We start from the raw sequence: 72,089 nt of genomic DNA, 5'->3' as shown, positions 1-72,089 counted from the left end.
GAGTAGAGGAGCTTTCTTGGCTAGGGTTCCTGAAGTGATGTTATCTAAAGGACAGTGAGAAATCTACACTAATAAAAGAGAAACATGCAATTTGACCTTACATCTGTGATGCCCACCAGCCAATCAGGAATGAGTATGCAAATTAACCTAACAAAGATGGCAGGTTAATTTGCATATGCAGGCATGGAGCAAAGACTGAAGGCTCTGGCCTGAGAGAAGACTGAAGATTGAAGATGACTGAAGATTGAAGCCTGAAGACTGAAGAGGTTTGGCTTCTCTGCTGTGGCTGGAACAAAGGCCTGAGTCCCAGGTGCCAAAGGAAAACTGGTGCCAGCAGCCAGGGGAAGGAAGGCTTATTGCACAAATCTCAGTGCAACGGGTCTCTAGTAGTTTCTATGAATTCCCAGAGGTCAACAAAACTAGAAAGAATGGGCTTAGATAGCAGCAAAAAATGGGGTAGACACCAGAAAGAACTTCCTCAATGTAAGACTCTTTAGATACAGTGGGGTACAGGTCAAAGGGCCTCTCTCTGATATTCTCAGCAGTGACACTTTTCCATACTTTTCCCTTTCCCAAAACCTCGTCATCTCCTAGTCTCTATCATGCATGCTCACAAGAGGCAGCCTTGCCCACTACTAGCAGGCTTGGACATCCAAGATCACTTGTGGACAACAGGACATCTAGGATCCAGCTCAAGCCATGGGTGATATCCAATTCAAGCAAGTGTGATCTGAACTTTTTTTACTCAGGCCTCTTGCCACTCTGCCTGCTGGGCTTTCCATTTTATTTAGAGGTCTTCCTGAGCAGCAGAGAGTTGTATAGAAAAGTATCAGAGTACATGAGCTATGAAATAGCCCAAAGGGTGCAATGGAATGTGAAAGGACTTGTGTCACACAAGACAGTGTCCCTTCTTAGCTACTATTGCTTGTATGACCTTAGGCAAATGCATCCAATTCCCTGAGTCTCGCTTCATTCTCTGTAAAATGGGGGGGCGGGGGGAGGTTGTGGCAGTGGGTTGCTGTGGGGACACTGCTAAGATGGTCTGTTTAGTTACTAAAACAGTACCTGAGTGCCTGTGTTCTGCCACACCCAGTGCTAGGTGGCTGGAGAACACGAAGGCAAATCAGTAATCCAACCCAGGTCCCAAGAAACTCTCAGTCCATTGAGGGAGTTAATGTGTGTAACTGCACACCCTGCACCAAGACAGCCCAGGGTGGGGTCTTTTCTGGCTTTGTCTCACACACATGTGGTAGCCATGGTCTACAAAACACTTTACATGTGTCAGCACATTTTATACCCACAACAGCCCTGACCCTTGTGTTTCAGATGGGGAAATTGAGGCCCAGAGTTTAAGTGCTTTGCACAGTCTTATAGATGGTGAGTGGCAGAGTTACCCTGGAGCTCATTGGGACTATTTCCACTGAGGCCCCCAATCACCTCCTGGTTTTTCCCTCAGACTGACCAACTCTCTCTTTAGGTATAACACTAGCCCCTCAATCTTAGCTACATCAAGGGCCTCCTAGTGTTCATGACCAGCCATCTAACTTATCTGTAGCTTGATTTTTATAAAATCATCAAATCCCACAGGACAAAATGTCCCTAGTGTCATTGCATTTGGAGAAAGGAATAGGGCCCAGGAGAGTAATTGTACCCCCAAATTAGCCTTTTGTATGAAGCCCTGCTTTAGTATCTAGACTTATGGGATGAGATGTCTTCAGTTTTCTATAACGTGAAATTCTGGGTATATCTTTTTAAATTCCTGAATTGCCAAAATGTCAGAATAGAGGTTATGTGTGTCCACAGAGATATTTCTAGGTGTGCGGACAAGGGATGTAGCTTATCCTAAGCCAATGGATTTGAATAAGGAGGGCTGTTACTCAGCCCATTGGGTTCAGGGCCTGTCATTCATTTGTTGATAGGTAAATAAATCAAGGAAAGTCCAGCGAAGGCTCAAGCAGGGTACAGGGCCCTTTTTGATTCTTTGTGCTGAGAGAGAGAGAGAGAGAAAGTGAGAGAGAGAGAGAGAAAGCGCACTTTTGGATACCCAGATTCTTGACTTATTAGGTTGGTCTCAGGGTCTGCCTACAGAGAAGGGGAAGAGGGCATAAGCCTGACCAGGGATGTGTCAGATGTATTCTCATATGTGGTCTGCTTTCCTTCCTGTAGGGTAGATGAAATTCCCATTTTATAGATGAGAAAACTGAGGCTCAGTGGTGTGTGGGAGTTGTTGCAAGGTTCCAAAGCAGGAACTTGCTGGAACAAGGATTAAAACCTTGATCTCACTAGACTGAAGAGGCATTGCTCTTTCTTCTACAGGATACACTTGGGGGAGAGATGAGGTCCTGGGAATTCTCTGACTGAAGCCTAGAGCAGGGCAGTCCACAAGCCCACTCCAGGTGCTTCCTTACAACCTTTTCCTCAGTTGTATGTGTCTTCCATTCTCAGAGTAAAGCTCAGAGGAAATGCCACGCCATTCCCCAAGCATCTGGAGGCGTATGAGGATTTGTATCTAGTAGGAGCAAAAGAAGGGCCAGTGACCTCAGCCCTGAGGAAAGCCCCTCCTAGATCTCATCTGGCCTTCTGGGCACCCTCTCTGAGCTTCCCTGGAGTCCTTGCCAAGCCTCTCTGCTGAGGTTTTTCCAGAGGTCCAGGGAATTTTTAGGAGTCAAGGATGTCAATGACTTTCACATGCATAGTCACAGATCCCATAAATGTGCTAGATGGTTACACTGAGCTATAGTCATTCTTTTGAACATGGGTGTGTCAGGCACACACACACACACACACACACACACACACACACACACACACACACACACACATTGTAAGTAAGTGGTAAGTAATTCCACAGCCATCCACAGAGCCCATATCTCTCTTCCTGTTTACACTTCAGCAAGTCTCACTTTACAGTGCACTCAGTGTGTGCAGGGGTCACAACAATGCTCAGAGACCAGTTTCTATCAAGTCCAAGCCTGAAAGTGCTACCCCCTTCTTTCCCCTTGATATCTCTCTTTCTCCTCCTGCCTCCTCCCAGACAAAGTTTCCTTCCTCTTCCAAAGTCCACCTGTGTTTAGCTAACCCTCACCTTAACATATACATATCATCATCATGTCCCATCATCAAAAGAATAAAGCTGAGAACTGAGTCTTCTTGGGTGTGAGTGGCCATAGGCACAGAGAGGCCAGGAACAAGTGCCCCATTTGGCAGGTAGGTTGTAGGGAAATGGGTGAGAGGAAGCATTTAAGGAACAGTAGACTAACCCAGAGAGCTCTGTTGGATACTATGGGCCCAGAGAAGATGTGTACTTCCATCAGATTGCTTTAGAGAAGTACATCTAGAGACAGTACAACGTAGTGGTTGAGAGTAAGCTGGAACTAGACTGCCATGTGACAAGGGACAGTTACTTACCCTTTCTGTGTCTTATTCCTTTTATCAGTAAACTTGGGATAATAATAATAACCTTTGAGGATCAAATGAATTAATGTTTGTAAAATGTTGGTACAGGGCCTGACATAGGGGAAGCACTGCAAAGGTGTGTTATTTTAGATAAAACATATCGGCATCTCCTGTCTCTGTATAGACAACAGCCACCAGACCTCCAAGCCAGTCCTAGCAGAGGCCGTATGATTTATACAGCCTTAGTCATCACTCGTCCCCCATCTGCTGCCATTTAGCTCTACCCTCTTTTAGCACTGTCCGCTGATTAGGGCTCTCAGGTTGTCTCTGGCATCAGAACTTTCCTCACCTCATATCCCTTGGTTCCCAGCCCTGCTCTTTTGCTTTGTTCAGCCTCTGGCCAGTCCCTCTCCAAAAAATAAACTCCTGATGTTGAGCCCAGACTAGAGCAAGGCTCACAGTGGCTCATAAGCACTGCTGGTTCATATCTCTTTTCAAATCCACAATTCAATGATTTCATGCTGATACCTTGAATTCAGACACTGTGAGAATAGTCACACCATGATAATTTACAAATACTGCAAATCAGGACTTTTTCCCTTCCCTGTGAGCAAGTTATTAAACCTTTACCGGTGCAAGCCAGCAAATTCATTTCTTCACATCACACCCTGGGACCACTTTCTAGTTGATGATTGCTCTTCTCCCAAGCACTAGATTCACTTATAGCAGACTCCCTGCAGCAGCATTCCTCATTTCATTACTATCCAGTGGCTATTTCCTCTTGGAACCTCAGAGATCACTTTGACTCATTCCCTGCCTTTTGGCACCAGACTTTGCCCACTTGGAAGTTCCCCTCACTGCCGGCCCGACCCCTGGTCTTTCCCCTTCTCTGCTTGCCATGTGTCTTCCAAAGGGCCAGCAGCCTCATATCTGAGTTCTGAGCAAACCAGGATGAGACATGTGCTAAAGTTTGAAGTGAAGAGTCTAAAATGTAGACAGTCTTATAGTTTGCTGTGCTGGGGAGCACGAGGCAGGGAGAGATCTGATCCAGGGCAGTGCTCACCTTCTGTAGCTGGCCATGAGTGGGCCAGTTAATTGTTGTTACCACTGCTTAGCAGTGCTGAGCATGTACTAAGGGTTCACTAAATATAGTATGAATAGATGAATAAACACATTTGGTCATTCAACACGTTTCCCTAAGCTTTTACTCTATCAAGTTGTTTTGCTTTAAAAGAAGAAGAGGAAGATGAAGATGAAGAAGAAGAAGAAGAAGAAGAAGAAGAAGAAGAAGAAGAAGAAGAAGAAGAAGAAGGAGGAGGAGGAGGAGGAGGAGGAGGAGGAGGAGGAGGAGGAGGAGGAGGAGGAGGAGGAGGAGGAGGAGGAGGAGGAAAGAAAAAGAAATAGCCCCCGACCTCAAGGATCTCTGGTCTCCGTGGTCCATGGAGGTGGGTGCTAACAAAGCTTGAGACTAACTGCAGGATGGGTTGTGAGCCTGGTGCAACTGGCTTGGGAAGAGGCTCATGATTTTCAGGCAAGATGAAGGCCTGTGCAGGCCAGAGGAGTCATAGCGTTTTTCTGAATTTGCTCAGTGGCTGCTGGCTGAGGTGGCTGTCCAGCCTTCTTGGCCAGAATGCAGGACCACTCTTTCACCACGGCCCCACCCACCCAAAGAAGTGGAACTGTTGGCCAGAAGAGAGGATTCAAGAAGGGAATCCCAGCTCCACCCTGCCTCAGACTCAGCCCAGAAGGGCCTGGCATGCTTCTAATATCAAGCAGCAAATTCAATCAGGCAGATGAGAATTCCTATTATTTTAATATATTTAGAAGAGAGTTTAAGGTGGATTTCATTCCATGCTGTATATTTTTACAACATGAGGTCAGGCCACTTTGATAAATGCTGTAGCGCAGGCAGGAGGGAGCCTTGGGAAAGGGTGAGTGAGCGAAAAGAGTAAGAAAGTGGGGGAGTAAGAGCCAGAGCCAAAGATAGAGACACAGAGTGAAAGGAAGCCAGAGAAAGAGAGAGAGAGAGAGAGAGAGAGAGAGAGAGAGAGAGAGAGAGAGAGAGAGAGAGAGAGAGAGAGAGAGGAGTGGGCGGGGGCAGGAAGACTGCTCTGTGTGTCCATAGATTTGTCTTTTACACATGTGCCTGTGACTTCATGTATGTTTCTCTGTCTGTTTGTTGTTGGAGTAGACAAAAGACAAATTCATTTGGGGATAAATAGGATGATTTTTCCACCTGCAGGAAGCGAAGCAGCCAAAGGCTGATTGGGGTTTCTCTACTCTGCAGCTCCCAGAAGGCCTTGGGCTGGAACTCAGGTTGCTCCTGAGGCCAGGACCTGGGTTCTGCTTAGAAATTGAGATGCAGGCAGGCTGCCAGAAAGTCCGGGGAAATTCCCTGGAGCCTTAAAGGCCCCACTCTGAAGTAATCCTTAGCAGGTGAGGGGCCCTGAGCCCCCAGATGCCCTGTTAGCTATACCATGTGGCTTCTTACTCACCTTCCCTGGAAGGTTCCCAGTCTTGCTCTCAGAAGCCAGCAAGCAAAGATCCCAAACATTCTGGGTAGGTGGCTGAGGCAGCAGCCCAAGGCCAATGCCACTTAAGCACAGGCTCACAGGGTTTTTCTTGAGTCCAGAATGCATGACCATAGCAGGAGGGGGTTGGCTACTAGGTTGGGAGAAAACTTTTCTAATCTGGAGGCTGGGGGATGCATACATTTGGAGGACTTTGTCAGTATAGAAGTACTTGGCTGAAAGTTTTCTCTCATTGTCAAGATCAGGAGAAGAAAATAGGCTGGGATTCTGTTTCTGGAGAACTTCCCCCAGCACAGAGTCCTAAGAAAGGACTCAAATGGTTGAAGCTATCACTGAAAGGCCCCTGGCCTAGCCAAGACATAACAGGTGACCTGAGGTGCAAGGGGCTCCATCCCTGTGTTTCTGAATAGGTGCAGACCTGTACAAACCAGCACATGGTTCATCTGCCCTTGTGGTCTCACCAGGAATCAAGTAGTTACTTCTACTGTACCTGAGATGGGGTCAGCTTTGTAAACATTTCCTCCGGTAAGGCAGAGAAACCCCTGACTACTACCTCTGCCTTGATCATGGGCCCCACAGGGCAGCCAGATCACAAGAGGGACAGATCTATCACAATCTTTTTCTTTTCTTTTTAAAATTTTATTTATTTAATTGTTTAAAGTATTACACATAGTAGTACATATATCTCATTTATTTCCAATTCACCTTCCCCCAGTATCCCTAACTCCTGTTGCAGGCACTCAACCCTCCCCCTCAGTGCCTTGTGTCCATTGGTTGTGCTTATATGCATGCCTACAAGTCCTTCGGTTGGTTGGTCTCTTTCCCCCTCTCTCCAACACTCCCCAGCCTTCCTGCTGTAATTTGACAGTGTATTTGATGCTTTACTGCCTCTGTATCTATCTTTCTGTTCCTCAGGTTATAATCTTTATTTTCCATGAGTGAGATCATGTGGTATTTTTTCTTTCATTGCTTTGCTTATTTCACTTAGCATAATGCTCTCCAGTTCCATACATGCGGCTGCAAAAGGTAAGAATTCCTTCTTTTTTTATTGCAACTTACTATTCTATTGTGTAGATGTACCACATTTTTATAATCCACTCATCTGCTGATGGACATTTAGGCTGTTTCCAAATCTTACCTATGGTGAATTGTGCTGCTATGAACATAGGGGTGAATATATCATTTCTGATTGGTATTTCTAGTTTCTTGGGATGTATTCCTAGAAGTGGAATTGCTGGATCAAATGGAGTTCCATTTTTAGTTTTTTGAGGAAACTCCATACTGTTCTCCACAATGGCTGCACCAGTCTGCATTTTCACCAGCAGTGCACCAGGGTTCCTTTTTCTCCACATCCTCGCCAGCACTTGTTGTTTGTTGATTTGTTGATGGTTGCCATTCTGACAGGTGTGAGATGGCAACACATTGTCGTTTTGATTTGCATCTCTCAGATAATGAGTGACTGAGCATGTTTTCATATGTCTCTTGACCTTCCTTCTGTCTTCTTTCAAAAAGTGTCTATTTAAGTCAGTTGCCCAGTTTTTTATTGGATCATTTATCTTTCTTTTATTAAGATGTATGAGTTCCCTGTAAATCTTGGAGATTAAAATTTTATCAGTGATAATATTTGCAAACATGTTCTCCCATACAGTGGGCTTTCTTGTTGTTTTGTTTCTTTTGCTATGCAAAAGCTTTTTATTTTGATGCAGTCCCATTTGTTCATTTTTCTCTTTAGTTTTCATTGCCCTAGGAGTGGTAGCAGTGAAGAAATTGCTTCAGCATATGTCTGAGATTTCTCTGCCTGTGGATTCCTCTAGTATTTTTATGCTTTTCTGTTTTCTGTTTAAGTCCTTTATACATTTTGAGTTTATTTTTGTGTATGGTATAAGTTGGTAGACTAGAATAAAATTTTTCCATGTGTCTGTACAATTTTCCTAGCACCATTTATTGAAGAGACTGTCTTGATTCCATTGTATGTTCATGCCTCCTTTGTCAAATATTAATTGAGCATAGTGATTTGGGTTGATATCTGTGTTCTCTACTCTATTCCATTGATCTATATGTATGTTCTTGTGCTCGAACCAGGCTGTTTTGAGAACAGTGGCTTTGTAATGCAGCTTGAAATCTGGTATTGAGTTTCCACCTACTTTACCAGGATTTCTGTGGCTATTCGGGGTCTTTTTATATTCCAGAGTAATTTTTGGAGAGTTCTTTCTAGGTCTGTGAAATATGCTGTTGGTATTTTAATGGAGAGTGCATTGAATCTATAGATTGCTTTAGGTAGTATGGACATTTTAATGATGTTGCTTCTACCAATCCATGAACATGGTATGTTCTTCCATCTGTTTATGTCTTCCTCTATCTCTTTTTTCAGTGTCCTGCAGTTTTCCATGTATAGGTCTTTTATCTCAGTTAAGTTTATTCCTAGGTATCTTAATCTTATCAGTGCAATGGTAAATGAGATTGCATTTTTAGTCTCTGTTTCTGTAAGTTCACTATTGGTGTATGGAAATGCCATAGATTTCTGGGTGTTAATTTTGTATCCTGCTACATTGCCAAATTCATTTATTATGTCTATTAATTTTTTTGGTGGAGTCTTTCGGGGTTTTTATGTACAATATCATGTCATCTGCAAATAAGGACAGCTTTATATATTCTTTTCCAGTTCGGATGCCTTTCATTTCTTCTTCTTGTCTAATTGCAATGGCTAATCCTTCCAGTACTGTGTCGAACAAGAGTGGTGAGAGTGGGCATCCCTGTCTTGTTCCTATTCTTAGCGGAAATGATTTTAGTTTTTGCCCATTGAGTATGATGTTGGTTGTGGGTTTGTCATATATGGCTTTTATTATGTTGAGGTATGATCCTTCTCTTCCCACCTTGCTGAGAGTTTTCATCAAAAATGGGTGTTGGATTTTGTCAAATGCTTTTTCTGCATCAATTGATATGACTATGTGGTTTTTATCTCTCAATTTGTTTATGTGATGTATCACTTTTATTGATTTGCGGACATTGTACCCTCCTTGCATCCCTGGGATAAATCCTACTTGGTTATGGTGTATGATCTTTCTGATGTATTCCTGGATCCAATTTGCTAGAATTTTGTTGAGTATTTTGGCATCTATGTTCATGAGGGATATTGACCTATAATTCTCTTTCATTGTGTTATCTTTATCTGGTTTTGATATTAAGGCGATGCTGGCTTTATAGAATGAGTTTGGAAGTGTTCCTTTTTCTTGAATTTTTTTAATAGTCTGAGGAGGTTAGGTTTTAGTTCTTCCTTGAATGTTTGGTAAAACTACCCTGTGAACCCATCGGGCCATGGGCTTTTGTTTGCTGGAAGCTTTTTGTTCACAGCTTCAATTTCTTCCATAGTTATTGGCCTATTGAGATGTTTAGATTCTTTCTAATTGAGATTTGGAAGGTTGTATTTTTCTATGAATATGTCCATTTCCTCCAGGTTGTCCAGTTTGTTGCAATAAAGTTGTTCATAGAATTTTTAACAATCCTTTGTATTTCTGTGAAGTCTATTGTTATTTCTCCTGTTTCATTTCTGATTTTGTTTATTTGGGTCTTCTTTCTTTGCTTCTTGGTTAGCCTGGCTAGAGTTTCATCAATCTTGTTTATCCTTTCAAAGAACCAGCTCTTGGTTTTGTTGATCTTTTGTATTGCTTTTTTTGTCTCTATGTCACTTATCTCTGCTCTAATCTTTATTATTTCCTTCCCTCTGCTTACATTGAGCTTTTCTTGTCACTCTCTTTCTAACTCTTGAGTTGTAGGGTTAGGTAATTTACTACCACTCTTTCTTGTTTTTTTTTTTTGTTTGTTTGTTTGTTTGTTTGTTTTGTTTTGTTTTTGCAGTAGGCTGGTAGAGCTATGAACTTGCCTCTCAAAACTGCTTTCACTGTGTCCCATAGATTTTGGATTGTTGTGTTTTCATTGTTATTTGTTGCCATGATGTTTTTTATTTCTTCTTTGATCTCTCTCATAACGCAGTCATTATTTAATAGTGAGCTATTTAGTCTCCATGTGTTTGATTTCTTTGGATTGTTTTTATTGTAGTTGTTTTCCAGTTTTATGCCATTGTGATCTGAGAAGATGCTTGATATGATTTCTATCTTCTTGAATTTGAAGAGACTTTGCTTGTGACACAACATATGGTATATCTTTGAAAATGACCCATGTGCATCTGAGAAGAATGTATATTCTGTGGCTTTGGGGTGAAATGTTCTGAAGATGTCAATTAATTCCATCTGGTCTAGTGAGTCATTTAGGATTGATCTTTCTTTGCTGATTTTTTTATTTAGAGGATTTGTCTAATGGTGATAGTGGGTTATTAAAGTCTCTTACTATGAATGGATTGCTGTCAGTCTCTCAATTGATATCCTTCAGAAGTTTTTTTCATGCATTTGGGTGCTCCTGTATTGGGTGCATATACCAGTATATTTGCCAGAGTTATTTCTTCTTCTTTAATTGCTTCCTTTAGTATTATAAAGTGGCCTTCCTTATCTCTTGTATGTCCTTTACTTTGAGATCTAATTTGTCAGATATAAGTATTACTACCCCAGCTATTTTTTTCATTTCCATTCACCTGAAAGACCTTTTCCCATCCTTTCACCATCTTTCTGTGTGCATCTTTTATTTCTGAGGTGGTTTTCCTGTAGACAACAGATATATCCAATCAGTTACCCCATGGCTTTTTAAAAAATATATATTTTAATGATTTTTTTTTTACAGAGAGGAAGGGAGACAGAGAGTTAGAAACATTGATGGGAGAGAAACATTGGCCAGGTGCCTCCTGCACACCCCCTACTGGGGATGTGCTTGCAACCAAGGTACATGCCCTTGACCGGAATTGAACTTGCGACCCTTCAGTCTACAGGGTAACACTCTATCCACTGAGCCAAACTGGTTTCTGCTACCCTATGTCTTTTAATTGGGACATTTGATCCATTTACATTTAAAGTTATTATTGATAGGTACTTGTTTGTCGCCATTTTTATTCTTTACTCCTGTGTTCCTTCTTCACTTTCTGTTTCTTTTTTTTTTTTTTTCACAGTAGACCCTTTAGCATTTCTTGCATTGCTGGTTTGGTGGTAATAAATTCCCTTGGTCCTTTTTTGTCCAAAATCCTTTGGTTGATCTCTCCCCCTTATCCCCACCCTCCCCTACTTTCCCTCTGAGCTTTGAGAGTCTGATCTCTGCTTCTTTTTCTCTGGGTCTGTTTTTGCTCATCAGTTTATGTTGTTCATTATTTCCTCTAGATGTGTGAGATCATGTGATACAAGAAGTACCCTTGTAAGAACCGAAACTGAGACAAGCCATAATAGTTATGCTGAGAGACAAATGAATCAGTCTATAGTGAGTTTCTTTCTGGGCCAACAGTTCTTTTGAGTCCCAATTTCAATATCGAACAGTTCCTTATGTGTACATGTCAGCCATGATATTTCAGATCTGGTTGGTGGACAAAAGGTAAGACGGAACATAGTCTCAAAAAATAAAAATGGCTACAAACAATTACCTTTCAATAATAACCTTAACTGTAAATGGACTAAATGCTCCATTCAAAAGAGTGGCTGAATGGATAAAAATCACGACCCATATATATACTGTCCACCTCAGAAAAAAGGTCTGTATAATATATTTTATTTCAGTCAATGTACATTTACTTTCCAGTTGGTCCTTTTTTCATATCCTCGAGGGTCTCATTAAATTTATCGGCCTTTTCTATGAAATTCTTGACAAACCTTATGACCATAGTTTTGAATTCTATATCTAGTAGTTTGTTCTCCTCCATTTCTTTCATTTGTGGTCTGTTTCTTTGACTCTGCATTTTTGCTGCTTCCCTGAGTTGGTAGGGTAGCTTTGTGTGCTAGGTTTTCTATATTGCCTTGTGGGTCAGCCTCCCCCGTTTCTTGAGGTGGACACTCTTGGTGCTCCCCTTTGTGGACTGTGTGTACAGCCTTGTTGTAGTTTTGATTGTTGTTAGTATCACTGGGAGAAATTGACCTCCACGCCAATTGGCTGTGAGTATCAGTTGTATCTATGCCAGGATACCTTCTGTATTGGAGACAGCCTTATAGAACCAGACTTGCAAAATTGCAAAAGCCTCTGAACTCAGCTTGGATGGGGCAGAGTCTCAGGGCTGAGCCGACAGTCTTGGCTTCCTGTCAGCCCTGCCCTTGTGCATGCACCTCCAGATCTCTGCCTTCCACGGATCCCCTGAGTTTCCACCTGACAGTCCAGATTCCCTCTGCAAGAGTGTGGGTCCCCCAGGGGCTCACCAGGAACTGGGTTTCAGTGCAGTTGGAACTGTGATTCAATGCAGTCAGGAGCTTCCAACTTCTTCTGCTATGAAAAGCCTGTGGCAACCTTTGCAGTCAGACCTGTCTGCACCTACAGACCCTTGCCCACTGCGGCTCCCCAGAGTCTCTGAGTCTCTGAGTCTCCATGTGCCTCTCTTTACAGTCCAGACTCCACCCATATGAGCCTGGGTCTACAGGGTTTTGGCCAGAGCTGGGGTTCAGTGCAGTTGGAACTGGGGTTCACTGCAGTTGGTGGTTTCATTTCCCCTCCCTCTAGCCAGGCACTTGGCTGCCTTTCCTCTCTGTACTTGTGTGCACACATCTCTCTACCTCAGTGCTTTGCAGCTCCTCTGATCCGTGAGCTTTTTTCTTTCCTTCTAGTTGTAGAATTTCCACTCAGCCAGCTTTCCTGTGGTTTTGAATGATGTCTGTTCTGTATTTTAGTTGTTGTTTTGAAATTGTTGTGCAAGGCAGCAGTTTAGTTGCTTACTTAGGCCACCATCTTGGTTTCTCCTTCTGTCTCTTTCTTTTGAGGACTCCTAGGTACCTTACTCTCCCTGTCCTCATCCCATGTCCTCTCCTCCTCTCTTCTCCAGCCAATAGCCATTCTTAAACTACATTCAAATATCCTGCCATCTTTCAGTTTGATTCCCCAGTTTCTCTCAATAGCTACCAATACTTTCCTTCTACCCCTTAGAATGACCTTTTGGCCTCTGTCCACACTTGTACCAAGATTTTCATGTTCAGTTTTTCCAAGATCACGGTCTCTTTGCCATGCCAATTACTGCTTCCACAGTCTGCCCTCTGTCCTCTCTATCCTCAGCAAATTAGAGGAGGGACGATTTCTCTTCACATGGGGACAGAGGGGTCCCAAGTTATCTTCATCTTTACTGTCATCTCCTTTTGTTATGGGACCAAACTTAATGCAAGAAAGCCCAGTCACAGATGTTAAAGGCCTGGGTGATATCCCAGTTCTATCACTGCCTGGATGTGTAGAGTTGGGCAGTCACTTCCCCTCTTTCAGTCCCCTACTTCTCCAGCTGTCACATGTTGGAATTGGACAAAAGCATTTGTCAAAGTCCTTCCAGCTCTGACCTGATCTCAGTCTATGTTTGTACAGAGGATGTACTAGCCCTTCCTTTGACCCCACAGTGACTGTTACTGACATTAGTGCCACCCTGTGACTCTGACCACCCTGGACCTTGGGGCAAGCCCAGTCACATCAAAGATCTGAGGCCCAAAGGAGCCTCTGCAGTTCCAGATTCCAGCCCCGCCCCCCTCCTGTGCACCGCTTTCTTTCCTTGCTCCCCAGCCAGGCCTTGCTCCTCCTTGTGAGCCCTCCCTTTATCTGTCGCCTCCCCTGAACTCTCACCCTGCAAACATACCCCCTTCCAGCCACTTTCTTCTCCCCCACAAATGTTGGGCCCTGCTCAAGGATACATGGGCTCCTCTCCTTCTCTTTCTGATGTTTCACCAGCCAGAAATTCCTTTAGAAACAGAGCCTGGAAATCCTCCTGTCCTTTGGAAGTGCTGGCCTCTACCCTGTCAACCCACCTGCAAAGCCCAGGTCTATAGCAGGTGTGTGTGTGTGTGTGTGTGTGTGTGTGTGTGTGTGTGTGTGTGTCTGAGAGAGAGAGAGAGAGAGAGAGAGAGAGAGAGAGAGAGAGAGAGAGAGGTGTCTGGCTCTGGAGATTAATAACCTGTAGCAGAAGGGATGCACAGCCTTCGGAAGTGTTTCTTCTGTCCTCAAACAAAGGCCTGTGGCCAGGGCCTCCAGGGGAGCAAACAAGTGCAGAGAAAGCAACAGGCCCCACTCACTTCTCTCCCTGTCCACCAGCTACCCTGTCCTTCTGCCTCACCTTTGGTGGGCACCTGTCTCCCACTGGCTGGCCCCACTCTCTCGCTTGCTTCCTCTCCATGCTGTAGGTCTGTTGCTTCGGTTTTTGTCCCCCCCCCCCATGTTTCCTTTCTCAGGGTTACACCATTTCTACCATCAAAATGTCTCATATCCGTCCCCACTGTCTCACCTCATGCCTCCTTCTTAAGAAGCTGCTCCTCCCTACCTGTCCTCACTATTGATAATATCACCAGAGTGGCCTTCTTAAAATGTAAATCCAACTGTATCACTCCCATATTAACAAACCCTTGGAGGGCTCCCCACTATCTGAAGAGTCAGTCCTAACTAAGAAACTTGGTACTCAGGGTTCCAGCCTTCCCTCCTGGTACCATTTCTCAGCCTTTGAAGTCATGGACTCTACACTGAAGCTATGCAGGTCTCTCTTTGTTTCCCCAAACAGGGGTCATTGCTGGATACCCCACATGTACCCCAGATTCCTCATATCCTGAACCAAATTGTCCACTTACCCAGCTGCTCCCCCTCCACTGTGTCCTGCTCCCCCTTCACAGTGTCCTGTTCCCCCTCCAGTGTGTCCTGCTCCTCTCTCCACAGTGTCTTGCCTCCTCACTCTCCCTCACAACTGGCATCTATTTTGGGACCAATTCCTGTCACTCCATTATCTCTGCCATCTCTTGACATTTCCCACTGCAGCCACCACAGAACAGAACAGGGTAATCTCTTGCCTGACAATTACCGTATTCTCTTCCTACAGCCCCAGTAAGATTTCAAAGCAGCCTCTGATGAAGTTCTGTCCCTTCTTGCAGCTGGCCATCCAGAGGACCCATTTCTTCCCCAGTCTTTGCCTAACTGAGCTCCTTGCCTTCTCTGAACCTGATTGGCAAAGTCCTATTCCCTGCTCATTGCTCCTATTATTATTTTCACCTTGCATGACCTCCCACCTCTCTGCCTGTTCAAGTTCCCTGAAAGATTCTTGGAAAGTGCTGCTTTCTCTAGGGAGTCTTTCTGGAGCCTCATTGTTGGAATTACCTATCTGTCCTCTAAAGCTTTCCTGAGCTTTTTGGGCCAGGTTTAGTGTAGCAGTTGAGAGCACAGGCCCTAGAATCAGCTACCCTGGTATTTAGCCTCAGATATGACACTCCATAGTTCCTAGAACAATGTCCTTAACCTCTTAGAGCCTTAGTTTCTTCACCTGTAAAATAGGGATAGTTATGTGAAGAGAAATGATTAATCTGTGTGCAGTGCTAAAGGAAGTGTCTGCCACAAGATAAGTGCTGTCATGGTGTTACTATTGCTATTATTAATAATATGACCTCTTTACTGGTCTGCCAGGCCCTCATGGGCAGGAACCAAGTCATACCCCTTTGGTCTTCCGTATCAGAGTTGCTCAGAGACATTTGCTGACTGAACTAAGGTGACCACCTCCCCTATACCAAGATCTCAGGCTCCTGCAGAGCCTTAAGGAAGGAGGGAGGCTGAGAGACACACGAAATGTCCTCCCTTTTTTATTTTAGTGTGGCCTGAGGAACAGGCCAGCCTGCTGCAGCTCCCAGGACTCCCTCTCGCCTCTCATCTGAGGCCACTGTGCAGCCAGATATCCATGAGCATGGGGATGATGGGGACAAATTGGAGGGAATCCAGAGGAATGAAGTCCCCGAGCCCTTGGGAAAGGGCAGGCCCAGCAAAGGAGGGAGATGAAAGCAATTCCATGTGTGTGGCTTGGCTGAAGGACAGAGCTGGGTGTGGCGGAAGACCCCTTAACTGGAGACAGGGATTCCAGCAGTGCAAACAAGCTGGAGAAAACTCCGTGGTGGGGCCGCTCTGCTGAGGCAAATGGGCTCTTAAAATGCAAGCTTGGAGTTTTATGGAGCCCCAAGCAGGCCAGCAAGCCCCTCCGTCCTACTGGCCTAAACAGAGGACTCTTCGCATGGTTCTCAGGGCTGGCAGTTCTGCTCGGCTGTGCAATCATAGTTCTGGAGGTAGGCCATTCACCCATAGCTGGCTGAGGCTGGGTCTGGGGTAAGCTCAGCTAAGGATCTGAGGTCCAAGTCCTTGGCTCTCCCTGCCAGTCCTCACAGCCCCATTTTGAGGGCAGTACCTGCCAGCTCACCACAGCGCTGTGGACTCTGGGCCTTCCTTCTCCTTCACCAGTCCCTGCTCTGACTTAAAGCTATTGTTTTCAGACCACTGACCTTTGTCCCTTTCCTCCAAGGCACTAAGGGACATCTCAAGGTCATGAAGAGGCCAGGAGGAAATATTGGAAATGGCCTCTCCATCCTCCCCTCAGATCCGGGCTGCATCGTCCTTGTGCCAAGATAAATAAAGCAACAAGGGAGAGGCCTCTGTATGCTTGGTGCTAATGGCTAAGCGGCCTGGCTGTGGGGGTGGTGGGTTGAATGTCAGTCTATCCAATACTGCCTATAACCCTCATACCGGAGGAATATGGCAGAAGGGCAGCCAGACCAGGTGCCCAAAAGTCAGTAGTATGAACAAAGCAAAATGTCCCTCCAGTGCCCTCTTCCCTGGGACAGGGTTTCCTCAAGGATGCTGAGTCTGAGGCCTCTGGAGGGATAGCAAGGGAGCCTTGGAGAAGAGAGGAGTCTGGAGATGGAGGAGTGGCAGGAGGCTGTCCCTACTAGACCCCCAGTTTCCCCACTGCCCCCCACGATGCTGGTGTCTGGCCTGCCCAGAACCCAGGTCTACTTCCTGAGGTTGGATAATCTGAGGTCCCTTAGAGTCTGAGGGAACCTGGAGGACCAAAGGACCAGACCCTGCCCAAATGAGGGTTCCCTGGGGCCTCTGCTGACCACCTTCCACCCTGACCCCTGAGGGATCTCAAACTACACCTTTGAGGTGGTAGTGAGGGAGAAAGAGCATGAGTCATGGTCAGAGAGTTGAGTTCAAATCCCACCTCTGTGCTGTATGAGCCCTGGGCAAGCCCCTTCCTTTACTTTACAATTAAAGCCTGACTTTCCCATCATGAAATGGAGAACACAATGTCCATCTTACAGGACTGTAGACAGGAATCAATGGGATAATGATGTGCCCTTGCCACATCTACCAAGGGCCTGACCCATGGTAGATGAGAATGCTATTCCTTTCCTCACCCTGGATATGGCCCTCAGGCCATCGTTTCGGGTATAAAACTGCAATGCTCAGGAGGGAAAAGCTCTTGGCCTACTGTGACTCCTGGGTTGACCCCAATGAGTCCCTTTGGTTTCTCTACTTCCAAGGTCATACTGTGACTATGGGAATACTCAAGGCCTTGCCACCTGGATTGACCTCACTGACTGTTGAGGCACAGGATTGTTGCACAAAGGAGGTTTTCCCCAAGCAAACCCTGCTCCACACTGCAGAGAAGGCCATGTGAGGCTGTCCTTATTCACAGCCATCTCTGACATCACAGCCTCACGTGGCCTTCCCTGCAGTGTGGAGCAGGCCTCTCTTCTAGCTCTCTGATTGAGTTTTGACCTTGCCTGTGGAACTCTTTCTTTGGGTTCCATATGTCAGGGCCATTCTTTGTCTTTTGGGCTATCCCACCACCTCTACCCTGTTCAAAGCCAAGAACCCACTCCTGGCTCACCTGCTTCATTTAGGAAGTCTTTGGAGCAAGGGCTAGCCTGCAAAGGTCCACTCATATAGTAAGGGCAAAGAAAATAGCCTGGAGTGAAAGCCAGGAAATTTCAGGTCTAGTTTCAACTCCTCTACTCACTCCTTATGTGGTCTTCATGAGTTACTTCCTCCTTAAACCTCTGTTTTTCCATCTACAAAATGGAGTTGCTAATTTTTGCATCCAGGGCTATTGGGAAATGCATAATGGAGGTAGGATTCTTGAAAGAATGTTTTGGCCTGAAGATCTGGAATTTAAACTTTTGTGCTTAGCTCACTTCTATAGCAATGGAGGACACATAGAACATGCAGGAACCCCAGTCACAATTTTTGTCACTCAGCTGTTTCCATTTTATTAGATGCTAATATTGCCAGCTCCTTACAGTTCACTGTTTCACCTTAGTTCTTTGTGAGAAAAATTGCTCCACTGGTTTCCAATCTTTATTGTTTGGAAATATTTTGTATCTAGCCCAAATCCTTCCTGCTGAAGTTCCAGTTTGGGTCTGTATACCTTAGACACCTCTTAGCTTGCCTTCTTTTTCCTCTTCTCCTCAACTCTTGCCCTTGACTCAGAGGGTGAGAGTAGGGTTGAGGACAAAGGCTTCCCTTGTACCTGGTCAGAGTGAACAGACCATGGGGGTAGCATCACTCTTCCAGAAGCCCTTCATCTGCCTACACACCGTCAGCCTTACCCATATCTCACTCTGGTCCACACTGTCCTGGCTGGAGTACTTGTGGTCTCTCACTGTGCATTGGAACTAGGGCACCCACCTTGACTTTAATCTTTCCTGGAAGCTCCATGGCATTGATAAGACCCAAGCTTATTGCAGAGGAAAAATGAAACCCATATTACCCCACCAGGGACCAGCCCCCACCCAGCAGAGCTAAAGATGCCCTCCAACAGGTATCAATAGTCCCCAGCTATCACTTCAAGCAATCTGGAGCTGGGGTGGAATGGTGCTCCTTGGACATCCTCCTCCCTGAAGGCACAGCAGCCCCTCCTAGCCCCCAAGGCTCTGCCACTCTCCTCTCTCAGCCAGGAGGGCTTCCCCAGCATTTGTAATGGGGGCAGCTCCCTCCTAAGCTTGAGGTTAAAGGGGATGTCTTCTCCAGAAATCTGTAGCCAAATTGCTGAGCTGTTCACAGTGACCTGGAGATGATGTTTGGAAATCTGATTTGTGATAACATAATGTTCCTTTTAAGTAATGCTGGCTGGAGAGGAAAGGAGGAAAAAACGACCAAGAAAAACAACCTTATTGAGGTTTAAAAGGGGACGCTGTCGTGGCCGCCTCCTTAATCTCCCAAATCATTTTCCTCTCTTCCCCCTCCTCCTCCTGCCCCAGACCTGCTTTTGTTTATAACAATCTCTTAGAAAGAAGATTGAAAGTGAAATCTGTTTCCTTGCTTAAATATATATATATTTAAAGGGGGAAGAAAGCCCTCTTTCCCCATTCCTTGCCTGCCCCTTGTCTGAGCGCTGTGGGTAATTGGAGGGCTGCCTGTTCTGGGCTAGTCGGTCAGCGTGGGATCTCTAGTGCCCACTCATCACCCCATCACAGAAGAATCATTAGGTCAGGAAAACAGTCTGGGGATGAGATGGGAAACCTGGAGGAGGGGCGCCACTTATTAACAGACTCCAGGCACTGTGTATGTAGTGGTTGGTGACCAGAAGTTTACTATTTCCATAGGAGAATAAATACAGTATGGAGAGATAAAGTTAGACACAAGACAGAACTTCCACTTTCTCTGTTCAGCATACTGTTCTCTTGGCCCAATAGTGAAAAGAATTGAGACATTTTAGCTGCATCCCTAGATGAATGAGTGACCCCAATCCCTGCACCTCTCTGGAATAGGGAGGGACTACTTTGTGACAGAGGGAGGGTTAAGATGAAACACCCATGTCTCAGCAGGCGAAGATGGGGTAGCAGTCAAGGAAGTGCCCCATTGAAGAGGAGATGCTTGTGTGGAAAGATGAACCCAGTTGGGGGAGTGGATATCTAGGAAGGGACCAGCACACCTAGTAGATGCCACCATGGCTATTGTCCCACCAGCACTGCCCCCACCCCGCCCCAATACACACACGTGCTCACTCCTCTTCCGGTGTATGCTCTACCAGGGCATGAGCCTAATATCTCAGGTGGCACCTCATGCACTGTCTGGCCTTCACCTGAGCGTTATAATGCCCCTAGCCCAGCCAACAGGCCTAGCAGGGCAGGATGGGACAGGCTGAAGGGAGAAAGAGGTGCCAAAAGCCTGCCATGCAGCCAGCATGGCTGCCTGCCAGCCCAGGACGTATTCCTCCATTCCAGCATCTCAGGAACACCCACTTCCCCAGGCCCTGGTGCTGGAACCCCCGCCTGCCAGGAGCTGTGCTTCAAGAGAAGGAACAGAAAGGGCTTTTTGGTATTCTTTTCAGGGGCCCTCGCTCCCCCACCCATCCACTCTATCCAGGGCATGTTATTACTATCAGAAATATCAGACGTTTCAACTCAAATTAAAATCAGGTTAAATGTCTCCACTGCAGAAATTCCACATGGTTCCAGATGGAGAGGAGGGACTCCCTCTCAGCCTTCTGCCTTCTCTCCCTCCCTCCCCAGGAGTAGAACAAAAGCATCAATTTATATAATGCTTTCAGACCATTCATTCCAACCCTCTCAGCTTACATAAGGGGAAACTGAGGCCTAGAATGAAGAATGGGCTTGCTTAAATTTACTCAGCAAGTTAGCGGCAGAACTAGGACAAGGATCCAGGTGTCTTGATTTCCATCCCACAGTGGTTTTTTTTGTTTTGTTTGTTTTGTTTTGTTTTTCTTTCTTTCTTTCTTTCTTTTTTTTTTTTTTTCCCCACAGTGTACTGGTACAATTGCAATCCTGTTAGACCTACAATTTCCCTTGACCTTGAAAGCTTCAAGATTGCCACCAGAGCTGTCCTCCTGGGACAAAAGCAGGAGGCAGCTTCTCATTAATCCTGGCCTGTGAAAGTTACTTAAAAGTGCTTGACACACAGGCTATATAATCATGAGCTAATCCCCACCCTTCTCTGGGTCTCAGTTTCCTTATCTTCATCTATAAAATCAGAAATGCAGGAGATCATTGCTTTCATCTACTCAAATCCATCCTTTCTTTTCTAATAACAGCACCCAAATTCTCCTGGGAAACCACTCCCCCCCACACTGAATCCATGTGAGTCAATTTCAAGGATTGCCAGATGACACAGTCCAAGCAGAGCATTCCACCATACTGAACCAAGTGATTGGTTTGTGCAGAGTCATGTGACCCCAGCTGGGCCAATACAAATCCTCCCTGGAACTTCTGGTAAAAACATAAAGAAAGAGGCATTGGGGATTGATCAGCCAGAAGATAGAAATCTAGCATTTCAAGAGCCCTGTGAGAAGAGTCTGACCAAGAATGATGCCTACAGGGAGAAATGGGCTTCCAAAAGATAGACTGGCTTCTTCTGAGCCTAAGATCTAATATTGCCTGAATAGACCACCCTGGTACTTCTCATTTTTGTGAACTAACATTATACCATTTTGGCTTAAACCAGTTTTAGTTGGATTCCTTCCATGTGCAAACAAAAGGGGCCTCACTAATGTAAGAGAGATTGGAAATATATGACCAATGGTAGAATTGGAAGAGACCTTAAGGGGTTGCCCAGTAGAGACTTAGAAAAATGTAATGAATTAATAAAGGAGTCTGGGATAACCATGCCCTTCATGGGCTGGAATAAAACCTCAGCCATTTTGTCAGCTGCATTCCTCAGTCCCTTGCCTGAAGTTAATAATGTGTAGACTTTTCAGTCAAACAGACCTGGCTTTGAACACTGGTTTCCTCATTTCCCATTTATATAATCTAGGGCATGCTTGCTGTATAAGCCTCCAGGTTAATCTAAGCAGATGTCAAAGAGTTTATAGGTCTAATCCAAGGAGCATAGGATAGGACACTATAACAAGATAAGACAAGAACATTAAGACAGCAGACATTTACAGGGCCATTTGCTAAAGGCAAAGGAATTGGCAAACATATTGTATTTACAGGCAGCTGGGGCAAGGCTGGGCAGGGATACCACATAGGGTTGTGGTGCACAATTCCAATGGTGCCATTCACATAGTCTATGATGCACCCTAGAGCCATGTACTCCATAATTTGTACAAACTTACACAGTACCCTATGGCTGTGGTACATTGAAATTGATAGCCAAGCCTTCTTCACTGAAGACAATTCAGTTTTCTCTTTGTATCATTAAAGAAGTGGAACTGCAAGAATAATGAAGCGTTGGACGTATAGTGCACTTAATGCTCTGTTGTGACCAAGGGACCAGGAATACCAAAATATTGGCTCAAACCAAAACAGATCTCTCCACAAGGGTCCCAGGAGACATATATCAACATAGGATGAAGGCAACGGAAAGCAAAGTAGCACTTTAGTTTTAGCTGGGCTTTAGGCTTCAAACTTTAGTGCAAGATTGTGCAGCCTAGCCTAGGGTCCTGAGGGATCTCTTATCACAAGGTCAAACCTGAATCTCAGATCTTAGTTTACTCCTATTGGCTTCATGGAAGAAAAAAATAAACACATGGGATGGGAATGGGGGGATGAGGACAATTATGTGATACTATAATCAAATATATATATATATATATATATATATATATATATATATATATATATATATATATATATAAAATTAAACACATGTAATGGCTAATTAAAAGCTATCTACCCTAGAATATTGCGTCATCCACATGGGCAAAAGAGAACAAGGAGCAATTCACACTCTTATCCTGATATGTGATGCATAGTTGTTTGACCCTCTTATTGGTCCAATTATATTTCTGATATTGACCAATTTCTTGGTGGGGGCAGGGTACCACAGAAAGGAATTGTAGAAGGATGACTCTCCAAGACTAATATCAACTGGCCTGTAGATATTAGTGAGACCTGGTTAATAAACAGGCATGAGGAGAGTAAGATGGTGGATTGAGTATACCTAACAGACTCCTTCTCATATCCTACATCTCTAGAAGTGATAAATACTATATATATTTTTAAAATGCATTATCATTCTAGAATACACTTGGTGCCCAATACCAAGAGACCATGAAGAGGGTGAAATAAAGGTATTTTCTAACATTCCAGTGCTTCAAAATGTTATCAGTGCTTCAAATGCTTCAAATTCTCTGAAATAACCAATATTGCACTAAGGAACACAATAAATTTGAGTACAAGAAGTGTGATGAAAGAAGCAATGAGTAAGAAAGCAGCTTGTCAGTAAAAGAAGGTATCAGCATAAGCAGTGATTGGGGTGGCAGCATGGACAGGGAATGTCAAAGAGAGGACAGAGCTAAAAAAACAAAAATGCGTACCAAGCTTCTTACCTTGTTTGGAGGGAGAATAGAGATCAGTTTAATGCTAAATGTTGACAGACTGAGAATGTGTATGTTTTAGTATGTATATTAATAATGCACAGGTAAACCTTAGAAGCTTAGAAATATAATATATACTTTAAGACTACAAGATATACATAAAACAAAAATAACATGAAAAAGGTAGAAAATAAACAAATTGAAAAATATACTCAAATGCCAATAAAAAGAATGAGTGTAGCAATATCAACATCAGACAAAACAGAATTCAAAGCAAAAGCATTACAAAAAACAAGGTATTTTACCCTAGCTGGCTTTTCTCAGTGGCTAGAACATTGGACTGCGGACTGAAGGGTCTCAGGTTAGATTCTGGTCAAGGGCACATGCCTAGATTGCTGGTTGGGGGCATGCAGGAGGCAGCTGGTCAATAAATTTTCTCTCATCATTGATGTTTCTCTCTCTTTCTCTCTCTCTCCCTCCCTCCCCCTCTCTTCCTCTTTAAAATCAATAAAAATATTTTAAATTTATTTAAATAAATAAAAGGTATTTCATTGATAATAAGCCATCACAAAATTATAACTCTAAGCCTTTACAACATAGGTTTAAAATAGAGATCAGCAAATTTATAATTGTAAAATTTATAAAAACAGACCTACAGGAATTGTCACATCAGGTATTAATTGTCACATTAAGGTAGTAACTTACTAACATATTTACTAAATAAGGACATATAGAATTTAAATAATACAATTAGCAAATTTGAACATGTGCATTTTTGTACTAACATACAAGAAATGCAGACACTTTTCAAATGCACATTCAATATTTGCAAAAATGTATGATGGATTAAGCCACAAGAGATATCCAAATAAATTCCAAATAATAAAAAAATAGAGCTACAGCCGAAACCGGTTTGGCTCAGTGGTAGAGCATCAGTCTGCGGACTGAAAGGTCCCAGGTTTGATTCCGGTCAAGGGCATATACCTTGGTTGTGGGCACATCCCCAGTGGGGGGTGTGCAAGAGGCAGCTGGTCGATGTTTCTCTCTCATCGATGTTTCTAACTCTCTATCCCTCTCCCTTCCTCTCTGTAAGAAAATCAATAAAATATATATTTTTAAAAATAGAGCTACATATTAACTACATGAACAAAAAATTGCATTTTCCAACAAAACAATGGTTTGAAATCTATGCCATTGGAAGTAAGAGGAGGAAAAAATACTTCTGGTCTAGTCAAAGATAAAATCAAATTGGAAATCATAAACTAATACAAGATAAAAAACAGTAAGATATCTATATATTAAAACCAGAAGGATATAGCCAAAGTAGTGCTCAGAGGAAAATGTTTGGCCTTAACTGCAATTATTAAGAAATAAGAGATACTAAATATTACATTAAGCTTTTTTGTTTGTGTATTTGTTTTGGTTTTTCAGAGGACTGTTTTAATAATAGCTGAACATTTTTATCTGGATTATAAGCACGTATGTACCTACACACTTCAATACCTTAATAAAAACCCAAGAGCAATACAAAGCAGCAACTGGTAACTGGCATTTTTTTTTATTTTTATTTTTTACTATTTTTACTATTCTCATCTCAAAATTGTAGTTTCAATTATATTTATAGATAATAATACATGTTTATGGAAAACACACATAAGCTAAACAAAAGTAAAAGGCTGCTCATTTGGTTGGATATTGTCCCATGCACTGAAAGGATTCCCAGTGAGGGCACACACCCTGGTTATGGTTTTGATCCCTGGTAGGGGTGCATATGGGAGGCAACTGACAGATGTTTCTCTCTTTCTCCCTCTCTCTCCCTCTCCCTTCCTATCACTCTAAAATCAATAAAAATAAATTTTAAAAAATAAAAAGAGAAAGAAGACATAAATAATAATAGGAATAAACTTCAGCTCCAGAGAGGATTATTTTATTTTACAAATAAATTTGAAAACCTGTAACTTATTTGCTAAGAAATAATAAATTACCAAAACTGTCTAAGAAATAGTATGAAACTAATTACCAAAGAAGGACTTGGTAGGGAAGGGTGGTCAGAGACCTACCAGTAAAAGTTGTGGTAGACAGCTTATAAAATGGTCCACAATAAACCTTACTTCCTTGTATTCACCCCATGGTTAATCTCCTCTCCTTTGGCATGGGCTGGACCTTGTGACTTGCTTGTAGTGAATAAAATATGGCAAAAGTGACGGGGTGTCATTTCCAAGATTAGGTTACAAAAATATGAAGTTAATTCTATATTTCTAGTGCTCTGGTTCTTCCTTGCTGGCCTTGAAGCAAGTTGCTGTGTTGTGAGCTGCACTATGGAGAGGTTCACATGTCAAGGAACTGAGAGAGTCCTCTGGCCAACATCCAGAAAGGAACTGAGGTCCTTAATTCAACAACCCACAAGTAACTGAATCCCACCAACAGCCACATGATTGAGCTTGGAAGTAGATCTTCCATAAGTACCATTTTGAGATGACTACAGCCTCATTCAACACCTTAACTGCAGGTTGTGAGAGACCCTGAGCCAGAGGTCTCTAGCTAAGCCATGTCTGGTTTCTTGATCTAGAGAAGCTGTAAAATAATATATGTATATTGTTCAAGCCACTAAGTTTTGGGGTAACTTGTTATACAGAAATAGAAACAATGAATACAAATATAGACAACAGACCCAGAAGACTTTCTTTATTATATAAACTATTGATACTAGAAGCCCAGAGCACGCATGCACGGTGGGGTCTCTTGACCTGGCCTGTGTGGATCGAGCCAAAACTGGCTCTTTGACATCCCCAGAGGGATCCTGGATTGCAAGAGGGAAGTTCTTGGGTGATGTACCCCAGAATTGGGCTGCCTCCTCTCTGGTTCCAAGTGTCACCATAGAACTGCAGCTGCTAAGTTACTGTAGCTCGGCAGCTCCTGTGTTCAATGTCTGCCCCTTGGTGGCCATTGCACGTCATAGCTACTGGTTGGACAGTGGAAAGGTTGAATGGTTGCTTAGGCTTTTATATATAATAGATATAGATTTCTGACCATAGAGAAATATAAACAACAATCCAACTCACTCTGGGCAGATAGCATAACACTGAAACTGAAGGTGGACAAAAACAGAATATGTAAAGAATATAGCAAGTTAATCACACCAATGAACAAGGCATAAACATTTAGAAAACAAAGTTTAATATCACATTAAGTGAATCATAACCATGTAGAATTTACATTCAGCAAAGCAATAATTTAAAAAACTATTTAGTACTTATATACTAAGATCTGTTTTAGGTTCTATATATTAATATTCTGTATAACAGCCTGGTGAGGTAACTCCTACTGTTTAGAAAACTGAGGAGGGTAGAATTTATGTAAATCCACAGGTAGTAAGTGGTAGAAGAGCTGGGATTTGAACTCATCTTGCTATGCTGATTAATATTAGAAAAATCGTCCAGCCAGTGTGGCTCTGTGGTGGAGCATTGCCCCATGAACCAAGTGGTGACTGTTTTGGTTCCTGGTCAGGGCACATGCCCAGGTTGTGGGCTTGATTCCCCAGTAGGAGGCATGCTGGAGGCAGCCATTTGATGTCTTTCTCTATCTCTCCCTTTTTCTTTGTCTAAAAAGCAATAAAAATATACATTAAATATATTTAATTCTCATCATTTTTTCATAGGAAAGGGTAATAATTATACCTTTATTTTAAGACATACTTTTTTAAGTTATGAAATTGAAAATTCATTTCTTATTTTTGTTTAAAAGTATTATTTCTCTTAAATTTTTTTTTATTGTTGACAATATTAGAGATGTTCCCCCGTTTATCTCACTTTGCTCCCCTCAACCTCAGATTTTCAGTGCATTGCTTTGTCCATGGGATATGCATATCCTAATATATAAAAACACTGGGTCCATCACATCCACAATGACTAGAGCTCAACCTAATGCCCAAGCTGCATGCACAGTAGGTTCTGGTGGGTGGGGACTTGTGGCAGTGGAGATGGGGACAGGGGAGGCTGGGCCGGCATTCATAACCACACACACACATACACACACACACACACACACACACACACACACACACACAGAGAGAGAGAGAGAGAGAGAGAGAGAGAGAGAGAGAGAGAGAGAGAGACATAGCGCCCACCCGCTCACAGTTTTTTCTCCCTTTCTTTCCCTCTCTCCCAGCTTACTCTCAGAGCCTCTCTCAGAATGAGGAAACAAAACAGACTGGGACTGAAGATGCCTGGATGGAAGGGAGAGTGGGCAGAGGGTGGAGCAGCCCCCACTGGCCCCGCCTTCTCCCAGCTAGGAAAGAGGAAGAGGGGGACAGGGTGGCAGGAAGGCCTGGAGGACTTCTGAGAAAAACAAAGAGAGACAGAGACTGGGTGAGATCAGACCGATAGGGGAGGGCAGTTGGGGACAACCAGGCTGGCAGGGGACGGCAGCTGGGGGGGGGGGGGGGAGATAAGGCCAGCAGGGGAGGGCAGTTAGGGGCAATCAGGCAGGGAGGCAGAGGCAGTTAGGGGCAATCAGGCAGGGAGGCAGAGGCAGTTAGGGGCAATCAGGCAGGAAGGCAGAGAGGTTAGGGGGTGATCAGGCAGGCAGGCAGAGGGGTTAGAGGCAATCAGGCAGGCAGGCAGAGGCAGTTAGGGGTGATTAGGCAGACAGGCAGGTGAGCGGTTAGGAGCCAGTGGTCCCAGATTGTAAGAGGGTTGTCTGACTGCCAATTTAGGCCTCAATTAAAGAGGATGCAGGTTGGGTTGAAGGACCCCCCGTCCCCATGAATTTTGTGTACTGGGCCACTAGTTATGTATATACATTCTTTGGTTAATCTCTTCCTGCTTTTCCAAATCCCTCCTTTCTTCTGAGAACTGTCAGTCAACTCCATGTATCCATGTCTCTGGACAAGTTTTGTTTGTCAGTTTATTTTGTTCATCAGATTCCACACATAAGTGCAATTATGTGATATTTATCTTCCTCTGACTGGCTTATTTCACTTAGCATAATAATCTCCAGTTCCATCCATGCTGTTTAAAAGGGTAAGATGTTCTTTTTTTTACAATCTGGTAGTATTCTATTGAGTAGATGTACCTTGGATATTTTATCCACTCATCTACTGATAGACACTTGGGCTGTTTTCAAATATTAGGTATTGTAAATAACGTTGCTATGAACATAGAAATGTATATATTCTTTCTGATTGCTGTTTGGGGAATCTTAGGATATATTTCCAGAAGTGGGATTGCTGGGTTAAACGGCAGTTCCATTTTTAATTTGTTGAGGAAACTCCATACTGTTTTCCATAGTGGCTATACCTGTCTGTGTTCCCACCAGCAATGTATGAGGGTTCCCTTTTCTCCACATTCTTGCCAGCACTTGTTGTTAATTTATTGATGGTAGCCATTGTGGCAAGTGTGAGGTGATACCTCATTGTAGTTTTAATTTGCATTTCTATGAGGATTCGTGACATTAAGCATTTTTTCATGTCTCTTGGCCATCTATAAGTCCTCTTTGATGAAGTGTCTATTCAGGTCCCTTGCCCATTTTTAAACTATATTTTTTGTCTTCCTTTTGTTGAGTTGTATGAGTTCTTTATATATATTGGAAATTAACCCTTTATCAAATGTATCATTGAATATGTTTTCCCATGGGTTCTCTTTACATTTTGATGATGGTTTCTTTTGCTGTGCAGAAACTTTTTAGCTTGATACACTCCCATTTGTTTATTTTTCCCTTTGTTTCTCTTGCCCTATGAAATGTATCAGTGAAAATTCTACTACATGAGATGTCTGAGATTTTATTGCCTATGTTATCTTTTAGGATTATTATGGTTTTGCATCTTACATTTAAGTCTTTTATCCATTTTGAATTTACTCTTGTGCATGGTATAAGTTGGTGGTCTAGTTTCATTTATTTATATGTGCCTGTCCAATTTTCCCAACACCATTTATTTAAGAGACTGTCTTCACTTTATTGTATGCTCTTGCCTCCTTTGTCAAATATTAATTGCTCATAATGACATGGATTGATGTCTGGGGTGTCTGTTCTGTTTCACTGATTTATGTTTGTTCTTTTGATAGTACCAGGCTGTTTTTCATTGCAATGGCTATGCAGTATAGTTTGATATCTGGTATTGTGATCCCTCCAACTTTGTTCTTCTTTCTGAAGATTGCTGCATCTATTCGGGGTCTTTTTTGGTTCCATATAAATTTTTGGAATATTTGTTCTAGATCTGTGAACTATGTCATTGGTATTCTAATAGATATTACACTGAATATATATATTGCTTTGGGTAGTATGGACATTTTAATTATGTTAATTCTTCTAACTCATGAACATGGTATATGCTTCCATTTATTTGTATCTTCCTCTATTTTTTCAATATCCTATAGTTTTCTGAGTACAGGTCTTTTACCTCCTTGGCTAATTTTATTCCTAGGCATCTTTCTGTTGTTGTTGTTGCAATGGTAAATGGTATTGTTTCATTAGATTATCTTTCTTTCTGAGAGTTCATTATTAGAGTATAAAAATGTCATTGATTTCTGCATGTTAATTTTGTATCCTGCTACTTTGCCTAATTCATTTATTAAATCTAGTAGATTTTTGGTGTATTATTTAGGGTTTTCCATGTAGAATATCATGTCATCTGTGAATAATGACAATTTTATTTCCTCCTTTCCAATTTGGATGCCTTTTATTTCTGCTTCTCATCTTATTGTTCTGGCTAGGACTTGCAGTACTATGTTGAATAAGTGTGGTGAAAGTGAACATCCCTGGCTTCTTCCTGTCTTTAAGAGAAATGCTTTTAGTTTTTGCCCATTTCGTATGAGAGTTTTTCTTTTTTCTTTTTTTTATTAATTTCAGATAAAGGAAGCAAGAAAGAGAGAGAGATAGAAACATCATTAATTAAGGAGAATCATTAATTGGCTGCCTCCTGCATGTCCCTCACTGGAGACCGTGCCCACAACTGGGGTGTTCCTTAACCTGGAATCAAATCCTGACCTCCTGGCTCATGGGTCAACACTCAACCACCAAGCCCCACCCATCATGTTTGCTGAGAAGTTTATAAAAAATGGGTTTTGGATTTTGTTAAATGCTTTTTCTGCATCTATTAATATGATCATGTGATTTTTGTCCTTCATATTGTTTGTGTGATGTATCACATTTACTGATTTGAGAATATTGTAGCAGCATTACATCCTCTGAATAAATGGGACTTGGTCATGGTTTATGATCTTTTTAATGTATTTCTGGATCCAGTGTGCTAATATTTTTTGAGGATTTTATTATCTATGTACATTTTGCTATTGGCCTATAATTTTTCTATCTTTGTAGTGTCTTTATCTGGTTTTGGAATTAGGATAATGCTGGCCTTATAAAAAGAGCTCAGAAGTTTTCCTTCCTCTTGAATTTTTTGGACTAGTTTGAGGAGGATAGATGTTAGTTCTTCTTTGAATGTTTGGTTAAAAACTCTCATGTGAAATCATCTGGTCCAGAACTTCTGTTTGCTGGGAAGTTTTTTGTTTGTTTGTTTGTTTTTGTATTACAATTTCAATTTCATTACTTGTTATTGGCCTATTCAAGTTTTCTGATTCTTCCTGATTGAGTTTTGGAAGATAGTCTGTTTTCAGGAATTTCCCCATTTATTCACGTTGTCAAGTTTGTTGGCATATAGTTGTTCATTGTATATTCTTTCAATGTGTTGTATTTCTGTGGTGCCAGTTGTTACTTCTCTTTGTCCTTTTCTGATTTTATTTACCTGGGTCTTCTCTTCGTTTCTTGATGAATCTGGCTAAAGGATCATCAATGTTGTTTATCTTTTCAAACAACTAGTTCTTGGTTTCATTGATCTTTTGAATTGTTTTCTTTTTAATCTCTATGCATTTATTTCCACTTTGATGTTTATTATTTACTTCTATTTACTCTAGGCTTTTCTTGTTCTCTTTCTAATTATTTTAGTTGTAGTATTAGATAGTTTATTTGAGATCTTTTTTTGAGGTATGCCTTTAGGGCTATGAATTTCCCTCTCAGGACTGTTTTCACTGTGTTCCATTAATTTGCAGTTGTGTGTTCATTTTCATTTGTTTTCAAGAAGTTTTTTTATTTTTTTCATTGATCTCATTGGTAACTCATTCATTATTTAACAAAATGCTATTTAGCTTTCAAGTGTTTGAATGTTTTTGAGGGTTTTTCAAAATTGTAGTTTATTTCTAGTTTCATGTTGCTGTGATATGATAAGTTGCTTGATGTGATTTCAATCTTTCTGAACTTGTGAAGTCTTATTTTGTGTTCTAACATGTATTCTACCTTTGAGAATGTTCCATGTGCACTTGATAAGAATGTATATTCTGCAGCTTTGGGATGAAATGTTCTGTAAATATTGATTAAATCCATCTGATGTAGTGTGTTATTTAAGGCCACTATTTACTTGTTTATTTTTTGTCTGGAAGATCTATCCAGTGATGTCAGTGAGGTGTGTAAGTTCCCTACTATGATTGTATTGCTATCTCTCCCTTAAAGTCTTCCAGGAGTTTTTAAATATATTTAGGTGCTCCTATATTAGGTACATATATGTTTACCAGGGTTATATCCTGTTGTTGGATCAATCCCTTTAGTATTATATAGTGACCTTTGTTTTTCTTATGGCCCTTTGTTTTGAAATCTATTTTTTCAGATATACGTGTTGCTACCTCCACTTTGTTTGTTGTTGTTGTTGTTGTTTGTTTCCATTTGCACTGAAAAGTTTATTCCATGTCTTCACTTTCATCCTATGTGAGTCTTTTGTTCTGAGGCGTGTCTCTGATAGACAGCACATACATGGGGTCCCCAAATATGTATACATACTTTAACAGTTGAAAGCTCAGTTTTGAAAATGAAATGTACTTAAATAAACACTGCCTTTATAATTTACTCAAGGTGTGTGTATACTATTTTGGGGACAGTCTTGTTTTCTTATTAATCTATGACTTTGATTGGAGCATTTAATCTATTTACATTTAAGTTTCTTATTGGTAGATACTTTTTTGTTGCCATTTTTATTTTTATGCCTATATGTCTCTCCCCCTCCCCCTTCTATTTCTTCTTCTTACAATAGTTCCTTTAGCATTTCTTGCACTGCTGGTGTGGTGGTAAATTCTTTTAGCCTTATTTTTTCTGGGATGCTCTTTATTTCACCTTCAATTTTGGATGATAGTCTTGTTGGATAGAGTAGTCTAGGTTTCATATCCTTGCTTTTCATTACTTTGAATACTTCATGCCATTAGTTTCTGACTTGTAGTGTTTCCGTTGTGAAAACAGCTGAAGCTTTATGGGAGCTCTCTTATTGGTAACTGATTGTCTTTCTCTTGGTGCCTTTAAGAGTCTCTCTTTGTTTTTAACATTTGTCATTTTAATTATGATATGGCTTGTTGTGTGGTCTTTTTAGGTTCAACTTGATCGGGACTCTGATTTTCCTGAACTTGTGTGACATTTTTCTTCACCAGTTTAGGGAATATTTCTGTTATTATTTCTTCAAACAGGTTCTTTATCCCTTGCTCACATTCTTCTCCCTCTGGTACCCCTATAATGTGGACATTGTTCCCTTTCTTTTGTCCCAATCTTTCCTTAAACTTTTGTCCTGTTTTTTAAGTGTTTTTTTTTTCTTTTTACTGCACTAATTGAGTGTTTTTTTCCTACCTTGTCTTCCAGAATGCTGATTTGATCCTCTGCTTCATTCAGCCAGTTTTTACTTCAGTCCATTATATTCTTCTTTGTTTTTAATTCTCACCTGAGGATATTTTTTGCATTGATTTCTAGAGAGAGTAGAAGGAAAGGATGACAGGGAGAGAAAGAGGAAAAAAACACATTGATGTTAGAAAGACATATTGATTAGTTGCCTCCTAAATGTGCCCCCCACTGCAGCTGGGGAACCTGAAAACAAAACATTTACCTTTGAGTGGGAATTAAACCTGTGACCCCTTGGACCACAAGCTGATGCTCTAACCACTGAGCAAAACAGGCCTGGGTCCTTCCAGTATATTCCTTTAAAAAATATATATAATTCTTTGTTGTTCAGATTATTTCAGTTGTTCCTCTTCTCCCCCCCGCCAGCTCCCCTTTACCCAGTTCCCACCCCACCCTATTGTCCTCATCCATAGGTGTAAGATTTTTGTCCGAACTCTTCCCACACCCCACACTCTCTATCCCCCAAGAATTGACCAGTACACTCCCTTTCTATACCCCTGATTATATTATATTCGCCAGTATATTCTGTTCTTCAGATTTTTTATTCACTTGATTTTTAGATTCACTTGTTGATATATATGTATTTGTTGTCATTTTGTTGTTCATAATTTTTATCTTTACCTTTTTCTTCCTCTACTTAGAGAATACCCTTCAGTATTTCATATAATACTGGTTTGGTGGTAATGAACTCCTTTAGTTTTTTTTCTTGTCTGTGAAGCTCTTTATCTGACCTTCAATTCTGAATGATAGCTTTGTTGGGTAGAGTAATCTTGGTTGTAGGTTCTTGCTATTCATCACTTTGTATATTTCTTGCTACTCCCTTCCAGCCTTCACAGTTTCTGTTGAGAAATCAGCTGACAGTCATATGGGTACACCCTTGTAAGTAACTGTTTTTTTTTGTTTTTTTGTTTTTTCTTCTCTTGCTGCTTTTAAGGTTCTCTCTTTGTCTTTTGTCTTTGGCATTTTAATTATGATGTGTCTTGGTGTGTTTCTCTTTGGATTCCTTTTGTTTGGGGTTCTGTGCGCTTCCTGGACTTGTGTAAGTCTATTTCTTTCACCAGGTGTGGGAAGTTTTCTGTCATTATTCCTTCAAATAAATGTTCAGTATCTTGCCCTCTCTCTTCTTCTGGCACCCCCATAATTCAGATGTTGGTATGCTTAAAGTTGTCCCAGAGGCTCCTTATACTATCTTAGTATTTTTGAATTCTTTTTGCTTTTTTGGTTGGGTGTGTTTTGCTTCTTCATAATATTTCAAATCTTTGACTTGATTCTTGGGATCCTCTAGTCTGCTGTTGGATCTCTGTATATTATTCTTTATTTCAGTCAGTGTATGCTTAATTTTTTATTGGTTCTTTTTCATATCCTAAGGGTCTCACTAAATTTCTTGAAGGTTTCTAGAAGATTCTTGAGTAACCTCATAACTGGTTTTGAACTCTATATCCAGTATTTTGCTTTCATCCATTTCTTTCATCTGTGAATTTTTTTTTGTCTCCACATTTTGGTTGCTTCCCTGTTTGTTTCTATGTTCTGGGTAGTTGCTAAGTCTCTGGTAGAGTGACCTTGTGTGGTAGGTGTCCTATAGGGCCCAGTGGCTCAGCCTTCTCAGTCACCTGAGGTGGACTTTCTTGTCACACCCCTTTGTGGGCTGTTTTCACAGTCTTGTTATAGTTAACTCTTGATTACTTTTGGTATCACTGTGAGGAAATGACCTCCAGGCCAATTGGCTGTGGTGACCAGCTGTGTCTACACTGGACGAGCTGCTGTGCAGGAGACACCCTGATGGGGAAGGACTTGCTTCAGTAGGATTTTTGTGATCACTGAATCTGCCCCTTGAGTGTGACTCCTATGGATGTGAAGATTTGTAATCTGGTTCACTCTTACCACTGGGTGCAATGGCTCTTGGATCTCCAAGGAGGTGCAAGGTCAGCCACTGTCTGGGGCAGCCTAGCAGGAGCTACAGAGAGATCTGCAGATTCCTCCTCTTTGTATGGGGTTTGGAAGTGCCCAGCCAAGGCCCAGCTGTGAAGTAAGGCTGCTGCTGCTGCCAGGTAGTGAGCCTTCTTTTGGAATGTCTGGGTCTCTTTGACCCAGATGCAGTTCCTTTTAGGCAAAAGAACAGGTCATTCATATGCCAAATCTGGTGCCTACAGCTTGGGTGGGGTTGCAAATGGGTGGGACAGGGTCTTTGGGAATCACCATGGTAATGCAAACAGCAATGGCTGCCCTGAACTGGAGAAGTCCCTGGTTCTCCACATCCTATGCCCCAATGCAGGAACAATGATTGCTGTGAGCACCTCTAAGAGTAAGCTGCCCTCGAGCTCCTGTCCTGATGCCAGACGGTCCAGTGTCTCCACTGTATATGCCTATGTCCCCCAGAGTCTTGCCCAGAACTGGAGTTCAGAGCAAGTGGGAGCTTGTTTCACCCTCCCAGTTTAAAAAGCAGCACACTGAGGTGCCAGTACTTTCTGTGCCTCCGCACCTCTTACCAGCCTCAATGAGCTTTCTTCCCCTCTCTAGTTGTGGAACTTCCTCTCAGCCAGCTTTCCTGCAGTTCTGGGTGGTAGTTGTCCTGCCATTTAGTTGAGGTTTTCATGAGGTTGTGAGAGGCAGCAAATATAGGTGATTACCTATGTTGCCACCTTGGTTTTTCCTGCCTCCAATATATTCTTGATATTAGATATAGAATTCTTCATTTCTTACTAGTTTTTATTCATGATTTATACCTCCTTTTTCATGCTGATGTAGTTTCCACTAAGTTCCTTGAAGTTCCCATTAAGTTCCTTGTAGTTCCATCAAATTCCTTTTGCATCCTTATAATGATTAATCTGAACTCTATGTCTCATATATTGTTTATCTCCATCCCATTTAGCTCTTTCTGAAGAGCCCTCCTTTTCTTTCATTTGGAGGTTGTTTCTTGTTTCCCCATTTTGCTGTCTTTTTGTGTTTGTTTCTATGTATTAGATATAATTCCCAGTCTTTGTGAGGTGACCTTTTGTAGTAAATGTCCTGTGGGACCCTGTAGTGAAGTCTCCTTGAATTCCTGAGCTCAATGCTATAGGAATGTCCCTTTAGTGGGTTATTTGAGCTCTCCTGTTTTAATTGGGTTTTGATTGTTATTGTCACATTTGTGGGGGGAATGTCCTCTCAGTCTGGCTGTGAGTCTCAACCCAGATGACATTGTGTGAACTGTTGTACAGGTGTTCTCAGGGACCAGTCATTGTAAATGTGTGAACAAGCATTGGAGGTTACGAAGACTTGTCCAATCAGGAATAGCCTCTCCCACCTCTTGCTGCCACCTTGAGGGAAGCCCCAGATAGCGCCCTGAGCATGTTGGTAGCTATGTGTCAGGAGTCATGTGAGCAGCACTGGTTCTCATTTCTTATTTAAATGTAACAAAACTCCCAGAAAATTATTTCAAGGAAGAAAACAGAAATTTACAGTAAACATCGCACATAGTGGTTAATTAGTAGAAACATTTCTTATCAAAGTCAAGAACAACACAAAGGTGTCCATCATCACCATTCTTTTTCAACAGTGTACTGAAGATCCTGGCCAATGTAATATGGTAAGAAATATAAATTTCATATATATTAAAATAAAATATAAATAATTATTTATAGATGACTTTATTGTCTACCTAGAAAATCAAAGAGATACAACTGAAAAAATTATTAGAACAAGTAAATATTCAACTTTGCCAAACATGAAAAAAAATCAAGATTAAAAATCAATAGACAATTCTCAAATATTTGGAGACTAAACAACACACTTCTAAATAAAACACAGAGCTCAAAGAAGAAATCTACAGGGAAGTTAAGCATGTTTTAAACTAAATCAGAGTGAAAATACAACTTATTAAAATACAGCAAAATCAGTTTAAATGTATAGTATTAAATGCATATATTAGAAAGGAAGAAAGTTCTAAAATATATCCTACCTGGTGTGGCTCAGTTGGTTGAACATCATCTCATGCACAATAAGTTCATCAGTTCAATTTCTGGTCAAGGTACATGTCTGGGTTGTGGGCTCAGGGATATGCAGGAGACAGCCAATCAATGTTTCTCTTTCATTGATGTTTCTGTCTCTCATTCCCTCTCCCTCATCTCTCTGAACTCAATAAAAACATAGTTTTTAAAAATAAATAAAATAAAATCTATAATGTAAGCTTCCACCTTAGGACACTAGGGAAAAAAAAGATAAATTTAAGCCTAAAAAAGTAGAAAAAATAAATAATTAAAATTATTTATTATTTCAGCCGAAACCGGTTTGGCTCAGTGGATAGAGCGTCAGCCTGTGGACTGAAAGGTCCCAGGTTCGATTCCGGTCAAGGGCATGTACCTAGGTTACGGGCACATCCCCGGTGAGGGGTGAGTAGAAGGCAGCTGATCGATGTTTCTCTCTCATCGATGTTTCTAGTTCTCTATCGCTCTCCCTTCCTTTCTGTAAAAAATCAATAAAAATATATTTTAAAAAATTATTTATTATTTCACTAATACCACAATGTCTTGATTACTATAGCCTAGTACTTATTGTCTTGATTACTATAATCCTTCTTGAAATTTGGCTGTGTGTAATCTTCCGACATTGTACTTCTTTAATATTATGTTGACAATTGTAGATCTTTGCTTTTCCATATAAACTTTAGAATCAGCTTATTATACAAAAATGACTTGCTGGGATTTTGATTAAGGTTGTGTTAAAAATTGATTGAGCTGGAAAGAATTGCTATCTTAAAAATATTGAGTCTTTCAATCAATGAATACAAAGTATCTTTACATTTCATTTACATTTTTTATTTCTTTCATCATTTTTGTAGGTTTTCATATATAGATACTATACATATTTTCTAGATTTATATCTAAGTATTTTATTTTTTGGTGCTATTGGAAATGGTATTTTTAAACTTCAAATTCCAATTGTTTATTGCTGATATACAGGATAGCAAAATGTTGTATCCTACAACTTATATATTATAGAATTCAACTTGATAGCATTTAGAATTTTTGAATCTGTGTTCATGAGAGATGGTCTGTAGTTTTCTTTTATTGGAATGTCTTTATCTGGTTTTGGTCATAGTTAATGCTGACTTCATAGAGTGAACATAGAATGTACCCTCTACTTCTGTTTTCTGAAGGAAATTATAGAAAATGAGTATAATTTCCTGGTAGAATTAACCAAAGAACTATCTGGGCATGGTGCCTTCTTTTGGGAAGGTTATTCATTGTGGATTCAATGTCTTTAATAGATATAGGGTTATTCAGATGAACTATTTTTCCATGTGTAAGTATTAGTAGTTTGTGTTTTTCAAGGAATCTGTCCATTTTATTCAAGTTATTAAATTAGTAGACATAGAGTTGTTCACAGAATTTCTTTATTATAGTTTTAATTTCCATAAGATCAGTAATGATATCCCATCATTCATTTCTGATATTTGTAATTTTGTCTTTTTTCTTATTTCCTCTATTAGTCTGGTTATAAATTTAGAAATTTTATCAATATTTTCAAAGAACCAGTTTTGGGTTTTGTTGATATTCTCTATTGTTTTCCTTTTCAATGTCATTGATGTCTATGCTAATTTTATTTTATTTTTTTAAATGAATTTATTTATTGATTAAGGTATCACATATTTGTCCTCAACCCTCATTCCAATCCCCCACACCCCCCAACTCATGACCCCACCCCCCTATTGTTCTTGACCACTGGTTAGGCTAATTTGTGTGCACATAAGTCCTTTGGTTGGTCTCTCCCTTTTATCCCCACCCTCCCTTTGAGGTCCAACAGTCTGACCCATGGCTCCTTATCTCTGGATCTGATCTTGTTCATCAGTCTATGTTGTTCATCATTTCCCCTAGATGAGTGAGATCATGTCATACTGGAAATATACTTATATGAATCAAAAATGGACAAGCAATAATCATTACACTGAAAGGCATATGAATGAGTCTGTAGTGAGCTTCTTTCTGGGCCACCAGTTCTTTTGAGACCCAATTTCAATGTCAAAGAGTTCTTTATGTGTAGTTGGGGATGATCAAGCCTGCCGGGGAGGGCAGTTAGGGATGACCAGGCCAGCAGAGGAAGGAAGTTGGGGGCGACCAGGCCTGCAGGGGGGAGCAGTTGGTGGGGGAACAGGCCTGCAGGGGAGGGTAGTTAGGGGTGATCAGGTCTGCAGTGGAGGGCAGTTAGGGACAATCAGGCTGGCAGGGGAGTGGTTAGGAGGTGATCAGGCTGGGAGGCAGAAGTGGCAGGAAGGCAGGCAGGCAAGCAATTGGGAGCCAGCAGTCCTGTATTGTGAGAAGGATGTCTGACTGTCTATTTAGGCCTGATCCTACTGGGATTGGGCCTAAACGGGCAGTCAGACAGCCCTTGAGGGGTCTCAGATTGAGAGGGTACAGGCTGGGCTGAGGGACACCCCCCATGCACGAATTTCATGCACCAGGACTCTAGTTGAATGATAATGTTGCATACCTGAAACTTGTGTTATAAAGCAATGTTACCTCAATTTTAAAAAACTAAAGACAGATATTACACAATTCACAGAAAGCTATTTCAGAGTATATCACAGACCTAAATGGGAAACACAAAAAACTTTACAACTTCTAAAATAAAGTATAGGGGAAAGCCTTCGGTTTGTGGTGAGATTTTGGATACAATACCAAAAGCATCATTCATGAAAGAAAAAACTAACATGTTATCCTTTCTTAAAATTAAAAATGTACTCTGTGAAAGACACCCTTATAGAACTCAAAAGGTAAGTCACAGATGCAGGGAAAATATTTGCAAAACACATGTTGGATAAAGAACATGTATGCAAAATATTAATATATAAAGAACTCAAAATACAAAAATAAGAAATCAAACCAAATAAAAATGCATGAAAGATTTGAATAGATACCTTCATTAAAGAAGATATACAGGTGGCAAATAAGCATATAAAATATGTTCAACATCATTTATCATTAAGGAATTGTAAATTAAACCAACTCTATATACTTAGCAGAATGGCTAAAAAATTTTTTTTAAATTGACAATACCAATTGCTGGTGAGGATGTGGAACAAGAAGAATTTTCAGTCATTGTTGTTGATACAGCCACTTCAGAAGACAATTTGGTAGTTTCTTTAAAAAAAAAAAACACAAAAAACACACAACTAAACATTGTATTAACACTTAATCCAGTGATTGCACTCTAGGCATTAACTGAACTGATTTGAAAACTTATGCCCACACAAAAATTTGCACACAACACACAAATTTTTGTAGCAGATTTATTCATAATTGCCTTAAACTGTAAACAATAAAGAGGTTCTTCAATGGGTGAATGAATAAACAAACTGGTATATCCAGACAATGGAAAATTATTTACAGCTAAATTAAATGAGCTATGAAGCTACAGGGAGACCTGGGTGATCCTAAATGCATACTACTAAGTGAAAGCAGTCAGTCTGAAAAGGCTGCCTAATGGTATATGATTCCAACTATATAACGTTCTGAAAAAAAGCAAAGAAAGTAATAGTCTTGGAGTAAAAATATCAGTGGTTGCCAGGGACTCAAAGGGGGAAGGTAAGGGTTGAATCCACACAGGATTTTCAGGTGGTAAAAATATCTATGGTATGTCATGATAGATATATAATTCTGCATTTTTTTATTTTTTTTATTTTTATTTTTTTATTTTTTTAATATATTTTATTGATTTTTTTTGCCCCCCTCCCTCCCTCCCACACATCCCCTCCCTCCCCAGAGTTTTGTGTCCATTGGTTGTACTTATATGCATGTATAAAAGACCTTCGGTTGATCTATTATCTCCCCCAGATCTTCCTACCCTCCCTGCTGTAATTTGACAGTCTACTTGTTGATATACTGTCTCTATATCTATCTTTTGGTTCATCAGTTTATAATGCTCTTTATTATCCATAAATGAGTGAGGTCATGTGGTATTTCTCTTTCATTGACTGGCTTATTTCACTCAGCATGATGTTCTCCAATTCCATCCAGGTTGCTGCAAATGATGAGAATTCCTTCTTTTTTAAGGCAGCGTAGTATTCCATTGTGTAGATATACCATCATTTTTTGATCCAATCATCTGCCGATGGGCACCTAGGCTGTTTCCAAATCCTAGCTATTGTATTATAGATTGTGCTGCTATGAACATAGGGGTGCATATATCCTTTCTGATTGGTATTTCTAGTTTCTTGGGATATATTCCTAGGAGTGGGATTACTGGGTCAAATGGGAGTTCCATTTTCAGTTTTTTGAGGAAACTCCACACTGTTCGCCACAGTGGTTGCACCAGTCTGCATTCCCACCAGCAGTGCACGAGGGTTCCTTTTTCTCCGCAACATCGCCAACACTTGTCGTTTGTTGATTTGTTGATGTTGGCCATTCTGACAGGTGTGAGATGGTACCACATTGTTGTTTTGATTTGCATCTCTCGGACAATTAGTGACTTTGAGCATGTTTTCATGTGCCTTTTGGCCTTCCTTCTGTCTTCTTTTGAAAATGTTCTATTTAGGTCCATTGCCCATTTTTTAACTGGATTATTTATCTTCCTTTTATTTAGTTGTATAAGCTGTTTGTAGATGTTGGAGATTAAACCTTTATCAGTGGTATCATTTGCAAATATGTTCTCCCAAACTGTGGGCTTTCTTGTTGTTTTGCTGATGGCTTCTTTTGCTGTAAAAAAGCTTTTTATTTTGATGTAGTCCCATTTGTTTATTTTCTCTTTAGCTTCCATTGCCCTAGGGATAGTATCAGTGAAGAAGTTCTTTTGGCATACGTCTGAGATTTTGCTGCCTGTGGATGCTTCTAGTATTTTTATGGTTTCCCGTCTGATGTTTAAGTTCTGTATCCATTTTGAGTTTATTTTTGTGAATGGTGTAAGTTGGTGATCTAGTTTCATTCTTTTGCATGTGTCTGTCCAATTTTCCGAACACCATTTATTAAAGAAACTATCTTGACTCCATTGTATATTCGTGCCTCCTTTGTCAAATATTAATTGAGCATAGTGATTTGGGTTGATATCTGGGTTCTCGATTCTATTCCATTGATCTATATGTCTGTTCTTGTGCCAGTACCAGGTTGTTTTGAGAACAGTGGCTTTGTAATATAGTTTGAAGTCTGGTATTGAGATCCCTCCTACTTTACTCTTCTTTCTCAGGCAGGATTGCTGTGGCTATTCGGGGTCTTTTATTGTTCCAAATGAACTTTTGGAGAGTTCTTTCTAGGTCGGTGAAATATGTCGTTGGTATTTTAATGGGGAGTGCATTGAACCTATAGATTGCTTTAGGAAGTATGGACATTTTGATGATGTTGATCCTACCAATCCATGAACATGGTATGTTCTTCCATCTCCTTACATCTTCCTCTATCTCTTTTTTCAGTGTTGTGTAGTTTTCCGCATATAGGTCCTTTACTTCCTTAGTTAAATTTATTCCTAGTTATCTTAATTTTTTTTGGTGCGAAGGTAAATGGAATTGCTTTTTTAGTCTCTGTTTCTGCAGTTTCTCTGTTGGTGTATAGAAAAGCCATGGATTTCTTGGCATTAATTTTGTATCCTGCTACATTGCCAAATTCATTTATTAAGTCAATTAGTTTTTTAATGGAGTCTTTTGGGTTTTTTATGTACAATATCATGTCATCTGCAAATAAGGATAACTTTACTTCTTCTTTTCCAATTTGGATGCCTTTTATTTCCTCCTCTTGTCTAATTGCAATGGCTAGTACTTCCAGTACTATGTCAAACAGGAGTGGCGAGAGTGGGCATCCCTGTCTTGTTCCTGTTCTTAGAGGGAATGGTTTTAGTTTTTGCCCATTGAGTATAATGTTGGCTGTGGGTTTATCATATATAGCTTTTATTATGTTGAGGTATGATCCTTGTACTCCCACCTTGTTAAGAGTTTTTATCAGAAAAGGGTGTTGGATTTTATCGAATGCTTTTTCTGCATCAATTGATATGACTATATGATTTTTATCTTTCAATTTGTTTATGTGATGTATCACATTTATTGATTTGCGGATATTGTACCATCCTTGCATTCCTGGAATAAATCCTACTTGGTCGTGGTGTATGATCTTTGTGATGTTCTTCTGGAGTCGATTTGCTAGAATATTGTTGAGGATTTTGGCATCTATGTTCATGAGGGATATTGGCCTGTAATTCTCTTTCATTGAGTTGTCTTTATCTGGTTTTGGTATTAGGGTTATGCTGGCTTCATAGAAGGAGTTTGGAAGTGTTCCTTCCTCTTGAATTTTTTGGAATAGTCTGAGGAGGATAGGTTTTAGTTCTTCCTTGAATGTTTGGTAAAACTCTCCTGTGAAGCCATCTGGCCCTGGGCTTTTGTTTGCTGGAAGCTTTTTGATGACTGTTTCAATTTCTTCCCAAGTCACTGGTCTATTGAAATTTTTAGATTCTTCCTGATTGAGTTTTGGAAGGTTGTATTTTTCTAAGAATATGTCCATTTCCTCCAGGTTGTTCAGTTTGTTGGAATAGAGTTGTTCGTAGTATTTTGTAACAATCCTTTGTATTTCGGCGGGGTCTGTTGTTATTTCACCTCTTTTATTTCTGATTTTGTTTATTTGAGTCCTCTCTCTTTGTTTCTTGGTTAGCCTGGCTAGAGGTCCATCTATCTTGTTTATCCTTTCAAAGAACCAGCTCTTGGTTTTGTTGATCTTATGTATTGTTTCTTTGGTCTCTATGTCCTTTATCTGTGCTCTGATTTTTGTTATTTCCTTCCTTCTACTTACACTGGGCTTTTCTTGTTGCTCTTTTTCTAACTCTTTGAGTTGTAGAGTTACATCATTTGTTACACTTTTTTTCCTAGCTTTTTGCAATAGGCTTGTAAGGATATTAACTTCCCTCTCAAAACTGCTTTTGCTGTGTCCCATAGATTTTGGATTGTTGTGTTTTCATTGTCATTTGTTTCCAGGATGTTTTTAATTTCTTCCTTGATTTCTCTGGTAACCCAGTCCTTGTTTAATAGCATGCTGTTTAGTCTCCATGTGTTTGATTTCTTTGGATTATTTTTATTGTAGTTAATTTCCAGTTTTATGCCATTATGGTCTGAGAAGATGCTTGATATGATTTCTATCTTCTTGAATTTGAAGAGACTTTGCCTATGTCCCAAAATGTGGTCTATCTTTGAGAATGTCCCATGTGCATTTGAGAAGAATGTATATTCTGTGGCTTTGGGGTGGAATGTTCTGAAGATGTCAATTAATTCCATCTGGTCTAGTGAGTCATTTAGGATTGATATTTCTTTGCTGATTTTTTGTTTAGATGATTTGTCGAAGGGTGACAGTGGTGTATTAAAATCTCCTACTATGATTGTATTGCTGTTAATCTCTCCCTTAATGTCCTCCAGCAGTTTTTTTTATGTATTTGAGTGCTCCAGTATTGGGTGCATATATATTTACCAGGGTTATTTCTTCTTGTTTGATTGCTCCCTTTAGTATTATGAAGTGGCCTTCATTGTCTCTTGTTATGTCCTTCACTCTGAGATCTAATTTGTCAGATATAAGTATTGCTACCTCAGCTTTCTTTTCATTTCCATTTGCCTGGAAAACCTTTTTCCATCCCTTCACCCTCAGTCTGTGTGCATCTCTTTTTCTGAGGTGGGTTTCTTGTAGACAACAGATGTGTGGGTCTTGTTTTCTTATCCAATCTGTTACCCTATGTCTTTTGATTGGAGCATTTAAACCATTTACATTTAATGTTATTAATGATAGGTACTCATTTGATGCCATTTTTATTTTATACCCCTGTGTTCCTTCTTCGCTTCCTATTTCTTTATTTTTACAGTAGACCCTTTAGCATTTCTTGCATTGCTGGTTTGGTGGAGATAAATTCTTTTAGTCCTTTTTTGTCTGTGAAGCTCCTGATTTCCCCTTCAATTTTGATTGTTAGTCTTGCTGGGTATAGTATTCTTGGATTCAGACCCTTTCTTTGCATGACTTTGTATATTTCATCCCATTCCCTTCTGGCCTGATAAGTTTCTGTTGAGAAATCATTTGTTAGTCTGATGGGGGTTCCTTTATATGTAACTTTCTGTCTCTCTCTGGCTGCTTTTAAGATTCTAACTTTGTCATTGGTGTTTTCCAATTTAATTATAATATGTCTTGGCGTAGGTCTTCTGGGATCCATTTTGCTTGGGACTCTGCGCGCATCTTGGATTTGTGTGGGTTTTTTCTTCTCTATCTCAGGAAAATTTTCTGTCATTATTTCTTGAAATATGTTTTCCATGTCTACCTCGGTTTTCTTTCCTTCCGGAACCTTTATTATTCGAATATTATTTTGTTTTGCATTGTTCCAAAGCTCCCGTAGACTCTCCTCCTGCTTTTTAATTTTTTTTTTCTAGAAGCTGCTCTAATTGGGTATTTTTTTCCATCTTGTCTTCTAGCTCACTGATGCGATCCTCTGCTTCTTCTAGTCTGCTCTTGATGCTTTCTATTGAGTTCTTCATAGTAGCGATGTCATTTTTCATTTCATCTTGAGTCATCTTCATTTCCTCTTGGGTTTTTTTTCATTTCCTCTTGGGTCTTACTCATATTGTCAAATTTGTCTTCCATTCTTTTTAGCCATCTTAAGATCATTACTCTGAATTCTTGCTCTGGTAGGTTGCTTGCCTCTATATCGTTTACTTCCTTTTCTGGTGAAGCCTGCTTTTCTTTCATATGCGGGCTGTTTTTTGGTCTCCCCATGATCTAGGATGTCTGGTTGTGTAGTTCTCTCTCTCCTGCTTTGATTTAAAGGCACAAAATACAACACAACCAGGTACAACACACAAGGCACTGAATAGAAATGTGTTTGCGATATTAATAACCACCAATAAGGGTGACTAGAACCCAGCTAAGAAAAACATACAATCAAACAAAAAGCATAGGCAAATCAATCTTATAAAAGAAAAGCATACAACTTCAGTAAAGTTAACATTCAACATACAACTTCAAAGAGTTAGAGAGAAAGACTGTTTTGTTTTTTTTGTTTTGTTTTGTTTTTAGGACAACTGCGAGGGAGGTGTGAATGGGTTTGGAGCAGGTAGTTGGAAATTAGATATATACAAGTAGGGTGAAATTTTAGGAGGGGGTAGACAGAAGGAATGGGGGAAATCTAGAGCAGGAAAGGGTTAAGATAAACAGGGTATCAAAGGAAAAGATTGGCAAGAGGGGGAAGGCATAAAGGTAGGGTTGAGATAGAATAAAGCGTTGGAGAAAGAAGGATAGATAAAGACTGTAGAACAGTATTCCTGAAATTTAAAAAATATATATATATAAAATCAAATAAAATAAAAATAAAAGAAAATAAGATGAAAAAGGTAAATTAGTAGTAGTAATCATGTTGATTACATATACAATGTAATAATTATCAAGATAAAGTCAAGTGAGGAAAAAGAAAAAAAATAGTTTCTTGAGTAAATGTTGCAAATAATGAAAACAAAAATAAAAAACAAAAATTTAAAAATTAAAAAAAATAATAATAAAATTTAAAAAATTTAATTAAAATTTGCAGTAATGAAGGTCATTCACTTCCTCTATTGTTATGATCCAGTCCTGATTTTTAGGCAGGTTTTGCTTTGTTTTTATTACACTAGAGTCAATTTGTGAATTAGCCTCTGGGGGCAGTGTTTCTAGGTTGACTTCCAGACTCTAGAGCACATGTGTCAAACACAAGGCCCGCGGGCCAAATCCAGCCCACCAGGCCTTGCAATGTGGCCCGCACCGCTCTGTCATCACTGCACTCCACTGTCAGTTTATGACATTGTCAGTTTATGACTGTTCAGTAAACCATTTGGCCCGTGATTTAGGCTGGATTTTAGATTTTGGCCCCTTTTCTGATTGAGTTCGACACCCCTACTCTAGAGCCTCTCCAGCTTTTTTTTTTTTTTTTTTCGTCCTCTCTGAAGCTGGAACTACCGAGGGGGGGGAGTGGGCAGGTCTGAGCAACTGCAATCTCCCGCAACTCTCCGATATCCCTCCGAGCCGGATCCAAACGGGTTGCTCTTTAGATATCTCCCCTGTTAGGAGCCCCGTCCACTTTCAAGGGTGACAACCGCCCAACAGCGGGGGCTTCTATTTGTAATCACCGCCCTTGTCCTCCAGCTTCCGCGAGCGTGCTCTGTGCGCGCAGGCTTTTTGTTTTCGCCGCGAGCGCTCTCCACCCTCTCCCCGCGAAATCTGACCTTTTCGCTGAGCAGTGGGGCAATCCTGTGAGGGCAGGTGTTCGCGCCGCCTGGGATCCGCGTTCTGGGGGTCACAGATGCTTGGTGGTCGCTGCGGCTGTGGATATTCAGGCCTCTGACATGATCCTATCTTCCTCTCAAGATGGCGAGGTTTCCCAGTCCAAGCCGGTAGGTAGCTCCGGGCAGGGACACAGCCCGCGTGGGTGCTTCCCTGAGATACAGAGTTCCACAGAGGAGGGGAGAGAATGGTGAGCAATGCCAAGGTCATTCAGGTAGAGAGCCTCAGTGAAGATCAGAGATGACTGTGACCCATGCTGAGCCACGCTCCTAGATGACCAAATGAAAAAATCTCAGAAAGAAACAATTCGCAGGTTTCACACCACATGCAGCTCCGGCTCTAATTCTGCATTTTAAAAAAACAGTAGAACTTTATAGCATAAAGAGGGAACCTTAATGTATACAATTTTTAAAAAAAATCATTGGGGAGATTGTGGATCCCAGGATGGAATGTTGAAAGGGAAATACAATGAGAGATTGGACATGCACTTGCTTTATCATATATCAAAATATTTTATACATTTTTCAGTTTGAAAGGCACTAGAGCCCCTATTCAAATTATATAACAATGGATGTAGCATATACTCAGCAATCGGAATGGACAAGGGCCCTGAATATCCAATTTGACCTGAGGCAGGATTACTGGCCTAAAAATCAGGCCTAGCACAGGGATAGAGATGCCAAACAAAGCAACTGAATAGAGACCAGAAAAACATCCAAGGGTATGTGGTAATCTGGTATTTAATGAAGGTGGCCTTTCAAATCAGTAGGAAAATAATGGTCTATTCAATAAAAGGTATTGAGGCAATCGGTTCCTTTTAGAAAAAGAGAGATCTTTTTGTTGCACCACTGAAAAATTTGATTATAGAGTCATTAAAAGCATAAATGCAAAATATAAGGTATGAAGTTATAAAAATATTGAAAAGTATGGTTATAATATTAATGTAGGTAAAATCTTCTCTTAAACCACAAAACCAAAAGCTCTAAACGAAAGATAGATTTGCAGGCATCAAGATTTTGAAATGTCTTTATGACAATAGGCACTCCAAAGTATAAACACAAGTGACAGTCTGAAAAGAATGATTGGCAACATTTATCTACAGTGGTTTTCTTTCTGTTTCTCTATCATCCCCTCCCTCTTTTTTTGCAGTAGGACATCTACAGTTGCTATTCCTGGTGTCTGAAATGCTACTTCTGTCCCAAAACCCTCATAAGGTCTGAATGATTCAAATTTCACCACCTCAGAGAGGGCTTCTCAGACTAACCAATCCAAAGAAGCCATGCTCCATCTTTCACAATCCATGTTGTCACCATCTTCCCTTTTCCTCAGAGGGCATAACACTTATCAGAGAGCAGTGTGTATGTGTATTGGTTCACTTATTCTCTGTCTAAGATGTGTGCTCCAGGAGAGCAAGGACGCAGCTTGTCTCATTGCCTGCTGCATCCTCAGCACCCAGCACAATGCCTTGTTCAGTAAATGTTTATTGAATAAATTAATGTATGAACCTATAATTTATAAGGAAGTCCTAGAAATGAATGCTTAAAACAGCAAACCACCCAGAAGAAAAATAGGCAAAAATATATAATCAGGAAATGTATAGAAGAGGAACTACAAATATGTCCAATAAGGTTAAAAGGCATTCAACCTCACCACTAATTAGGTATATAAAATGTAAACAGCATTTTTATCAATGTATACAGCTTGGAAGATTTATAACAAAAAAAGACTTGAACAAATTTTATTTTTGCTCCAATGCTCAAGCCTATAAATAACAACAACAACAACAAAAACAACAGAAGATACCTGCTCTAGTACTTTCTACAAACAATTTCCACTTCTTAGAGGTAAATATTTTTATCCCTTTTAGCTGAAAAATGTTTTTTCTCCAGACTTATAAATTATTATGTACTGCTATATCTTGATTTTTCAGGTTTAGATCTAATCTACTGCCTTCTCATTCTACAATAGAAGACAAGGCTTTCATTCCTTCTTATCAACCTGATGCTACACAAACACTTTTCTCATCGAACTGCTGCAGATCTAGCAATAGTCAGTGTTGACATTAATATAACTATGAGCCCTAAGGTGTCCTACTAGTACATTCCCTTCCTTTAATAATTTTTATGTTTCCTAGAATTAATGATTATCTCAATTTTTGCATCTGTACCGCTAATTCATTGACAAGCTACCTGTCAGAAAAGTAAATCTCATCTCAATCTGTCCAACCATCTTGTCTTTGGAACATCTCTCCTGGGACCCTCCACCATCCATTCCAACTGGCCTGTTTGGGGGTCTGAATTGCTGCTTGGATGCCTGTAGTCCAGGGACTTCCCTTTCACCACCATTCGGAGGATCACCTCCGCCTCCCTCTTACATTAATTTCCCTGTCTCCTCGGTTCCAGATCTGCTTTGATTTAATCTTCCTTGTATTGCATCAGATCTTCCAGCAGCTTCCCAAGAAGGTGTGCATGCAAAGTATATGTTTTGACAACTTGTTAGTCTGAGCATGCCTTTGTTTTATCCTCACTCTTGATTGATAGCTTGAGTATAAAATTCTAAGTTGGAAATTATTCTTTCTAAAAAATTTGAAGGCATTGACCAATTATCTTCTAGGTTCCATTGCATGGTAGAGGAATTTTATACAGTTCTAATCCTTGAAATTTGGTATGCATTTTTTCTTTCCATTTCTGGAAACTTTTAGGAACTCTTTGTCTACTATACTAAAGTTTCACAAAGATACACCTTGTTATTGGTCTCTTATGCATCTATTGTGTACCCTCTCAATGCAGAATTTTATCTTTCCATTCTGAGAAATGCAATTAAGCTATTTATTAATAGTTTGTTGTTTTCTCTTATCTCTGAAATTTCTTTTGTGTACTCCTTTTATTCAGATATTTGGCATCTTGGAGAGTTCTAATTTTCTCTACTTTCTTTTTAATTATTCTTTTTATTTTATTTTTTATATTTTAATTGTTTAATATATTACATATATTAGCACATATCTCTCTTCCCCCCCCATTGACCTTCCCCCAAGCTCCCCTACCTCCTATCACATGCCCTCATCCCACCCCACCCCCCAGTGTCTTGTGTCCATTAGTGTGCTTATATGCATGCATACAAGTCCTTTGGCTGATCTATTTCTCTCTCTCCCCAATACTCCCCAGCCTTCTCACTGAACTTTGACAGTCTGTTCGGTGCTTTACTGCCTCTGTATCTATCTTTTGATCAACCTATCTTTTTGGCTATAATGTTATTTTCAATAATGAGTGAGATCATGTGCTATTTTTCTTTCATTGTCTGGCTTAATTCACTTAAAATAATGCTCTCTAGTTCCAAACATGCCGTTGCAAATGGTAAAAATTCCTTTTTTATAGCAGCTTAGTATTCCATTGTGTAGATTTACCACAGTTTTCTAATCCACTCATCTGCTGATGGGCATTTAGGCTGTTTCCAAATCTTACCTATGGTGAATTGTACTGCTATGAACATAGGGGTGAATATATCCTTTCTGATGGGTGTTTCTAGTTTCTTGGGATATAATCCTAGAAGTGGGATTGCTGGGTCAAATAGGAGCTCCATTTTTAGTTGTTGTTGTTTTTTTTTTGTTGTTGTTTTGTTTTGTTTTTTGAGGCAACTCCATACTATTCTCCACAATGGTTGCACCTGTCTGCATTCCCACCTGCAGTGCACCAGGGTTCCTTTTTCTCCACATCCTCGCTAGCACTTGTTGTTTGTTGATTTGTTGATGATTGCTATTTTGACATTGTTGTTTTGATTTGCATCTTTCAGATAATTAGTGACTTTGAGCACGTTTTCATATGTCTCTTGACCTTCCTTCTGTCTTCTTTCAAAAAGTGTCTATTTAGGTCCGTTGACTTTTTTTTTATTGGATCATTTATCTTCCTTTTATTAAGTTGTATAAGTTGCTTGTAGATGTTGGATATTAAACCTTTATCAGTGATAACATTTGCAAATATGTTCTCCCATACAGTGGGCTTTCTTATTGCTTTGTTGATAGTTTCTTTTGCTGTGCAAAAGCTTTTTATTTTGATGTAGTTCTATTTGTTTATTTTCTCTTTAGCTTCCATTGCCCAAGGAGCAGTAGCAGTGAGGAGATTGCTTCAGCATATGTCTGAGATTACTCTGCCTATGGATTCCTCAATATTTTTATGACTTCCTGGTTTCTGTTTAAGTCCTGTATCCATTTTGAGTCTATTTTTGTGTATGGTGTAAGTTGGAGGACTAGATTCATTTTTTTTGCATGTATCTGTCCAATTTTCCCAATACCATTTGTTGAAGAGACTGTCTTGACTCCATTGTATGTTCATGCCTCCTTTGTCAAATATTAATTAAGCATAGAGCTTTGGGTTGATATCTGGATTCTCTATTCTATTCCATTGGTCTATATTTCTGTTTTTGTGCCAATACCAGGCTGCTTTGAGAGCAGTGGCTTTGTAGTACAGCTTGAAATCTGGTATTAAGATCCCACCTACTTTGTTCTTCTTTCTCAGGATTGCTGTGGCTATTTGGGGTCTTTTTTTATTCCAGAGGAATTTTTGGAGAGTTCTTTCTAGGTCTGTGAAATATGCCATTGCTATTGTAATGGGGAGTGCATTGAACCTATAGATTGCTTTGGGTAGTATGGGCATTTTAATGATGTTGCTTCTACCAATCCATGAACATGGAATGTTCTTCCATCTGTTTATGTCTTCCTATATCTCTTTTTTCAGTGTCCTGTACTTTTCTGCATATACCTAGGTCTTTTACCTCCTTAGTTATGTTTATTCCTAGCTACCTTAATTTTTTTGTGCAATGGTAAATGGGATTGCTTTTTAGTCTCCCTTTCTGTAAGTTCACTATTGGTGTATGGAAATGTCATAGATGTCTTGACATTAATTTTGTATCCTGCTACATTGCTGAATTCATTTATTAAGTCTATTGGGTTTTTTGATGGAGTCTTTCGGATTTTTTTTTTTATGTACAATATCATGTCACCTGCAAATAAGGACAGTTTACTTCTTCTTTTCCAATTTGGATGCCTTTTATTTCTTCTTGTTGTCTAAATGCAATGACTAATACTTCCAGTACTATGTCAAACAGGAGTGGTGAGAGTGGGCATCCCTGTCTTGCTCCTGTTCTTAGGGAAAATGGTTTTAGCTTTTGCCCATTGAGTATGATGTTGGTTGTGGGTTTGTCACATATGGCTTTTATTATGTTAAGGTATGATACTTATATTCCTACCTTGCTGAGAGATTTTATCAAAAAAAGGTATTGGATTTTGTCAAATGCTTTTTCTACATCAATTGGTATGACTATGTGGTTTTTATCTCTCAATTTGTTTATGTCATGTATCACGTTTATTGATTTGTAGATAATGTACCATCCTTGAATTCCTGGGATAAATCCTACTTGGTCATGGTGTGTGATCTTTCTGATATACTGCTGGATCCATTTTGCGAGGATTTTGGTATCTAAGTTCATGAGGGATATTGGCCTGTAATTCTCTTTCATTGTGCTGTCTTTATCTGGTTTTGGTATTAGGGTGATCCTGGCTTCATAGAATGAGCTTGGAAGTGTTCCTTCCTCTTGAATTTTTTTAGAATAGTCTGAGGAGGATAGGTTTTAGTTCTTCCTTGAATGTTTGGTAAAACTCCCCCGTGAAGCCATCTGGCCCCAGGCTTTTGTTTGCTGGAAGGTTTTTTATTACTGCTTCAATTTCTTCCATAATTTTTGGCCTATTGAGATGTTTAGATTCTTCCTGATTGAGTTTTGGAAGGTTATATATTTCTAGGAATATGTCCATTTCCTCCAGGTTGTCCAATTTGTTGGAATAGAGTTGTTCTTAGTATTTTTTTTAACAATCCTTTGTGTTTCAATGGAGTATGTTGTTATTTCTCCTTTTTCATTTCTGATTTGGTTTATTTGGGTCCTCTCTCTTTGCTTCTTGGTGAGTCTGGCTAGAGGTTCTTCAATCTTGTTTATCCTTTCAAAAAACCAGCTCTTGGTTTTGTTGATCTTTTGTATTTTTTTTAATAGCATGTTGTTTAGTTTCTATGTGTTTGATTTTTTGGATTGTTTTCACTGTAGTTAATTTCAAGTTTTATGCCACTGTGACCTGATAGGATGCTTGATATGATTTCTATCTTCTTGAATTTGAAGAGACTTTGTCTGTGACCCCACATATGGTCTATCTTTGAAAATGACCCATGTGCACTTGAGAAGAATGTATTTTCTGTGGCTTTGGGGTGAAATATTCTGAAGATGTCAATTAATTCCATCTGGTCTAGTGAGTCATTTAGGATTGATGTTTCTTTGCTGATTATTTGTTTAGAGGATTTTTCCAGTGGTCATAGTGAGTATTAAAGTCTCCTACTATGATTGTGTTGCTGTTAATCTCTCCCTTGATATCCTCCAGGAGTTCGGTTTTTTTGTTTTGTTTGTTTGTTTGTTTGTTTTTTAATGTATTTAAGTGCTCCTGTATTGGGTGCATATATGTTTACCAGAGTTATTTCTTCTTGTTGGATTATTCCCTTTAGTATTATGAAGTGGCCTTCCTTATTTCTTGTTATATCCTTCACTTTGAGATATAATTCGTCAGATATAAATATTACTACCCCAGTACTTTTTTCATTTCCATTTACCTGAAATACCTTTTTCCACCCTTTCACCATAAGTCTGTGTATGTCTTTTTCTGAGGTGGGTTCCTTGTAGACAAAAGATTTATGGGTCTTGTTTTCTTATCCAATCTGTTACCCTATGTCTTTTGATTGGGGCATGTAATCCATTTACATTTAAAGTTATTATTGATAGGTGCTTGCTTGTTGCCATTTTTATTATACATATACATACATACATATACATATATATATATATATATATATATATATATATATATATATATTTTTTTTTTACTGCAGATCCTTTAACATTTCTTGCATTGCTGGTTTAGCGGTAACAAATTCCCTTAGTAATTTTTTGCCTGTGAAGCTCCTTATTTCACCTTCAATTTTGATTGATAGCCTTGCTGGGTACAGTATTCTTAGGTTCAGACTCTTCCTTTGCATGAGTTTTTATATTTCATTCCATTCCCTTCTGGCCTGATGAGTTTCTGTTGAGAAATCCATCACAAGTCTGATGGAGGTTCCTTTGTAGGTAACTTTCTGTCTGTCTCTGTCCACTTTTAAGATTCTTACTTCATCATTGGTGTTTGCCAATTTAATCATAATGTGCCTTGGCGTTGGTCTTTTGGGGTTCATTTTGCTTGGGGCTCTGTGAACCTCCTCAATTTGTGTGTGTTTTTTCTTCTCTATATCGGGGAAGTTTTCCATCATTATTTCTCCAAACAGGTTTTCTATTTCTTGCTCAGTTTTCTCTCCTTCTAGGACCCCTATTATGTGGATGTTGTTTTGTTTAGTGTTGTCCACAAATTGTCTTAGGCTCTCCTTCATTTTAATTTTCTTTTCTAGTAGCTGCTCTACTTGGGTATTTTTTCCTACCTTGTCTTCTAGCTCACTGATGTGATCCTGTGCTTCTTCTTATCTACTCTTGATGGTTTCTGTTGAGTTCTTTACAGCAGCGATGTCATTTTTCATTTCTTCTTGGTTCTTCATTTCCTCTTGGTTCTTACACATATTGTTGATTTTGTCTTCCAGTTTTTTCAGCCACCTTATGACCATTTATCTGAATTCTTTTTCTGGCAGATTGCTTACCTCCATTTCATTTACTTCCTTTTCTGGTGATGCCTGTTTTTGTTTGTTTGTTTTGTTTTGTTTTGTTTTGATATACTGGCTGTTTCTTTGTCTCCCCATGGTTTCTCTTCTCCAGATGTCTGGTTATGTAGTTCTCTCTCTCCGGAGTTGATTTAAAGGCACAAAATACAACACAACCAGGTACAACGTACAAGTCACTGAACAGAAATGTATTCATGATATTAATAATCCCAAATAAAGGTGAGCACCAGAGAAAGGCAAATTAGAGGAGAGAAGAGAAAGAAGAGCGATAAAAAACAAACAAAAAAAGAAGTGCAAAAATGAAATTGGGAAAAGGAAAAAAAAAGTAAGAGAAAAGAAAGAAAATATGAAAGAAAAGGGGAACAAACTCTATATATGGGGAGAAAATTCCAACAAATGCCAGCAACAAGTACCTAAAGATGAATGCAAACTATAAACAACAACTAATATCAAGCGAGGCAATGGAAAACAGAAGCAAAAAACAAACAAACAAAAAGAATTAGCAAGACAATCTCACAAACAAGCATAAAAATCAATATAATCAGCAATCGAGCAAACAAAAAAAAGGACAGAGAGTAAAACAATTTTTTGGATAGTGAAGACAAATAAGAGAGAGGTGTGTATGGACTAGGAGCAGGGGATTGTAAATTAGATATATAAATTGGGTGAAATTTTATCAGGGGTAAAAAGAAAGAATAGGGATAATCTAAAGCAGGAAAAGGGTAAGAGAAACAGGACAACAAAAGGGGAAAAGTTAGGAAGAGTGTGGTGGCATAACGGTAAAGTTGAGATAGAGTAAAATGATGCTAAAGGGAAGATGAAAATATAATGTAGAACACTAATCCCACGGTAAAATAAAGAGAAAATAAAGTGATACTTTTTTATTAAAAAAAAAGTAAAATAATAGTAGTAATAATACTGATTGAAAATAAAAATTTAATAATTAAAAAGGCAAAATCAAATGAGGAAAAAATTAGTTTTTTAAATAAAAGATAAATAAAAAAATGTGCAGTAGTGAAGGTCATTCACTTCCTCTACTGTTCTGGCAAACCTGTTTCCTAGTCAGGGCAGTATTGCAGTTCCCTGTGTTCCACTGCTCTTCAGTGTTGTAAGCCAGTCCTTATTTTAAAGTAGGCAGTGTGTCTTAATTTCTTGTATTCCTTTATTTGTGTGTACAAAAAAAGTCTATTTGTGATTCAACCCCTGGGTGGCAGTGTTTCTGGATTGACCTCTGGGTCTATAGGTCCTCTCTAGTCAGAGTTTGATCCTGATTTCCCTGTGGCATTCAATACCTGTTTGTGGGCGTGGATTTCCCCAGAGATGGTTCTCTGGTAGTATTCTTCATTCTGATCCCTAGGTTCCAGAAAAACAACTTTCCCCTGCAATCTCTTAGGGTGTCCCCAATTGGGTGACCTTATGTATTGGAATTAGTAATCAGAAGCAAGGATTTAAAGGAAAAAGAAAACAAACAAACAAACAAACGAGCCAAATTAAGTGTGAAAACTCTGGGGCTGCGCACAAGTCTGTGCAGTCTTTTTCCCCCCTTGGGTCTAAGCAGCCGGCACACTTTTAAAATTTTTAGGCTTTCCTTTTGTGTCAGATCAAAATGGGTTGCTTTTAAGAGTTCCTTTCTTTTAGCAGCTCTGAGGATCGCCTTCCACATTCATGGATCACGCCAGCCCCAACAGCTATGGATTTTTCTAGGCACAGACTTCCCCAGGTCCGTCAGCTCCCACAGTGCGCATGTTTCTCTCTCCTGCCAGGAGCAGAGACCTCACCTTATCCCAGGCGAAATCTGATCTTTCCGTGGTGGAATGTTGAGCTCCTCTGAATCAGCGTGTGTGCGCCAATTGGGGACTGGTGTTCTGAGGTTTGCAGCTGTTTGGTGGGTGCCACAGTTGTAGATTTTCAGGCTTCCGATAACATCCACTTTCCCCTTAAATATGGCACAGTCTCTATGTCTGAGCCAGTTGCTATGGGAGGGAACCCAGCAGCAGTGGGGGCTGCCCCATCAAGGGAGCCCGGTCCAGCAGTCCCCTACTGTCTCCTCAAGTATAGCTGTTCCTCAATTCACCATCAAACCCTCCCAGTGCGAGCCTCAGCTGCTTTTGCTATCTACTCTGGGACAAGGCTTGGGACATGTCTGTCTATTCCACCACCATTTTTTCCTCCCTCTAATTGTCTCTATTTTAATTTCTTTGCCTTTTTATCTACTTGCTGTCAACTTTATCTTCCTAACCATTTATTTAATGTTTTATGTTCACATATTGATCTTTTTATTTTTTTATTTTTATTAATTTTCTAAAGAGAGGAAGGAAGAGGGATAGAGAGTGAGAAACACCGATGAGAAAGAAACATCAATCGGCTGCCTCCTGCACACACACCCCCCCTGGGGATGTGCCGGCAAACAAGGTACATGCCCTTGACTAGAATCAAACCTGAGACCCTTCAGTCCACAGACTGATGCTCTATCCCCTGATCCAAACTGGTCAGGGCCACATATTGATCTTTTTAAAGCTCTCATTTTTCTTCTTTGACTGTTTCCTGGTTTTTTTTCATGAATTCTTATAGATTCTGATATTGCCAAAATATTTGTTACCCCTCTCTATTGGGCCTGTCAAGCAGCTGAATTATAATTTCTGCACTGTTGACATCAGATTGAGACATGTAACTTGTTTTGGTCAATGCAATGAGAGTGGAAATGATATCTCCCACTTTTGAGTAGAAGCTTTGATAGTCACTATATGATTCAACCATCTTATTTTCCTGTGTGCTATGAACCTGCTGATGCCCCAGATAACAGCTCCTCCTTCAGCTCAGATCCTGGAGTGAAGAAAGCAAGAGCAGAACTTGACATAAGCAAATGATGACCCTTTGTTGTTGCAATCCACTAAGATGTTATGGTTACTTATGTTTAGTTTTCTCCTGCTCTCTACATTATGTTTATTTCATTTTAGCTAATTTTTCTGTTTGTTTTGATTTCTGCCTTTTCAGGTTATTACAATTGTTCCTCTTTTTTTCTCCATAGCTCCCCTCCACCAGGTTCCCACCCCACCCTCTGTCCTTACCTCCCTTGTACTGTCTTCATCCATAGGTGTAAGATTATTGTCCAGTCTCTTCCCACATTCCCCACTCCCCTTTCTCCCTGAAAATTGTCAGTCCACTCCCTTTCTATGCCCCTGATTCTATTATATTCACCAGTTTATTCTGTTCATCAGATTTTTTTTATTCACTTGATTTTTAGATTTACTTGTTGATAGATATGTATTTGTTGTCCATAAGTTTTATCTTTACCTTTTTCTTCTTCTTTCTCTTCTTAAAGAATACTTTTCAGTGTTTCATATAATACTGGTTTGGTGGTGATGAACTCCTTTAGCTTTTTCTTATCTGTGAAGCTCTTTATCTGACCTTCAATTCTGAATGATTGCTTTGCTGGGTAGAGTAATCTTGGTTGTAAGTTCTTGTTATTCACTATTTTGAATATTTTTTGCCACTCTCTTCTGGCCTGCTTAGTTTCTGTTGAAGAATCAGATGATAGTCATATGGGTACTCCCTTGTAGATAATTAACTGTTTTTCTCTTTCTGCTTTTAATACTCTCTTTTTGTCTTTTGCTCTTGGCATTCTAATTATGATGTGTCTTGGTATGGTCCTCTTTGGATTCCTTTTGTTTGGGGCTCTCTGTGCTTCCTGGACTTGTAAGTCTATTTCTTTCACCAGGTGGGGGAAGTTTTCGGTCATTATTTCTTCAAATAAGTTTTCAGTGTCTTGCTCTCTCTCTTCTTCTGGCACCCCATAATTTGGATGCTGGTATGCTTGAGGATGTCCCAGAGGCTCCTTACACTATCTTCAAATTTTTAGGTTCTTTTTTCTTTTCACTTTTTCAGTTGAGTGTTATTTGCTTCTTTGTATTTCAAATATATATATATATATATATATATATATATATATATATATATATAATATATATTTCAAATATATATATATATATTATTGATTTTTTGCAGAGAAAGAGAGAGGGATAGAGAGTTAGAAACATCGATGAGAGAGAAACATCTATCAGCTGCCTCTTGCACACCCGCTCCTGTGGATATGCCCGCAACCAAGGTATATGCCCTTGACCGGAATAGAACCTGGGATCTTTCAGTCTGCAAGCCAAAGCTCTATCCACTGAGCCAAACCAGTTTCGGCTGTATTTCAAATATTTGACTTGATTCTTGCAGTCCTCTAGTCTGCTGTTAGCTCTCTGTATAATATATTTTATTTCAATCAGTGTATATTTAATTTCTAGTTAGTCCTTTTTCATATCCTTGAAGGTCTCACTAAATTTATAGGCCTTTTCTAGGATATTCTTGAAAAACCTTATAACTGTGGTTCTGAACTCTATATCCAGTCATTTGCTTTCCTCCATTTCTTTCATTTGTGATCTGTTTCTTTGTCTCAGCATTTTCACTGCTTCCCTAAGTTGGTCGGGTAGCTTTGTGTGCTAGGTGTCCTATAGGGCCCAGTGGCTCAGGCTCCCCAGTTACCTGAGGTGGACACTGTTGGTGCACCCCTTTGTGGACTGTGTGCACAGCTTTGCTGCAGTTAAGTCTTGATTGTTGTTTGTATCTCTGGGAGGAATTGACCTCCAGGCAAATTGGCTGTGAATATCAGCTGTGTCTATGCTGGAGAACTTCTGTGCTGGAGACAACCTTATGAGATAAGACTTGCAAAATTGTAAAAGCCTCTGTGCTCAGCATGGATGGGGCGGAGTCTCAGGGCTGAGCATACAGCCTTGGCTTTCTGTCAGCTCTGCCCTTTTAGGCCCCTGGGGTCAGTGTCCCTCAGTAAATGCTGCAAGCACCTCTGAGGGAAATCCACTCTCCATTTTTACCCACTGACAGACAGTACAGTTTTTCCCCGAATGAGTTTGGGTTCCCAGAGTCTAGGCCGGAACTGGAGTTCAGTGCAGTCAGGAGCTCCCATCTCCATCTCACTTGAGAAAACCAGCAATGCACTCAGCTGCCAGTCCACTCTGTGTGTGTGCACGTGTCTTTATACCACAGCCTTTTGTAGTTCCTCTGAGTCTCAATGTACTTTTATCTTTCCTCTATATGTAGAATTTCCTCTCAGACAGCTTTCCTGTGGTCCTGGATGGTGTCCATTTTTGTCTTTTAGTTGTAGTTTTGAAATTGTTGTGCAAGGCAGCAGTTTAAGTGTTAACCTATGCTGCCATCTTGGTTTCTCCCTGGTTTCTGTCTTTTATATTACAAGATTTTATCAAATGTCTAGTGATTCTTGGTTGTCAGCTAACTTTTAAGAGCAGGATATTAAAAAGCATACTGGAAGTATGTGTTCAGAATATAGGGTTTTTCAACTGGTCACAATAGTTCTCTGGGTTTTTACAGGACATCCAAATTTAAGACTCCTCAGAAAGGAAACCTCCAATCTTTTGTAGGGGAAAGGAAATGATACAGTATCATGGCTTACAGTGTTCTTGGAGTGAAGTGAGGAAAGGACATGGTAGGCCTTGCTGGTCATCATGTAGATTATCACCTTGTTATTCTGCCTTCAGCTGAGGCTGGCATTTCCTCATCTACCTCTGGTATTCTACCAATAGGAAATAAGGCATTTGGAAGTTTTCTTATTTGGACTTTCAGTTGATCCACTTGTTTTTATCCCAAATATACCTTCAATTCCAGAGGTATAATTCCTGAACATTTCTGAGGTTTTATGGAACAAATTTATCTACTTCTGCACTTCCCCCACTGCCAGCTTGGGTCCCCCCTCTCCCTGGTCCTCTTCCACTATTTCCCAGCTTCCAACATTATGTTGCAGTTGTCTGTCTCCTCTGTTATCCTTTTAGTCCTTTAACTTAATATTGTTGTTTTTTCCAAAATATTTTTACTGTCAATTTAGTGGGACCTATGGAAGAAGTAGAATTAAATGCATTTATTCAATCTGCAGTATTTAACTAGAAATCCTGATCGAACAGAAAATAGGAAAGTACAAAATAAAACAATAGTGAGATACAGTTTCTTACATAGATTACTGGCAATATGCTTGATAAATCTTTGTGAGACATGCCCCAGATCACATTAGTAATGACTCATGGCATATCAGTAGATAACATTGAAAGAAATGGTGTGCCAGTGGTTTGTTGGAGACCAATCTGCCCTTGAGTTGGAGGAATAGAGAGGCTTCCATAACAGACTGCAGAAATCAGGGTGATGGTGTCTTCAGTAAATCAGACTGTTAATAAGAAAGGAAGTTAGAGGTAGTTTCAAGATTAAAATGAGTTTCCACTGAAATAAGTAAAGGTTTAAAGGGACAAGAGGGCTGGTGGAGATTCTGGAGAGCACTCATCAGGAGAGAGGTCAGAAAAGTAAGAAAGGCTTATTGTTGAATGGGAATGAGACTTCTGGGGAAGGTAGGAGGCTTATTTCTGGAGGTCAGGGGTGGTAAGTGGAGGTAAAAGAGGCTGAGTTCAAAGTTGTTGCTTTTGGTTCTCCTTCTGGATTCTCTCTGTCCCTAAATTCTGTCACTGAGTCAGAAACTTACTTCGATCCATTTCCCTAGATTTGCTTACCTACTCCTATGATGGGAGCATCCTGCCCAACAGCAAGATAAGGCAGCCACTTCTCTTCCTCCCCTACCTGCTTTCACATTTCCTCTTCAAATGCATCTCACTCCCCTCCCCTTTGTTAACCTTGTGTTGCCTTTTCTATACTGCAACATACCCAACACTCTCTGGCCCAGGACTGTAGCACTAGATGTTTCCTCTGCTTGTAATGTTCTTTCTGGAACTATTCACATGGCTGTCACTTCACCTTCTTGAGGTGTTTACTTAAATACCACTTTTGTAGAGAGGTCTTCCTTGACCACCTATTTTAAATTATACCATCCCACCCTCACACTTACTCTTCCCATTTGTTGTTTTATTTTTCTTGGGAGCACTTATTGCAATCCAATAGATTGTCTATATTATCTATCTTCTTTATTGTCTGTTTGCCTTCACTGAAACATAAACTCCCTGAGTGCAAAATTTTTTGTCTACTTTGTTCACTGCTATGTAGATGTTACTTAGTGCAGACACATTGGAGGAGCTCCATAAATGTTCCTTGAATGAGTGAATGAATGAATGAACATGGAAGGTCATTTAGGCTAGAAGTTTAAAACTTTGATTCCACTAGGCCTTTTTGTTGCCCTTCTCTCCTATCTGGCATCTTGGCAGGGAGAACATGGTTGGGGTAAAACATTGGGCCTGCTCCTGAGCAGGGAGGTCGCTCATGCCAGGGAATACCTCATTGAAAGGCCCAGAGGACTCATGCAGACAATCATTTTTCATTTGGAGGGCTCTGAATCTTTGAGGTTATTTTTTTTTCTTATGGAAATAGTTTTATTGCTGGTTTTCTTCTTATTATAAAAGTAATAAATGTTCATAGTCAATACATTTCAGATGCCACATAAATAGGAATGAATTCCTATTCCCATCCCTGACCATTTAAGGCCTAATCTACCAAAATCCTGCCTACCTACAGTATGGCAAACTGCTTTGACTCCCTTAACAACTGTATCAGGAATCTCTTTCCATATCAATACCTAAAGAGTGACATCATTGTTTTTCATGGCTGCTGTGTATGAATATGTCATAATTCATTTAAGCAGGCCCTTGTATTTCACTATAAAGAACAGTCTGGAAAGTAACATCCTGGTATATATATCTTTGCTCTCTTGACCCATTATTTCCTTCAGATGAATTCCCAGAAGTGGACTTGCTGGGTCACAAGGGCTTCCCTTTGGAAGTCTCCTAATACTATTGTCCAAAGGTAAGAGGACTTCAATTTCAAAGGGATTAGAGCAATCCTCTTCCCTGTGTTTCCCACACACAACTCCCTAGCCTCACCCACACTCCATCCACTAATGGAGGCCACAGAGGACAGGCCTCACACCATAGTTGTTATTGTGTACCACACATTGTTTGGGACACTTTCCACAATTTAACTCCTTTAATCTTCATAAGAATTTTAGGAGGTACGTACTATTATTAGCTCCACTTTACAGATGAGGAAATCGAGGTTAAGAGAGGGGAAGCAACTTGCCCAAGGTCACACAGTTGGCAGGGAACAGGTGGGAGATTCAAAGCAAATAGTGACAGACCAGAGCTTAGACTCTTAATCCCTCACTTTGCTACAGTGCCTTCAAAAACAGGGCTTTAGAGCGAGGTGGGCCTGGGTTCAAATACGGCTCTGCAACTTCCTAGCTGCATGATGTTAGAGCAATCACTTCACCTCTCTGAGCCTTGGCTTCTTCTGTGTGAACCAGGTGTGATCACTCTTACCTCACCGGTTAGCAAGAGGTGTCAAGGTCAAAATGTATAGCAACAGCCATAGCAAGAAGTCCAAGGTGCTTCCCAAAAGTGAGTTTCCCACCTTCCCCACGCCCTGACCTCTCACACCTCCTCTCCTGAACCTTATAACTAGAAATCCATGGGAAAGACAAAGCAAGCTTGCCTCTTCCCCTGAGGTTTCCAAGCCTGTGTTCCTGGCTTTCTCACGCCATCTCCTCCACAGGCCAGACCCTAGGAATTAAACATTACAGAAACTCTGCCCCGACACTCAGCCAGATAACCTCATGGTGGCAGACAGTGGGGCAAGCCAGCTCACACCCCTGCCCAGCCTCCTGTGCTGAAGGTGGGGCAGGAGAATGGTTGGCTCCCCTCTTCCTGCTCCCACCTTCCCTGCTCCTCAGTCCATGGGCCCAGCTTGCCTCAGATTCCGGGCCTCTGAAATCATTGCTCCAGCCCACTGGACTGGGCCCCTGGCCAGCTCCTCCAGCCCCAGGCTCGTCAGCAGAATCTTCGCCTTTGCTCCCTGAAGACTAATCACTGTCCTGTAAGCTTGGCCCTCTGCCCCTGTATTATTGTACAGAAATAGCCCAGGCCCAGCTTCTCTCCCTCTTTGGCCCACCCTGATCTGAGCTTCTTCACTGCCGGACCCATTGCTTCCCCCTCCTTCCTCTCCTCTCCTCTCCTCTCCTCTCCTCTCCTCTCCTCTCCTCTCCTCTCCTCTCCTCTCCTCTCCTCTCCTCTCCTCTCCTCTCCTCTCCTCTCCTCTCCTCTCCTCTCCTCTCCTCTCCTCTCCTCTCCTCTCCTCTCCTTTTTGTGGCTGAGATTTGACCTCTACTTCCTGGAGCCAGGCACAAACTAGATTGGGTCTCCAGGGCATAGGAACAGCCTCCCAACACTAATTGGGCACCACCCCCGCCCCCAGGGCTGCCCAGCAGGAAATATTTAGGGGAATGCAATGGTGGGCAGAGCGCTTTTCTGACTCTGGCCTTAGCACCGAGCCTTGCTCTTGGGTATAGGAAGCAGGAGTTTATTTTTTTTCTCATGGTGCAGTGCCTTACACTCAACAATCCTTCCTCTGCACAGTAGGATCTCTGGAGGGTTATGGCCATAATCAGCAGTGGGGACTTGCAGGGAACTGTGGGGTCTGTGGTCCCACGAGAGATCCGAATGAGGACATGGTGGCTGGCAAGGAGTGCAGGGGCAGGCCATGCCAGGCAATCTAGGAGGCAGGTGAAGAGGTGGCAGCAGGACTTAGAAGGGAGGCTGGACTGGAGTCCTTGAGAGGACCAGCAAAAGCAAGGCATAGCCCAGTCCTCAGGGCTCCAGAGGACTGGACAAGTCACCAAGGCACTGGAAAGACCAGCTATGGACCACAGCAGGGGTGGGTAAGTTGGGACTGAGGTACTGTTACCAAACAGAACCCAGAAGGACAGAGATCAGGACCAGAGCCCAGGTACACTCCTACTAGCCTTGACTTTCCCAGTCCTGTCAAACTGTGGTGCTGGCCACAGTAGGACAGCATTGGCCAGGAGCTCTTGGGGACTCATGAATCAGCTCCCAGTCAGGTTTAGTTGAAGCCCAACAATGTGGGGCTGAGTGTGGGGGGCCGGTATTCCTGGGGAATAGGGAAGAGATGCTTCATATCTAAACTTGGTGGAGTTGTCCTAGTGCCCCATTTTATAGATGAGGAGACTGAGGCTTGGAGGGATAAAATTGCTTGCCCAAGGTGCCACATATAGATAGTGAGTGGTAGAGCTGGGCTTCCTAGAGCTCTGCCCTGTTCCTCTCACCCGCTCAACTAGGTCCTGAGAGGGAGTCACTTACCAGCTCCAGAGCAGGAGATTAAGCGGATAGCTGTAGAACAAAACTACCTTAATTCAAATATGGTCTCTGCCACTGACAGTGTGACTTTGGGCAAGCTCTTAAAATTCCCTGTGCCTGTTTCCTCATTTAAAAAACAGATAGTGATGGTATCTATGCCCATAGCCTTTTGTGAGAAATTTTGAGAAATGGGGCTTGGGGACTTTGGGGAGACATCTCTACTCCTCAAACCTGCCCCAAGTGTGGGTGAAGAAATACATTGTTTCCCCCAATCCTTCTAGTAATTTCTCAAATTCATCATTCCTTGCTAATAAGAAAGAGCCAGACCATAGTGGTTTGGAGCCAGGTCAGACCCTCACTGCAGCTTTGGGGGGCTTTTCCCAAGTCTGTAGCATGATCCTCCTTCCATATGACACCCCTCCTCCACAATCCCCCACTCTGCTCTAGATCTTAAGCCAAAACATTTCCCCTCCTGGATCCCCCAGCCCCAGGCCTTGCATCTCTACATCTGGCAGATAGAGGCCCCTTGCCCCAGCCTCCAGACCTCTATGTATCTAGCAAAGAGGGAGGAGAAAAACAGGGAAGATGGGAGGCAGGGTGGGAAGAGGGGAAAGAGAAGGGAGAGCAATCTCAGTAACAGTGGTTCCCATCTTCTCTTTCCCTTCCCCCGAAAGCAGCCAGGGGACCTTGATTTTGTGACTCTTGGCTTGCACTTACATCTCCCTTAACCAAAATGGGCATATGCTCCTGGTTTGGTTTGAATTCCAGCTCTGCTTTTTTCCTAGCTGTGTGCACTGGTCAGGGAAATCAACTTTTCTGAACCTGTGTGTCCTCATTTCTAAAATGGGCATACTAATAGTATGTACCTCATTGTCTGGCTGCAGTGATACATGCTAAGTGTCCAGCACAGTACCTGTACCCAGAAAGACTCCATGAAGCATAACTATTGTTACTGTTATTGTCGTCACTGTTACCAGGCATTCTGGAATCTGGATGTGACAATTGGCTGCCTATATGTTTGTTTTTTGTTGTTTTTTTTACAAAGGATGAATAAGAAGAGTAGTGGGCAGTGCCTCATGGGCTCTCTCTGCCCTGTACTAGTACATTAAAGGATACCTGACTCATGAGACCTGCATATGCCTCTAGTCTAAGTAACATGGAGATAGGGTCCTACATCAGACATCAGCCCAGGGATTTTGGCCCCTTCCTCTTCAAGTCTAGGGGCCATGTGTCCCTCAGCTGAACAGCCTTGGCTTCTGCTCAGTTGCCCTCCTTGAAGTTCATGAGCCTTGGCTTGGCAAAGCCCTGCACAGTGCATCTCTGCATTCCAGAGAACCAGGCCAGGAAGTGGTGGTGGTTAATCATGTTCCATTGACTGACACAGAAAATAAAGGAGTGGCTGGGGGGACTTCTCTATGAGGGAGATCCACAGGGGACTTGCTTCAAACCCTCCAGTTTCCCTCCAGCTTTGAGAGGAGTGGGTGAGTTTGCAGTAGAAACCATGCTGCTCTCCACAGCCCAGGCACACCACCTCTTTTGCCTTCATCTGAGATTCGTCAGGACCCTTTGACCACATTTTGGCTTATTTCTCAGCCTCTGTAGATAAGTTTCTCCCTGTCTATTACTTCAGGGCTAGAATGTCCTCCCATGCTTGTGCAGCCCACTGGGCTCTGAGCTCCTGGATGTTCAGGCCCAGGCTGAACTAGGACTGTGGGCCATGATCTTGGTTCAGGGTCTGGCATGTAGAGGGCTTATTCTCGTTCCCACAGACCTTCAAGTTCTGGTAGCTCTACTTTGAGAGCATATCCAAGAGCCCTGCCACCACCACCCCTCAGATGGGTCACTGTGGGAGCCCCTTCCTAGTCTCCTAGCTTTTCCTTGCCCTCTTAGGTAACGTATTCTCAGTTCAGCAGCCCAAAAGATGTCTTGACATGGTTTAGTCAGATCATGTCCCTTTCCTGCCTCCAAATCCTGTACTGCAAGCATGTCAAACTCAAAGGCTAACATGGGCCAAATAAACAAGGTTTAAGATGATGTGGGCCGCATAAAAAAACAAAAGCTTCAATTTTCATAGAAACATAGGTTTATTTTTATAGAGACACCCTGAAAACAAAGGGCTGAAATAAACGAGTAATCATAACATAAAATAATAGAACATTTTAATAAAAACTAATATTTTTTTCTTGAACATTAACTTACCAGACACTGAATAACTGCACAAATTAAACATAATGCAAATAAACCTATTTTTCTTGTTATCTGAAAGTGAAATATGTCCTGTTGTTCACAACAAACAAATCAGTGCAAGACTAATGACATGGCAATCAGCTGCTAAAATATTCGCTGCTAATACTAGTGGAGAGAAATGGTGCACCTGTGCGTAAGGTGAGTAAGGGAAATGAATGCAACAGGATTATAGTAATCAGTCATTAGTGAACATTGTAGTTCATTATTAATAATTATGTATAACAGGATATTGTAAAAATTAAGTTACAGCATTTTTATTAAAATGTTTCTTACATACTGTTCTATTGGCTGGGCCACAAAAATATTCATTATAGGCTGCGAGTTTGACATGCTTGCTGTACTGGCTCCCATCTCACTCAGAACAAAAGCTTTAAAAAGCTGTAGTACATTTACACCATAGAATACTATGTGGCGGTATAAAAGAAGGCACTCTTACCCTTTGAGACAGTATGGAGGGACCTGGAGAGTATCATGCTAAGTGAAAGAAGCCAGTCAGAGAAAGATAAGTATCACATGGTCTCACCCATATGTAGAATCTAATGAACAACATAGATTCAGAGACAGAACCATGGAACAGACTGACAAATTTCAGAGGGAAGGTGGGTGTGGGTGCTGAGAGATTCACTTGGGGAACTTGTATGCATATACACATAGCCTATGGACACAGACAATAGTGTGGTGAAGGCTTGGGAGGGGCAGGTACAGGCTGGAGGGCGTCAATGGGGAAAAAAACAAAGGGGACATCTGTAATACTTTCAACAATGAAGTTAAATTTAAATAAATAAAGTGCTTAGAATGTCTCCACTCCCCTCATATTGCCCTGTCCTGCAAAATCTGCCTCCTTGCTGCCCATCAAACACACAGCATGTTCACTTCTCAGGACCTGTGCGTTTGCACTTGCCTTGCCTGAAATTTTCTTCCCCATATACCTGCAGCACCCCTTACCTCCGCAGTCCTTTGATGAAGTGGCACCTTCTCAGTGAGACCCTGACCATCTTCATTAAAATAGCTCTCTTCCTTCACCACCCTACCCCATGGCCCTTCTCTGTCTTACTTTTGTCCATTGCCCTTTTCACTCTCTGCTGATTCTCCTTAAGAAATTTGTTTATCATCTCTCTCCCCTGACTAAGAGGTCAGTTCCATGAGGGCAGTGATCTGTCTATGTGTTTGTGATTGTACCACCAGTGCCTGGCACAGTGCCTGACACATAAAAATTCTTCAAAGCAACAGCTCAGGTGACTGGAGCCTGGCTGGCAGCAGGGAAGCCAGGTTGGCTTTGAGCTCTGACCTTGACACCTAGCCCCTAACTGCCCTTGCTTCCTTCCCCTTTCTGTGGCTGGACAAAGCCCTTTTTTGAGTCCTTTATGGAGAGTTACGTGGCAGGATGGCACTTTAAAAGGGCTCTGGCCACTAAGTAAGATCCCAATCCACAGTTCCCTCAATTGTCTGCCTCACACCTACAGTAGGAGGGGAACAGTTTTCTAACCAAGAATGTATATGCACCTAACATTGTTTTTGACCTTCCCTAGTCCTTTCAGACAACAATAAAGTCTCCAGCTACCCTTCAGAGTTGGTGCCACCACTCCCACCTTGATTACAGTTTAAAGGGCAGGGCAGAAAGGCCTGGCTGCAGGGCCTTTACTCACATGACTGGCAAGCAATATCTGGCCAAGCCAGGGACCAAAATTACTGGCCAGTGTTGGAATGAGGTCCCTGCCTACTTGCCAGGTGGGTCCATGAGCACTGAGGGAGGCAGGGATGGAGGAAAGGAGAGAGGAGAAGGTCAAAGGGAGGAAGAAGAAAGAGAAGTAAGATAATGAAGAAAGGGGGAACATATTCAGAAGAAGCAGAGGCAACTGTTCATGGAATGCCAGAACCTACAATGCCAGTGGTTTTCAAACTCCATTCCTTGTAGGCTCCAAGGTGTCTCCAGGATTTCTGGGGCACACGTGGGAATAGAGTGGGTGGGACTGTTGAGTTCCATTGCCTCTAATCACAACAAAGCCTAACAAGATAGGAAGGACATGAGGAAAGAAAAAAAAAGGAAGGAAGGAAGGAAGGAAGGAAGGAAGGAAGGAAGGAAGGAAGGAAGGAAGGAAGGAAGGAAAGAAGCTTTGAAAGAAGAAAAGAAGGAAGTGAGGGAGGGAGGAAGAGATGAAGGAGGAGATGAAAGCTGAGGGGAGAAGAGGGAAAGAAAAGAAGGGAGAGGAGATGGGAGGGGAGAGGAAAGGAGGGAGGATTTGGGGTATACAAGCTTTACTACTGCCCACCCTCTGCCCTCAAACAGGAAAATGAGTGAGGGGCTGGAGAGAGAGGGCTCCCTTCCCCTCCTTTACCAACCCTTGCCTTTCCTAAGGTACTGTGGTCAGCCAGAGAAAGGGAGAGAGAGAGAGAGAGAGAGAGAGAGAGAGAGAGAGAGAGAGAGAGAGAGAGAGAGAGAGAGGTCTGAAGGTGCACTGCTTCTCCTGAGGATGCTTTGGGGGAAGTTTGCTGGAGGAGAAAGCTTTACCTGGTTTTCTGAGGAGCTCCCCTCGGGATCTTTGGAGGTGCTTCTAGGGTTCCACAAAAACAATGAAGTATTTTATACCAAACTATGAAGATGCAAACAATCTGAGGAACTTATCAAATTTCCTTGCTCTCTTTAACTTGCTGGGGTCCTAATCAAGAACTATGCTTATTAAAAGGGAAAGAAGAATAAAGAAAGCTTGTCAGCTACATCTGTGGCCCAGCATGCTCATTGACTGGCTCAGGAAAGGCAGCACCAAGGCTTCATCAGACCCCACTCCATCCACTGCCCCTGCACATAACTGGGGCCCAAGTATTTGTGCCTAGGCTTTGAGAAAATACAGCAGCTCTTTCCAAGGCTTTGGGGACGGGGAGCTGGGCATTGGACTTGGCACTCTGTCAAGTCCTACAGAGGGCAAGGCCTGTGAGGGTTTGGCTGGAGATGGAGGTGCGGGTGAGGAGGGTTGGGGTGGGGGAGGATACTAGATGAGTGGGGGCTGGCTGTAGTAGGGGTTGAGGAATCCAGACTGGCCCTAGAAGGGAGTTTCCCCAGCCTAGTGGTTGGTGCTCAGCTGGCCAGCAGGCCTGGCCCCTCCAGCGTTGCCATAGTGCTCTGTGGGCCTTCCCAGCAGCCTGCCTGGTGGAATGTGGCCTGGATGGTTTCCCAAGGAATGTAATCAAGATGTAAATGGGGGGCCAGGAAGAGCTGGTCGATAGGGTTGTCACCTCCTTGGGCCTATGTGGAGTCAGAGTGAGCTGAGACTGGCCTGACCGGGAAAATCTCCTGGTTGGGCTCTGCTCGAAGGCCGAGTGGCTATAGTGCCAGCCTTCTCTCCACAGTTCTTGTGAGATGCCTAGAGGCAAGTCCAGGGGTCCCTCACTGGCCCTCCTGACCAACCCTTTCCCTGCACCCAGTGGGGCAGATCCCTCCCTGGATGTGAGAAGTGGGCTGGGGACATCTGGTAAAGGTTGGCCGGGGCCTTATTAGTGGAATTCAAAGGGAAGATTCCAGGAGACCCAGTTCTCTCCAGTCCTAGAGGTGCAGGCAGAGAGTGTTCCAACCAGGACTGCCAGCTTGAGTTCCTCTACCTATAACTTCTGGGACCAGACACTGGACGATGGTGTTGGCTGAGGTGCAGTCCTATGTCTCCCCTGAGAGTGGCACTACATCAACTCCAGCTCTTCCTGCTCCCCCTTGCAAGCACCACTCCTGGATGAAGCTTTAAGAACCGCCTGGATCCTGAGATGTCAGTGACCAAGACACCTGCTTTCCCTTCACCCCCAGGCTTTGGGACTGTCAGGGTTCCAGGGTCAAATGGCAGTTTATGCAGCAGGGATCTTCTACAAAAATTTCAAATCTAATGTGTGGTCCTGTTAGCATCAAAGTGAGCCCTGATTGCCAAGATTTGGATAAATTAAATGTTGGAGGCTTTTCTGGAACCCCTGAACTTACTCTGTGGAGATCTCATCTGAGTCACTTCTTTCAGTGTCTATCCTGTTACCTACTAGGCTTTATGGCCCTCTCCACAAAGTCAAGCTTTCCCCGCCTCAGACACCATTTCGTCATCATTTTTCAACTGAAAAACTAGATTAGAAGCTGATTGCCCTTGAGGCCATTTCTAGCTATGACACTCCCTGTGGGACATTACATGAGGCTTGCCAGGCATGGACCCACTGCCTCCTCGTGCTTTCTTCTCCAGCAGATCATGGTTTGGATCCGTCAATGCAGTGACCAGACAGATGTTGGCTGAAGTCCTGCCCACTGCTTCCTAGATCAGTGACTTTGGGAAATTCACTTTTTCTCTCTGAGCATCACTTCCTCAACTCTAGGACAAAGCCACAGAAGCTGTCCTCAGTGGTTTTGAGAATGAAATGAAGCCATGGGTGCAGTGTCTGAATCGGTGCCAATCCCAGAGCAAGGCCCAGGAAATGTGTATGGGGAGAAGAGGTGTTCCCTATCACTGAGCACTCTGGTCACCATGGAGGTAGGATCTTAGGGCACTACCTCCCATTCTCCTGAGGAGCGAGGCAGGCCTGCTCCAGACCTCAAAAAATATAAAGGCAGAGAGGACCTCCCCGGCAGCAGAGTCCTAGACCCTGCCCCCAGGTGGCCGCTAGCCAGTGCCCACAGCCCTTCCTTACCCGGCCTGGGACCAAAAAGGAAATGGCTGGCTCTGGGCCTCAGATTCCTGGCCCTCTCATTTTGCTCTGCATGCAGAGTGGTCCATGGTTTGGCGGGAGCCTGCTTTGGAGTATTTGTTCAGCCGCGACATCTCATTACCAGTGTGGGCACAAGCAGAGAGGGCCCAGAGAGGACCAAAGGCAACACCCATGTACAGACATTGACTCTTTTCCTCCCACTTCCTTCTTTCTCTCTTGCTCTTATTCCCCCACCCCTCCCCCTTCTTACTCTACCTCTCCCATCTGTCTTTCTTCTCTGTGATCTGCTTCCCTCTCTGCTCCTATTCCCA

The sequence above is a fragment of the Pipistrellus hanaki genome (assembly GCF_964339955.1).
Source record: "Pipistrellus hanaki genome assembly, chromosome: X".
Taxonomy (NCBI): Eukaryota; Metazoa; Chordata; class Mammalia; order Chiroptera; family Vespertilionidae; genus Pipistrellus; species Pipistrellus hanaki.
This window is presented reverse-complemented; position numbering follows the sequence as displayed.